The sequence below is a fragment of the Peromyscus leucopus genome, chromosome 8a, assembly GCF_004664715.2.
Source record: "Peromyscus leucopus breed LL Stock chromosome 8a, UCI_PerLeu_2.1, whole genome shotgun sequence".
Taxonomy (NCBI): domain Eukaryota; kingdom Metazoa; phylum Chordata; class Mammalia; order Rodentia; family Cricetidae; genus Peromyscus; species Peromyscus leucopus.
The window spans coordinates 23,643,292-23,715,380 of record NC_051085.1 but is presented as its reverse complement, the minus strand read 5'-3'; the positions used below and the strand labels follow the sequence as shown (position 1 = coordinate 23,715,380).

General features: G+C 41.3%; 1 protein-coding gene across 1 annotated transcript; it reads right to left on the bottom strand.

Moving 5' to 3' along the window:
• Window positions 1–19,429: 19,429 nt before the first annotated feature.
• Window positions 19,430–69,096, bottom strand: Trmt11 (tRNA methyltransferase 11 homolog). The gene is made up of 13 exons (XM_028868331.2): window positions 68,962–69,096; window positions 65,299–65,364; window positions 61,696–61,769; window positions 56,838–56,919; window positions 56,657–56,749; window positions 56,303–56,437; window positions 55,330–55,486; window positions 46,421–46,501; window positions 43,305–43,469; window positions 42,001–42,073; window positions 41,750–41,881; window positions 32,216–32,336; window positions 19,430–19,956 (listed from the first exon to the last, which is right to left on the bottom strand). Exons 1-13 carry the CDS (start codon window positions 69,031–69,033, stop codon window positions 19,825–19,827), a joined length of 1,383 nt encoding a protein of 460 aa, XP_028724164.1. The 5' UTR covers window positions 69,034–69,096; the 3' UTR covers window positions 19,430–19,824.
• Between the last annotated feature and the right edge of the window lie 2,993 nt (window positions 69,097–72,089).

Sequence of the window (72,089 nt, the reverse complement as noted above, 5' to 3'; positions counted from 1 at the left end):
TTCCAGGAAGGGTTAATGGAGGTAGGAAGATACCCTGAATGCGGCCGGTCCCATCGGATGGACTGGGATTCCAGACTGAACAAAAGGAAGAAAGTGGATAAAGGCCTTTTATCTCTGCTTTCTGACCACGGATGCAGCTGGACTGGATGCTTCACACTTCAGCTGCCCCAGCCGGAGCCACTTTCAGCCTTCACCACCTTGATGGACCCTCAGACAACGAGCCAAAGTAAGCCCTCCTATCTTCCAGCTGCTTCTGCTGAGTCTTTTATCAGAACAAGAGGAAAGCCACTAATATATACTCCTTTTATTTCAGTTATCCATAGTGTGGCAGTTTGAATGTAACTGGCCCCCATAATCTCATAGGGAGTGGCACTATTAGGAGGTGTGGCTTTGTTGGAGTGGATGTGGCCTTGTTGGAGGAAGTGTGTCATTGTGGGGGTGGGCTTTGAGGTTTCCTATGCTCAGGATACCACCCAGTGTGTCAGTCGACTTGCCTGCAAGATGTAGCCCTCTCAGCTCCAGCACCATGTCTGCCCGCACGCTGCCATAACCTCTGTCATGATAAGGGACTGAATCTCTGAAACTGTAAGCCAGCTCCAATTAAATGTTTTCTTTCTAAGAGTTGCCATGGTCATGGTGTCTCTTCACAGCAATAAAAACCCCAACTAAGAACATAGTAAATGCATGAACAAAAATAATCGACAATTTTATTTAATGAACCATGAACATCCATTATTTGGGGTATTTTGGTCAGCTAATATGTCACTCTTTGCTAAGGCATTTTATATATGTGATGGGAGATATGCATTTGTTATTCAGGGACTCAATTTAATCACTTATTTATAAAGAAATACATGTGTGGGGAAATTGTATACAATTGTATGCAGCTAAATGAATAAAGTAGAACCTGTCATTTAAGTAATCTCTCTTGATAGTCATTAAGTGGGCTGGCCTATGCAAATATCATTACTTTTTGTATGATAGACAAATAAGCTGAATGTGTTCATTCTGGTCCTGGAGCTAACTTTTAACTCTCTCAGAATGTATGACAAATGCTTGAAGAAGGTCAGTAACAAGTTTAAAAACCTAAATTAAAGCACAAACTTGATAAGGTCAAGTGTAAATTACCTCAGGACTGTGGACTGAAAGCTGAAGCAACCTTCGCCTTGATAATAACCGAATATGGAGAATAATCCAAGCTGAGACAACATGTAAAGCTGTTCTCCCTCACTGATAACAGGACAGTGAGTCTTCCAGACAGGAACCACGTTTACTTACACATTATACCCCTTTGCTCCCCTGAAATCCTTTGCTGTTTGTTTTGTTTGTTTGAGACAGGGTCTCCACTATGTTAGACATGATTAACCTTGAACTCGTGATCCTCCTGCCTCAGTTTCACAAATCCTGGGGTTGCATTACAGATATATGTCTCCAGAGGTCTGGCTTACTGAGGTTCTTTGGTTTAAACTCAGCAGAAGGGATTCTGGCTTCTGTAGGCAAATAAAAATGAACTAAACAGTATGAATATAGAATAGAGGATAACAGAACTCCTTGGCAAGGTGGCGGCTGTATGCCACTGCCTTTTGGAGTTTGGAACTTAACAGTGACAAGCCAAAAGGTCTAGATCTGTGTAGTCCCTGGACCTTTCGGCTATTTTGATAGAGTAAGTGAGCTTCATCTCAGTCGGAAAACAACACACTTCCCTGATATGGTCACTCCATCCACTGGAGGGAAACAGACCTTGGCTGACAGCCCTGTGGTCCCCAGGCATCTGAAGAGGACAGTGTTGTTTCCAAATGGAAGAGAAAACCAACAGCTGAAAGAATAGACAGACTGGTGCTTAATTCATTCTGAGAACTGTCAAGAAAGCGGGAAATCAGGAAGCGCATGAATTAAAAGCAAAGATTTACTGAGAAGCACAGTTAATGACTCTAGAGGAAATAGGCCATGTTAGCTAAAATAAACAAATGATTAACCTTGATAACAGGCTCTAAGAACTTTGCTGATGACCTCGGTCATCTCCTCTCTCTGCTAGCAGAGAAGTAACACATGGTTAACTTGAGTTTAGAGCCTCACTTCTCAGATTTTAATGTCCATATAAATCTCATCTGTGGATCTTGTTGAAGCCCAGGTTCTGATTTGGCAGGCCTGGCATGGGGACCTAGATTCCTCACTTCTGCAAACGAAGGGTGGTGCTCACCATGCTGGTTCACAGACTGACCTGCACCCCCCCCACACTACACACACACACACACACACACACACACACACACACACACACAGTGCAGATCTGTGACTCTTCACTTACATTAAGCCATCCTTCATTACAACTGGACTACTCATCAGTATGTCCAGTAACCAGAGGCCACTAGCCTCCTGGCAACTTTTAGAAACACTTGACAGACAAGGAGGTTGAAATCATCCACTCCAACGCAGTGTACATTTCATTTATCCGAGTGATCTCGTGGCTCTGAGCACAGACAATGCTTTTGTCTTATTATCCTAAAGCAAGCAAGAGGCCAATATTTCCTTCTCAAACTGCTGCTGGACTCGGAATTTTAATAAACCAACTTGCCTCCAGGCCTCCACAGGGGGCACCCTTTGTCAGCAGAGCTGAGAGAGGGCAGTCATTTCTCAATCAAAAGAACAAGGCAAAGCTCCGAGATTCCTCAATTGTATACCTTCTAGGTAGAGCCCTGAGTTTATCCTCACCTCCAGGGATGACAAGACCCATCCTATGAGCACGGCTACCCAACTCTGTAGATGCCGTGACATTGCTTGGTCTGTACTCTATCACGGACGAACTGAATGGTGGGAAAACTTTGTGAATGACTTTCTCTTTGGGGAGAGAATTTGCCTGGATCTAAACTCAAGTCAGCACGCTTGTGCAGCAGGCATGGTACTGACTGAGCCATCCCTCCAGCCTCCGGGGAGATGATGCTGATACTCTTCTGGAGAGTAAAGTGAAGGGTGAAGGGGCCCCTTGCATTCTTGTTCTCCTTGTCAACAGTACATCTTGTCTCCCTGTTGAGGACCCAAAGACGAGGCACATAGCAGTGCTCCTACCAACGAATCACCCAATAAGCCTGTTTGGTTCTTTGCTCAGTGTGATTACTTTCAGAATTATTACAGTGTTCCCAAAAATGCTGACTTAATCGCACATTTGCCAGAAGGCCTAAATCAGATCAGAGGAGCACTCTAAGCATCTCCTGAGATTTCCAAACAGAATCCGTGCCTCCACGTAGATGTGCTGTTGGCCCTGATGCACTCACTCTCCGCAGTGTCCGACTGTTTCTCTAACACTGAAGACAAGTGAGTTCAAGGATTATCCAAAGACTCGGGACTCAGTTCCCACCAGCAGAAAGTCAAGGCAAGCACAGAAACCATCGGACGGTCATCTGTGAAGTAATACCTTCTTGCCCGGTGATTGAGGAAAAGGAGGAAAGAGAGGTACAGAGGCTTGGGAACCTGGGGCCCTCTCCTGAGCTGTGCTCAGACTGCTTTGTAAAGGGAAAACAACGCACAAAATAAGTTTGTTTGTTGATTCTCGGCAATAATAATAATAATAATAATAATAATAATAATAATGACTGCCATTTTCAAAAGGATGAACACTGTCAATGTCGTAAGCTCGAGGTTCCATTGATAAAAATTGCGTGAGAATTCATTGATTGAAAGAGCATTGGTCCCTTCCATAATTAGTATATCATGCAAGATAAGTGGGACAACGCACCGGACTCCAGGCTTCTATCTCTCCAGCAGTTTTTCTGAGGCCAGGTGCAGGCCTGCGGACTCGAGAGCTGTTATCTTCATCCCTTGCTTCCTATCTCATGTGGATAAAGCGGGCTCCAGACCCTGGCTATCAGGCCCGTCCCCTTCACGTGTGCACATTTAACAGCACTACAGAGTCTGCATTCCTTCCCCAGTCTGCAACATCCTCTGAAGTAAATGGCCAGCTCCGGCCAAGGACACTGTGACATCAGGCCTGGAGGCCCACCGCGGTCTGTATCTCCTCCCAACTCACACGGCTTGACCCTATCTCTAGTAGATGGGAAGCCACTCCACAAGCCACAAAGGCATCCAGCAGCCAGGAAATAAACTTCTGCTGATCCCAACGGTGACAGGTCAGGCAGCTACAGAAGCTGTCCCGTTCTTTGCTTAGGTATGCACCTAGCCTCCACTTCAAGGGAGGTGGTGAGAGAACTCCAGAAAAGATCTGCAAACCTACAGAAAACAAGCCAACCTTTTCTCCTTCCCTCCTGGAACCAGCAGCCTCTTCTAGCAGCGGAAATGTTGAAAGAAAAATGCTTCTCAGGCAACATCTTGAGCAATTCACCTCCTCACGACTATTCTTTGCCTGATAGGGTTAATGTCGGTGTTGGGGTTTTCTCCTCCCTGGTCTTTATAACCCTTCTGCAGTGACTTTTCAAACCACATTCATCCATATCATCTCTACAGATTCTTATTCTAAAGAAGACAGCAAAGGAGAGAGTCCTATGTTAACAACCAGAAATAAGACCGTAGATGAATTCGGAGTGTCCTGTTAGCGTTGGGATGTGTCAGCTCGGTCCACCTTTGTCCTTGCCATTGCCCTACATGAGTGTTGCAATTTCAGCTTCATACTTGGGCTAGATATCATTCAGCAATGAGCCAAGTCACATGACAGTGGATGTCTCCAGACAGAGAAGCTGGGTGGTCAATCCCCTGGGTCCGGGAGGTGGAGAGAAGTGAATTTCTTATCCAAGGCCCACTTTTGAACTGTTTTGAGTTTTAAACCATGTGAATTTATTGCCTATTCAAAAATTTTAAGCAAAAATGTCCAAAGAGACTGTAGCGCTTTAGGGAACACTGAGGGAGCATGAAGAGGTGGCGGTGGAACTTTACAGGCAGTAAGTGAACATTAAAAGAAAATAATTTAGCGCCGGGTGGTGGTGGCACATGCGTTTAATCCCAGCACTTGGGGGGCAGAACCAGGTGGATCTCTGTGAGTTCGAGGCCAGCCTGGGCTACAGAGTGAGATCCAGGACAGGCACCAAAACTATACAGAGAAACCCTGTCTCAAAAAAAAGAAAGAAAGAAAGAAAGGAAGAAAGAAAGAAAGAAAGAAAGAAAGAAAGAAAGAAAGAAAGAAAGAAAGAAAGAAAGAAAGAAAGAAAGGAAAGGAAACAAAAATAATTTAGACATAAAGAGAAATAACATACACAAAAGCAGAAAATTTGATATTAAACTTCCTTTATTATCCTCACATTCACTCAGTGCACCGTTCAGAGAACAACATGTAGGAAGTCTTTTTTTTTTTAATTATTTATTATCACATATTTGTATATGTGTGCCTTTGTGAGGTTGTGTGCTCTGCATGCATGCAGGTTCCTTCACAGAGCAGAGTGTGGGATCATCTAGGAGATTACAGGAAGTTGTGCCTGGCAGATGTTGGTGCTGAGAACTGAACCCAGGTCCTCTGCATGAACAGCCAGTGCTCGTAACCCCTGACCCATCTCTCCCAGCCCCTTGTTTGTTTTTAAAAGTGCCACTCATGGGATGCAGAATAATCACATTTTTGAAAACAGAAATTAGTGTAGTCAAGGATGATGTACACCTTTCCAATCTAAGAAACACATGTTTCCTTCACTTTCAGGTCCAAGGAGTCGGCATGTGGTGGCAAGGAGGTAGGGGTGAGGAGAGCCGGCCAGGGACACAGAAAGAAGATGCTGAAGGAGCTGTACCAGGACAGACAAGGACCAGAGGACTTCCCCTGCCCTTCTCATCCTCATCAGTCAAAGTGTTGAGAAGGCTCCTCCAATATGGTGACTGGAAACGTGTTGGCCATCCTTGATAGATTCCTTGAAGGCCCTAGGGAAAGAAAGACTGGGAATTCCAATGCAGGTTTTTTGTTTTTTTTCTTTCAGGACTCCGTTCCTCAGAACCCAGCACCATGGGCCCCACAGCCAAGTTCTAAAACGGGCAGCACAAACTATTTTTCATGTATGACAGATCACTTGAGGTCGACCAGTAAAATACCCTTTATGTGTATCAACAGGATTTCAGAACCATGACACGTCAACAGCTCGTTTGTCTTGGAGTGGAAGAGCAGCTCCCTGAGGGAGTGTTTGTGCTCCTCCTTGGAGATCGAGGCAAACACGAGCTGGCAGGCCATCATCTTTGTTTTCAGCAGTCTGCTCTTCTGCAGGCCTACACCGTCAGCTCTGTGTGAAGAGCGAAATCAATAAAAAAAGAAAAAAAAAAATCTTCTTGCTTGCAGGAGGCCAACTCCAGACTGGTTCTTGGCTCTGGAGCAACTATCTGTCAGTCAGGGTCAGGGAGTTTCTGTTGCAATTCCTCGAGAAATCTCTTACGCATTCGAACTGGGAATCTAGAAGAACTTTACAGACAGGGGCCATGGAAGCGGCAAGGTGCCAACGCTTTGCTTCAAGTGTGTGGCACATGCAGTGTAGAGGAGGCCGTGAACTGTGGCCCAAAACAGAAGGTGAAACGGACTTCGGAGAGTGGCAAAGCTACCAACTGCTTTTCAGTAGGCCTTTATTTAGTATGGAAGCCAAGCTCTCCAGGCAAGGACACCATTTTGAAAGAAGTTAAAGTTTCCTTAAGAAGAACTGTGACATCACCACAGGTCAGGAATGCCACAGCAAGTGAACCTCCCTGATTCTGAACAGGTTTTTGTAACAGGGTCTCTCAGTGACTTTTCTGTTGCTGTGATAAGAATATCCTGACGGAAGCGATTTCAGAGAGAAAGTGTTTGTTTTGCCTCACACAGTTCAAGGATACACTCTGTCACGTTAGGGAAATCAAGGCAGCGGCAGCTTGAGGTGGCTGGTTATTCTGCACCCACAGTCAAGAGGCAGGCAAATAAATGCTGTTATCCAACTCTCTTCTTCACTTACACAGTCCGAGGTCCAGGGACAGCCAGCGAATGTCATCACCCACAGCTGATGGGTGTTCTCACATCAACGATAAACCCCTACAGGCATCCTCGTGGGCTAGTCCCCCAGGTCATTCTGCTTCTAACCATCATAGAGCACATTTTAAAGTCCTTTGTGATCCAGCCAGCAAGGATTCTCCTGCTTCATTTCTTCTCATCATCAGCATTTAATTTCAAACACACAACGACGTAACCGTTAACTAAATGTGCTTTTCTAGAAACTGCTCCTTCCGCCTAGAACCCCTCCCTTCTGGGCCTCACTGTCTCAGATCATCTGGCAATGTCACGTCTTCTTCAGTTTGGACGTTATTTTCTTTTGACCTGGTTTTCTCCCACATCCCTTTTTATAATGCAGGCTCAATTCTTCGTCAGGTATGACCTAGTCAATCGACCAGAAAAAGGTTGCCATTGGCAAGGCAGTTTGTTCTCTACAGGTCTCAAAAGATGGATCATGGAACCATGAATGAATGCACACAGAAGCAAATCAGCCTGGAAGGGTAAATATGGAAAGAAAGAAAGAAGGAAAGGAAGGAAGGAAGGAAGGAAGGAAGGAAGGAAGGAAGGAAGGAAGGAAGGAAGGAAGGAAGGAAGGAAGGAAGGATGAAAAGAAGGAAGGAAAGAAGGATGATAGAAATAAAGAAGAAAGGATGGATGGATGGATGGATAGAAAGAAGGAAAGAAGGACAAAAGGAAGGAAGGAAGGAAGGAAGGAAGGAAGGAAGGAAGGAAGGAAGGAAGGAAGGAAGGAAGGATGAAAAGAAGGAAGGAAAGAAGGATGATAGAAATAAAGAAGAAAGGATGGATGGATGGATGGATAGAAAGAAGGAAAGAAGGACAAAAGGAAGGAAAGAAGGGAGGGAGGGAGGGAGGGAGGAAGGAAGGAAGGAAGGAAGGAAGGAAGGAAGGAAGGAAGGAAGGCTTAGTTTGAAGAACTTAACTAGATTTTAGAATTTGGGAATTGGCCAGAGGGTTCAATGAGCGAAGTACATGCTATGTGAGTGTGACAATTAAAGTTTGGATTCCCAGAACCCAGGTGAAAACCTGGAGGGTATGGCAACCTCCTATCTATGACCCTAGCACTCTGGAGGCAGAGACAGGCAATCCTTGGGGCAGGCTGGCTAGCTAGACTCTCCAGAATTGGTGAGCCCTTTGTTCGGTGAGAGACCTGTATTAATAAAAAAAAGTGAAGGGTACTCAAAGAAGATATTTGAGGACTTTACACCCATATATAGAGGTGCCCACACACATGCACATAGACACACACACCAAAAAAGTTAAAATAAAATAAAATAAAAATAAAAAGAATTTTAGCAGGTTCTGAGTTGTAGTTACTTTCTCTAGTTGCCTTGTATTTGGCCATCGTGTGAGTAAGTGATGGAAATGGTGGTCCAGGATGTCAAAGGAGGTGGAATGTTGTAGAGTACATACAAAAGACACAAGCAAGGAACATAAATCTTCTAATCTCTAGGAACAGGCTAGCCTCAGGGAAAGTCATATCTCTAAGGTCAGCAAAAGTCTGGAGGTCAAAATGTCGGAAGAATGTGCTTGCCGCCCTCTACCACAGTTGAATGTGGTTAACTGTGACTTTAGATCACCAGGGATGTGCCCTATGAAAGGAGTCAGCACACTTTGATTTTGTCTCCCACTTCTAATTTTCAGGCCATTACCTCACTGAGGACAGGGACTGTGTCATTCATTGCTGAGAGGTCAACTTGATAGGCTTCCAGGTCTAACCTGGAGACCCACTGCTTTAGGTGACATTCCTTGCTGTAGAATTGAGCCTCCTGGCTACGTGAGCTCAGCGGAAGGGGATCATATCTTCCCCCGACATTGCACAGCACCCATATCTCCCTCCTTCTTCCCCTAGGGACCCGTTTATCATCGTGAAGGGTCTTTTCTTTTAGTTCTGAAAGCCAGATTTCAGGCAAAAACAAGCTTGCCCTGTTCTAAAGTTCTTGATCTGTTTCTCAAAAGTAAAGCAAGAAAAAAAAAAAGCTAACAAATTTGAGATCAAAAACATTTTTATTCATTTATTTTTCTCCCAAAGATAAGACTGCAGAATTAAATGTCAAGGGACCTTGTGACATTTCTGGCAGTAGTTCTGTGTGCAGCTTTTAACTAGTCAGCTTTAATCCAAGTTAGTAGGGAGTTCAGAAAAGGCTTTAGGCTAGTCCAGGCCTGGAAAGACGCTGCCATGAACTCTGCCAAATGCACATGGATATATAAATAAGGGAAGAAGAATTAAGATTGTTTTTGGCCCAACATTTTTAATAAATTAAGAAGATAAAGCCTCAGATTCAATTAGAAATGTTCCCATATTCTGACTGACTCTATAATTTTTGTGTTGCTGCCCAGTATGAATTATGTAGTATTTTCAATTGGAGGAGGAAAGGTATTATATTTTTATTTTAAAGAAATAAGAAAAGAGAGAAGACTTTTTTCCCCTATATCCTGAGTTCAAACAGCAGTGGCCTGTGTACTTCAGTAGCATATTTTTCTTAGACACGACAACCTTATCATTTAAGTCCTGACTCCATGATATAACATACCCATTTATATAACAAATGGGGTGTGTTACATGGCAAAAAAAAAAAAAGCATTGCCCCAAAGCTAACACTCTCAGCAACTTCAAGTCCTGAGGTGATGTTTCATCCCCTTAGTAATTTGAGCATAAATTTCTTGTAATAAACTTGGAATCGCCTGATCCGGTCTCATGAGTATTGAGTCATGTCAAGTCCCTTTGCCAAAGACACATATCATGTAGGGAGAAAAATGCCACAGCATGAATCTTAAGACTTACAGAGAAACATCCATGCAAGATGTTTCCACTCCTCACATTAGGAATCATCATCTGGCCCTGGCCTGTGCTTTGATACAGAGTGTCCCCCAAAGGACATGGGCTAAGGTCTGGAGGTCAAAATTTTTTGTTACTAGTGTGTGACACTCTGGGGGAGGTGGCTGAACATTTAAGCTACAGGGCTTCCTAACCAGAAGAAACGAGGTTACTGGGCATCCCCTTGAAAGAGATATTGAAACCCTGCCCCTCTCTCTCCCTGCTTCTGGACCCCTGTGAAGTGAACAGGTTCTCTTGGTCACACACTTCCTGCCATGATACACTCCCAAGGCCGAGCCCTAGAGTGACCTGATCCCTTCAAAACATATCTTCAACCAAGCCCTTCCAATGCTTTCTAATTCAGATGCCTCCATAACCCGGGGGACTTCATCAACCTTCAGACTAGTGCTCTTCCCTCCCTGCCCCCTTCCTCTTCCTCCTCTACCTCATGCTTACCCTCTCCTCCTCTTCCTCGTGTGTGCTGCTGGGGATGGAAGACTCAGGATCTACTACAATTGAGCAATCCTCCTGGCCTCAACATTCCCACCTCTATTCCTAACTCCTATCTTCCTAACCCACTACATCCAGAGTGGTAATCAGAAGAAGCTTCACTGGCACTTTATTTTGCTTTATGTGTTTACGCATAAATTTCATTTCTCCAAGGAGACTGCCTATTTCATTTGAGATGATTTGAACCCATGTGTGGAACTCCAACAAGCACCAATCACCAACAGACCAGCTTTAGAAGTGGTATGAAAGAAAAGCTGAGCCAGGCGGTGGTGGTGCACGTTTTTAATCCCAGCACTCAGAAGGCAGAGGCAGACAGATTTTGGAGTTTGAGGCCCAGCCTGGTCTACAGGTTGAGTTCCAGAACAGGCAGGGTGCACAGAGAAACTGTGTCTTGGGGAAAAGAAAAGAAAGAGAAGAGAAGAGAAGAGAAGAGAAGAGAAGAGAAGAGAAGAGAAGAGAAGAGAAGAGAAGAGAAGAGAAGAGAAGGAAAGAAAAAAGATAAGCTGACACCAGCCCTGGCACACAGTGGTAGCTCTGGCACTTGGGAAGCTGGAGCAGGAAGATCTTAAGTCCAGGGGCAACCTGTGCTACACAGTTAAATAAAGCCCACACTGAGGTACAAAGTGAGACCTTATCTCTAAAAGAAAAACAACAAAAAAAAAAAACCACTAGAGTAATACATACAACTGATACATGAGAAGAATAACCCCATTAAAGATGGAGCAACTAGAATACTGACTTCTTGCTTCAACAGGAATCATGAAGCGTGCCAGAGGAGGGGAAAAATAAAAGAGAAATAGTTGTCATGATTCCCTCGAGGGCCGTGGTTTCAGTGGTGGGTGGGGGGAGCTTCTAAGCTTGAGACTCAAGGTATACCCCATGCATCCGTTGAAAGACAAGCATCTGGCGAAAGACAAAACACGACATTATTCAGAGCTAACACTGGAGCAAGAGGCTGAGCCTAGATGAGAAGGTGTGGGAAGGGACCCTGCCAGGGAAAACAGAGCAAACAGGGCAAACTCACAAAGCTCAAAAATTCCAGATGCCTGTGGACGGCAGAGAACATGAGAAGTCCATCAAATGCCTTGACTCTCTGCCCACCGTTGAGTGGCTTTTTGCAATAAAGCATATAGCATTGTCATCCCAAATGGTCCGGAAGGCCACACACATGAAATGAATTCATTTCAAGAGCCAAGGTGGTGTGGCTGATCTGACTGGAACGACACCACCGTCATCTGAGAAGGTGTCAGTATCGATGACACAGACCAAGAGCGCTAAAGAGAAAGCAAAGTTTAGAAACAATCCATCTTCCAGGAGCAGGAGGGAAACACTCCCCATGCCGCCTGGTGTTGCTCCCCACAAGGCAACCAGGACTCCCGAGTCTGGTACCAAATGATAACTGCTGCATCAGAAACACAAAATCTACTCTGTGTCCTGTCTGTAATTGTGGGTGTGTTGCCATGTCTGGTCCAGGGATGACACATCCGGGTGGTGATGGCCAACGCTCCAGATTGATTCTAGTAAGCCTCTTCAGGGAATGGATCTCTACAGAACGACCTAGACAGTTCTATGAGCATCCACATTTGTTCCTACCATTGGAAGCCACATGGGTGTCATTAATCTGACAGGGTAGCTTTCTGAATGGCAGATCAAGTCATACTGCCCAGCAACCTCTCAACACTAAGTGAAAGCACAATTAAGATTATTGAGGAGGGCACTGATCAAGGCTGTGAGGACAATCTTGAGTTCCACCTACTGAAAATGCTTCTCTTTCCTCTCCAGGGTTCGCCACTTGTGTGCATGTGGTCTTTGATATGTATGGCCTCCTTTCCCACAAGGAAATGTTAGTCCCATCTCAATATCTTCCTTAACCAAAGCCAGGTCAGGTTAAAGTGTGAGAAATGAGGAGACACAGAGTACAGGCCTCCATACCGGTATGTAAGGCTTTATCCCGACTCTTGGTTTAAATAATGATAGCTGTTTCCAGCTCAAAAAGGAAAAAGAAAAGAAGAAAAGGGGAAGAAAGGTGGAAAGGAAAGGGAGGAAATTTCAACCACTCTGTTTTGCCAAAGGAAGAAGCATACGATGCTAAAATGAAGCCATTTTAGCACTGTGAAGCCTTTTGTTTTTAGGGATTAGTTTCAATCAGCAGCTCTTACTCCACTACAAAGGGAAAAGTCCACTGAACTCTTACCTGGTTATAGCAGAAAGAGCAGAGTTTTCTAGGAGGTGGGGCCATGAGAACTTACTCTTTGTGTCAGTTTCCCATTCTGTATTATCCCACCTACATCGGCACTATGAGCTCAATGAAGAACAGTAGTAGTAGACTGTTAGGTCAAACCTGGGACCAACGGCTCACAGAGGTACCTACTAACGGAATGAATGCCTCACCTAGTTCTTCTCCCAGGAGTTTGTTTCAGAGTATCTCCCTGAGAGGCCAAAGCTCCCTGGTGGCAAGAACCCATTGGGAAGTGTGGTGGTATATTGTGTACCTCAATATATTGCGTACCCTAATAAATTTATCTGGGGATCAGAGGACAGAGCCAGACACTACATTAGACATACAGGCAAGACGGTGGTGGCTCACAGCCTTAATCCTATCACTCACTTGGGAGGCAGACATCTGTCTGGATCTCTGTGAATTCAAGGCCATACTGGAAACAGAGTCAGGCAGTGGTGACAAATGCCTTTAATCCCAGGAAATGACATGGCTGGGTGGAAAATGGTGTATAAAGCGTAAGGAGACAAGAACTAAGAGCAGTTCAACTGAGACCTTCAGGGGTGAGGACTTAGAGGCTTTCAGTCTGAGGATTCATGGAAACAGGATCAGCTGAAGAGTTGGCAAGGTGAGGTTGGCTGTGGCTTGCTCTGTTTCTCTGATCCTTCAGCTCTCACCCCGATATCTAGCTACAGGTTTTTAATTAAAAGACCATCTAAGATTTGTGGTACAGGGAAGAAAAACAACTTTTATTTACATCTCTGGCCTTTTTTAGGGGGGTGGCATGAAAGACAGCCAGATGGGGATGAGCCATACAGAGCCAAGGTTTTGCCATGTTTCTTTAAAATGCCACATGCACCCTGCTACCTTAGTTCCTAAGGAAGATGGCCAGAATCCTAATCATTCACCTAGTTTCTGCCTGCTCGATCATAATCTTTTCCTTTTTCGCCATCACTGTGTGTAAGTGTGACTGACCTACAGGTGGACCCACTGAGATTGTAGCTTAGTCTTGTCTCAGTGTAACAGACCTGGAGCTAACCAGACCACTGAGGAAACTGCAAAGCCCACATCCCACCAGCCCTAATCCCAGAAAATGAGCTGCAAAGACATGGGGACCACTTAGGCCTTGGGGCTCCGAGCCTGCTTCTGGATATTTGACATGCAATTACTACCTCACTCCTTGTCTTGGGTGTTTCTGTGGCTAGGAAGAGACATGATGACCATGGCAAGTCTTACAAAGGAAAACATTTCGTTGGGGCTGGCCGACAAGTTCAGAGGTTTAGTGCATTATCGCCATGGCGGTGTCCAGGCAGACATGATGCTGGAGGAGCTGAGAATTCTACATCTGGATCAGCAGGCAGGACGAAAGACACTGGGCCTGGCTTGAGCAGTAGAAACCCCAAAGCCCACCCCAGTGACACACTTCCTCCAACAAGGACACACCTCCTACTAATGCCACTCCCTGGTGGCCAAGCAGTCCCACCTATGAACCAACGGGAGCCATTACTATTAAATCCACCACACTCCCCATCAACAGGCAATCAAGACTGCTCTGTGACCTGGTGGGCCCTGGAGGCTTATTAGCAATTCCTGTGGATTTCTTTCAAATCCTGTTATTAGGCCCAAAAGCTCATCCTTTCCCAGTGAGCAACATCTCTGTCGGCATCCTACCCTCATCACCCAACTGTCAGAATTGTAAGGGGTCCAAGACTTTGCTTTTTACAACCCAGTAAGTTAACGGCCAGTTTCATGGATTCTGGCAGAAGATATGAGCCTCCTGAGTCATGTACAAGGAATTTTATAATGCATGTCCAGCAAGCAGCATGATAATCAGCAGAAAATTAAGATGGTAGGGTCAATAGGTCCAAAGAGGTACTTGTACACACAGTGGGCTTGATTACAAAGGAAAATATGTGAACTTAGAATAGCCATTTCTTTATTTTTCCAAATCAAGTGTAGTAACCATGCTTTTACTCTGGGGAGAAGACACTATTTTCCAAGACTGTGTGCACACTTGACCTTTGTCCTGTGACTAGTAGGAGGAGCTCGAAGAAAACCTTCTCTTCCAGATTCCCAGCTCATTATGGTTTAGGTATATGCCTCACTTAGACAGAGAGAGAGAGTGCAAGAGCTCTATGGAGAATTGCTCCTCAAAAGTGTATGCTACAGGAAAATGCAAATAACAAAACCAACACTGGCCCCCCCCAACTCCCACTGTTTGCCGTTTGCACTGAATGCACTCCACTTCATAGTGAAATAGTCAGTCCATGATTGACTGAATGATTGTTGTTTTATTTGTGAGACCCGATTTCACTATGAGCCCAAGCTGCCTTCAAACCCTTGATCCTCCTGTCTCAGCCTCAAGAATACTAGTATCACAGGTATGTGTAGCTATATGGGTCCCAGTCCGTGAGTTATGAACATGAAGGGGCTCACAGATTTTAGCCTTTACTCAGTCCAATTCTGACCATTTTGACCCATTTCAACAATTTACAACTTGAATGCCCATCAAAGCACAACTTCAACATCACAAGTACCACTGACATTTCCAGTTTTCTTTTCTCCTTTGAGTTTGCTTAACTTCACATACAGGCCCAGCTAATCTTCATGGATGACATGATGTGTTGGTTAAAACAGTTCTCCTGATAAACCCTTAGGAAGGTTGAGGAGGATTGACTAAAGAGGAGGGAGGTTCTAAAGTTATGGGTTAAAATGTCAAAGTCGATTGTTCTCAAGGAATTCAGTTCATCATGACTACGACATGATTAACTTAGTAAGAATGTTCAAAGTCTACAACAAAAAATATACCAAGCTCATCCCAATAGCCCAAGAAACTGGGGTATGAGTTACATAAAGGAGGATGGCGTACCTAACATTCATCTATTAAGCTCCATTTTGTTCTATGACTCAGTCTTCTTAAGAGACTGCCGTAACAACTAAACTCCATCCTAAGAGCCTTTCCACAATGGCTTATGAAGGAAGGGACAAAAGCCAAATTCCAGGTTGGCCTCAATTACATGTAAATGTCAATGTGCTTTTCCCACACAAGGAAACATATGCACGTCCCGAGGCAGGCCTCTTTTAAGGGAACAGTCAGGTTCTTTCTAAGTTTGTTCACCCCAAAGGACAGACAGGAATGTGCTGTTTCTCTGATTCTATGGCTAGATAGAATCACAGATATGTTTATCATTCTGTTATAATTCTTTACACTCTAGACTTTATGTGTGCAAACCCCTCTGTTTTAGAGAACATCTCGATGTTTTAGCAAAGTACAAACAGCATCAGTCTAGTGTTATCGTGGCCGTGTGTATGTTCTGGATTAAGGCACTTTTTTTGTTTGGATTATAAACCACATTACTTGATAAATATCTGAGAAAAATGGGAGTGGGTGAGTTGGAACTGAACGTGAACTTCACTTATTCTATGAATACAATCCTGAGGGGGAAATGCTTCTTGCAAGTGTTTAGTTTTCTAAGTATCTTTGTAATGGAGCAAAACCATATTCTTGCAAAAGTAAGTGCCAAGGTTTTCATTTTGGTGTAATTTATTCTCTTTTGGTCAGAAAGGTCAGCAATAAGGTCAACAGTTTCCTTGGTAACACCCACCTCCTTTCCATCCTTACCCTGCAGTGAATTTTATTATGTTCGGCTGTATTTACAAAGGTTTTGGGTTTTTTAACTGTAAGAACTGCCAGAAATTGGGACAAATGGCTCAATGGGTGGATCGCTTACCATGCAAGTGGAAGGACCAGAGTTCAAATACACAGGACCCATAGGGAGCTGGGGCTAGCAGTAGTTCGCAATCCCAGCTCTCCTAAGGCGAGATGAGAAGACACAGGAGACTCCCAGGAAGCTCCAAGGCAAGCCAGCTTGCCACTTATATGCAGGGGCAAACAAGGAGACTGTCTCAGGCAAAGTGGAAGGACAATCCAAGGTTGTCCTCTGAACTCTCTATACATACCCACACATAACACACATGTGCACGTATCATACACACACACACACATGCGCACGCACACACATCATGTACACATAAGTAATACAATAAAAGAATGACTGATGTGAGGTTTATGTGCTTTTTCAAGAGAACATAAAATGACATAAAAGGTAATTTCTCAAACAATCATCTCTAATTTTTAAATAATAAACATTATGATGTATTCCACCTCTCTTTGGATAAGAAGTACTTGATATTTCCAGCATAACATGTTAGAAGTTCACTTAACATCAAAGGCATCTTATTCAAACGATAGAGTTGCTTATATTGGCATCTGGGTAATACAGCGTTAACATTTAATTTCCTGATGCTAAAAGAAAGTCTACCCCCTGCTTTTAATGTATATTGAGTATAGAACACAGTACCTTAAAAGGTATTTCTAAGTCTCCAGTTGTTTAGCTTGAACTGTTTAGGGGGCCCCCAGGCAGTGGGATTGGGACCTGTGCTTAGTGCATGGGCTGGCTTTTTGGAACCTAGGGCCTATGCTGAGACACTTTGCTCAGCCTTGGTGCAGGGAGGAGGGGCTCAGACCTGCCTCAACTGAATGTACCAGGGTCTGCTGACTCCCCAGGGGAGACCTTGCCTTGGAGGAGGTGAGAATGGGGGGTGGGCTACAGGGGGGAGGCTGGGGAGTGGGAGGAGGGAGGACAGGAGAATTCGTAGTTGATATGTAAAACGAATAGAAAATCTCTTAATAAAAAGAAAAAAAATTTCTATGTCTCAAAACTCAAATTTTCAATCCAGTCAGTACAACAGTCAGTGACATTAACTCATTTTACTTTTTTGCATCAAATTCAACAGGTTTTCATTAGAATCCTCCTTTTTCCTTCACGTGTAGGGGACCTCAAGATTTGAGAGAGTTTTCTCAAAAGGGAAGCAGTGGCAACCTGGAGTTACCTCCCAGAACCTCGAGTCTCAAACTGCTTTATTGCTTAGTCCGTGGATTTAAAGAGTTAGTCAGAAGGAAATTGGTTGGAAATTGGCTCAAGACAGGCTCATGCTGGGCAGGAAGAGGTTGAGAAAATTTTACCAGATTTTAAGGTTTAAAAAAAAAAAAATCTTCTAGCCACTTTGGCTAAACAAACCCAAGACCACCTACTCCACGATTTCCCCACAGCTATCACAGAAAAAAAAAAAAAAAATTACTCACCGAAATGGACAGGAAGGAGGTGTTTCTGATGAGGCACCACTGAGGTAACCATCTGGATTTTATGGCTATTTAATATATGCCAGAAACAAAATTACATACTTTGTCATATTATAAACATGAAGTAGGCCAGTCCACAGACCACCTACAGTTCCCTTCCAGAACATACTGCAAATTCAAACTATAGGTTTTTGTGAACACTGGCATCTTGTTAGGAGATATTCCTACTGGTAAACACAGGAGGAAAGGGTACCTACCAAACAAAATGATCTGTAACTTACAGCAAATAGAGGCTTTGTTTTTAGAATAAGAACTCTTGCGGGTCAGCAAGATGGCTCAGTAGGTAAAAGTACTTTGTGCTCAAATTCAACAACCTAAGTTCAATCCCCCATCTCCAGAATCTGTGGAGTCCCTAGAGTGGTCCTTCTCTCTCTCTCTCTCTCTCTCTCTCTCTCTCTCTCTCTCTCTCTCTCTCTCTCTCTCTCACACACACACACACACACACACACACACACACACACACACACAAATTAATGATAATGATAATAAATAAATAAAATTTTATAAAAAAGGGAGACCACTTATGACCTATATCCTAAAATCAAAATTGATTGGAAGTTATCAAGTGTCTCCATCACTTATGAGTTTCAATTTTAAAACAACTACATATACTTAAACTTTGACACTTCAGGAGTAGGAAGCTGAACGTTCTAATAAATATGAAAAGAAACCTCACAGTTGGAAGAATTGATGTCCAGAAGACTTCAATTAATAGTAACGGAAATAATTTGTTTTTTTTTTAACTATGAGTTAATTTTTAAGAATAAAGTGACTAAGGTTAATGTGAATTTCTAGAACTTATTTGGATGAAGTTCTGAGGCACTCCACAAAAAGGGGTTAAACTAAAAATCTCATATTCCAACTGCGTCAGCTACACAGTTTCATACCCATCCCCCACATAACCTCAAAAACTTAAAAATAAGATGGTGTATAACAGAAATACTGCAAATAAATCATCCTTGAATACTTTTAAATTTTCCCCAGTGTACCACAAATAACATCCAGAAACCCAAACAAAACAATCAGGAAAGGTTTTAGACGTGCTGAAATCCAGCGCTGCCCACGTGACAAGACGGCCGCAGCGGAACGCCTGACCCCACTCAGTAGCACTAGTCTTCTGCAGCTCCTAAGCCGTGTAAGTTAATATTGTGAGTTCATAAAACTCAGCAGTCACAGTAAAAGAATAATAATAACAACAATAACACAAATAAAAATAGGCTCTGGTTAGACAGAAAGTATCCATTTACTGCCGCCCCGCTGAGGTACATCTGACCACCAAAAGCAAAGCTACTAGCATCCAGAATTAATGGGTATAGTGGTTTTCAAAGAAGATATTTCTATGATGGACACAATGTAGATTCAGCAAAGTTTCCCCTTCAAGAAAAATACAGCTTCTGTTTCACAGAGTACTGATTAGGCTTCATAGCACTAGGGGGTCATCAGGGACTTGAGCTGTTGTTCCTGAATTTAACTATCGGTTACTTTCTACACCAAAAATTGGGGGTAGTTAGTTAACTTGACCGACGGTCAGCTTTTAGGGTGCAGACGCGGTGCAGACGCACAGGTTCTTTGAGGTGTTAGGGTTGGAATCTCTGCAGTTTCATGCCTTAGCCTGCCTCCCAGCAGCACGGCCACTGTTGTTCTGACCTGTACGGGACTGATGGTTAAACACTCATTTTCCTCAAAGCTCTCCATGAGATGAGGCGAGAAATACTGAGTACCACACAATTTTTAGAAATTCTCAGTAAAGTTTATTGGTAGCAATGGAAAACAGTTACAACTAGAAACCAAACCAAGCAAATTTACAAAATGAAAATATTCTAAAGCACTATTAATTGCCTACTATATATCTGGCAGATATGGCTAAAAAGTTAACGATATTTTCTTTGTAAAAAATATAAACACCGAGTCCATCTGTATGTATCAGTCCCTGAAACTTAACAAGGTCCAAAAGGCCCATCAAAATAGTCTCTAAAACCAAGATCATTCTGAAGTTATTCAGTTTTGATTCATAGCAGTTATTCATATAAAAACAGCACAGGGTTTTCTAGATCATACACACAAATTCATTTCTAAAAGTTTTTCTATAAAATGCTTATTCTTTCTTGATTGTCATCATATTTTCAATCTTGGCTAGATTTTTCTTCCTTGGCAATTCTTTTTGTTACACCACTAAAATATTTCTCACGAAAGGAATTATGACCTTGGTATGGCAGAAAATGGTCACTCAGCAGGTGTGAATACTGGTCCCGGTTCTGATAGGATAGAAAACACAAAATATAAAGACATGTCAGTTATTTCTTCAGTTAGCCTTTAACCATGGCAGTCATTACTCTAAGCAAAGCCACACTCCAAGGTCCATTTGCTTGGCTTTCCTGTGAGAACACAGTCTACATCTGCATCACACTTGGGAATTCAAAGCAGCTTCACTTCATCTCACCGGATTCTCAGAGCTCTGCACGGAAGAGACCATGTCATCACTCAGGGCAGAGAGAAAATTCCAGAGAACATGGTCAGACTACAACTACCTTGTCTTTCCTAGTTACACATTGAAATCATCAGGGCTAGGGCTAATACCAAAGAAGTTTCTACTCAAGGAGAAAGGTGTAGACCAAGGCACTCTGGCAGTTGTGTGATGTCATAAAACCACACAAAGCTCCACACTATATCCACACCCTTAGTGCAACAAAGGATTCCAACACAGGAGATACAGATACAGGGAGAAGATGGAGACTTCACAGACAAACAAGGACTGGTACTCAGACAGATAGTCACCGGGCATTGGAAAAGTCAATCTGGGTCAGAATGACCCAGCATTCCAGTTTAGATGAGAGAAGACTGATGGAAACCATGAAACATTAGCTTCTCACTCAATTTCACAAATGATTTCAAGTTGTGAAGCAAACCTAAGTAAAAATAAAGTCCGATGTCCTATGTATTTCTTTAAATTCCTATTCAATTATACATGGACTTTTGGGAGTTTAATTTACATTTACACATCACTTTGTGGAATGACATCTTGCTTTGTTCTCGGCACAAGAATCGGTACAGCAGCAAGTCCCTCCCAGCCTTGCCTTTCTGTCTGCTATTCTCCTTATGGCTCCTATAACACACACACACACACACACACACACACACACACGCATGCCACATATAACCTCTCAAAGCATCCCACATAACTTCATGGAGTACCCTCCCCCAGTGAGGAGGCTTAGGTACAACACAATGCCACAGAGCCAGGTAGCAATCCCTCTGACCCAAGCTTCTAACATGACTTCATCAAGGAGGGAGAAGACAAAAGTCAAGCACTGTGGGAAACAGGCTTTTATAGGCCAAAAAGACAGTTTGGCAAGTACATTACCATTGAACTAAAGGAGACAAGTGAGATGAACCCGCGATACAGAATGGGACAGTGCCAAAGTGCAGTACAGGCCCAGGTGTAAATGTCACACCGCGATTTTCAACAATATGGGCTCACAAGGAAGAACGAGAACAAAACAACAATAACAACAACAAAATGGGAGTCTGAGCAGTAAGGGCAAAATAAACCCTAAAAGATTGTATTTTCCTCAGTGCCACAGAGACAAGGCAGCAAAGACATAGGAAAGTTGGTCTAGGACCATTAGGTTATCCACTGAAACGCAACTGCTCAGGGCAAAGCCTCATTCTCTTCATATCCAGGAATCTGTGTCAGGTAAGTGGATGAGTCCCTTGCTCAAATGACTACTTTCAAGATCAGCTATGCCCCGACTGTAAAGCAGAACACTGCAGAACCTCCTGGAGCCCCAAAGCTCCAAACCCCCTGAGCAGCCCAGGATCTGGCAGCAGTTATGTCCTGCTTTGAGCTAAGCCAGACGGGTTCAGGGACTGTGGCTAAAGTTTCCACCTATGTGGAAGGAAACACCCTAGCTGAAAAATGTTCCTCACGGAACATCCATCATCACATACACAGAAATGCCACATCAAATGACATCACCACCATTCGAAACAAACAGCAAATTCAATTTCTGTTTCCTCTTTCTCTCCTCGCCCATCTAGCTAAGTTCCCTTTAACCAAGCTCACACTTGAGAAGATATTTTCCATCACTATTCACTACTCTTCTCTATTCACATTCTCTGCCCATTTGCATCGGGAATATCTGCAAGTTTTGTTTTGCTGTCTTTTTTTTTAAACTCAGTATCTTGAATGCCAACGTGTTTTTTTGAAAGAAGAGTATCCAGAAGCAACAATCCTTGGGCTTCCTCATTCACTCAGGCATGCATGGTGTTTGACTTGGTTTTTCTACAGTTCCTGTCTACAGCTAGCAATCATGGTGTCATTTATATATCACAGAACCTCAATTCTGTACATTTTTAATAAACATGAAATACTGCATGCATATGAAGTTTAAAAAAAAAAAAAAGCACATAGGAAACGCCCAAAGTGAAACCCGTGGTGGCAAAGAGGAAAGGAGAGCTCTGCCCAATGCAGTGATAATAGTGCCATTGGTGAGAGCAGCAATGTGACAGGAACAAACCAAGTGTTCCATCTGATTTCACCACTGTCTGCTGCCGCTTCTTAACCAGGAGCTAAGTGTCAGCAGGAAAACACAGAACCCAACAGCTCTCAGACCTCACCATTCAAAGACAGTCAGCAACTGTAAATGTTACAAATCACAGACAAGTTCATTCAAAAAAGAACTACTACGTACTTGTTATCAACCGAGTCTTGTCTAAGGTAATTATTTAATTTTCTGCATTCTTTTCATCTCCATTTTGGAGATGGAGAAAGAGAGATTGAAAGAGCTTTAACAATCTGCCACAAGCCATACAGCTGGAACGCAGTACCGCCAGACTGCAGCCTGACTCAGACATCAAAAGCTCATGCTTTTTTCATTATACTTCTGTCCTTCTGAAAAGCTCGAAGTTATATGAACACAGAGATGACTGAGTCAATTTCCCACATGGTAGATTAGTGGGTCCTTTCAAATGGAGTTTGACATTTAGAGGCCATTCCTCCTGGAACCGCAACGTTATGGGAGCACACACTTCAGAGCTCCACTTGAGACAGAACCCTTTACCGCTGTGCTATCAGTACTGCTAATTCTGAACATAAGCCATCTAGGAACTCTAACACTTGCCAAAGGAGCCGCACAGGCCAGTGGCTGACTCTTATGTGTACACCACCCTCTGCTGGCTGACGCAGACAGCCCTTCTTCATGGGATTTCCTGATGGAGACTGAAGCCGTTTCCAGCTGAGAAGACTGTACCCAACAACCAGGAGCACTCTGCTTCATGTGCTGTCTGCAGGACTTGACTGTTCAGAACACCTGCAATCATACAACTCTCCTATGTCCAGGACGACCTTGCTACTCACACGGCATTATCATCTATCTGTGCACATCATTTCATCCATAAAGGATGCAGACATAGGAAAATATGCATGCACTTCAGAGTCTAAGGTGGCACCATCATCTGTGTGCAAAACTAGAACTGCAAGTCATTGTGGAGAATGAGAAATGAAAAGTTCACAAAGCAACCTATGGTCAGGTTAATCATGTGTGTTGTATTGCTTGCAGTTTTGAGGCAGAGTGTCACTATTTACAGCCCAGATTGTCCTTGAAATCTCCATCTTCCTGTCTTTGCCTCCAGAATAATCTCTGGATTATAGCCACGCACCATCACACCTAGAGAATTCTATTTAAAATTGTGTACAACTTAACTCTACCTAAAATGCAGCATTAGAAGGACTTCAAAGGGTATTAAAAAAGAAAAGTGCTTCAGCCACTTACAGGTTTGTAGATGGATTTAAGTGAGAATACATTATCGAGAAAAGAGACAACTTCATGTCCTGCAGTAAGACTTGAAATGGCCATTTCAAGTGGAACTAATGACACTCTGCACTATAAAGAATGTATTTTTAATAATGTATCCCCAAAAATACGGCCCACTGTTTAGACTGAAAAGGAACTAAAGAGTCTTCACTGAGAAGCCCGTTCAGAAAAACTGTTTTCCTGATTACCACCTTCCCTCAGAAGTCTGTCACTCTCCTCTGTCACCTCCCCCTAATAAGGAAAGATGGTAGGCTTCCCAGCTCAGTTGCTTTTTGGTTATTTCACATGGAAAGTAAAGCCTACAAGATATTATGGGATTAAAATGGTGTCCCAGTGACTTTTAAAGAGTAAAGCAATGGTAAAAGTTGGTTTATTATTATTTAAACTGGAAACTTCTGGCTAGCTCTAATTACCTCTTCCTACTCTTCCGTAAACTGGTTTAAATATTGTTCAGTATGACTGTTTTATTTTAGATGAGAGGATCCAAACAGTCACTGGACAGTCACTGTTTGTCCCATATACACTCGCCTATGGTGAGGGAAAGAATGGAGTTGTCTGAGTTCACAGACCCTGGTGGGAGAAAGATGTAAAATGCCGTACCCCCAGACACACACTTACACACTGGTATTAAATGGTGGGATGAAACAGCAACTATGGAATATAAAGAGGTGGGAAGGACAGGACTGCCTAAGGAAAGGACAATTATCCCAGAGCTGCAGAACAGAAGTAAACCTTCTCACATAGAGAGAAGGGAAACACCCAAAAGACAGGATCGATGTAAAGACTGAAGACAGAAAGGTGAGTCCATTTTGGAACCCGAAAGGAGGCTGAAGGTTAAGGCTTCTTGTACAGCAGATGAAGTGGCACCAATGGCCCCTAAAGACGATGCCAGGAGCAATCAGGGTCGTCTCGATGTTATGTAAGAATTTGTAATTTTATTCCGAACTTCTCAGAGTCATCAATACAATTTTGAAGACTAGACAGACTTCCATTATCTATTCCCTTTCTGAAAACTACTCTGGCCATTGTTCTGGAAATGAAGTGGAATGAAACTGTGCAGAAGTAGAGAGGACAGTTGGGAGACTTAGAATAAATGAGGGAAGTGCTGCCTTATTCTGTATGGTTCTTAGGAGAAAGAAGAAAGAAGGGGACATAAATATAAATATACACAGGAAAAGAGCTACTCAATCACCCCAATCTAGAGTTGTCACAAGTCTTCCTTAATTCCATTGCCTTCACACCAATTATCCAATCACCAAATCACACTCTGTCTGCCTACTCTTAATTCATTCACATCCTCTGTAGTTTTCACATCTTACCACTTCAGGTTCACGGCTCATCTTCGCAGTTATGTCTGGAGCCTCCTCAGAGCATCGGCTTGCCATCCCACAACTCAGAGCTACCCATGTACTGAAGCTATGGTACCCTGCATGAAGCATACATACTCTTCTGCCACTCGACCAACGAACATCCTTCGCAGGCTAGCCACCACCGATAGATAAACCTGGACCTGGAGTACGAGGCCTCTCCCGTGGGCAGCTCGGCTTCTTCAGGTCGTCTCCAGCTGTTTCTCTCCCAGATGTCCAGCATTCCACTGAAGCTGAAGTATCAGGGTGCCCAGCATATCCCACAGCCCTTCTCATCCCTGTCTTGGTTAAAATGACACCTACCCACCCAAGGGCCACCCCTCTGGCCTCCTCAGACAAATGCTTTGTATTCATGCAGCACCTCTCACACAACACTGCAACCCCAACACCTTAAGCTGGAACCCTTTGGGTGACTTTCTACTAAGAACAGGCTCTTTACGGAGAAGGACTAAGCCTGGTCTACCTAACCTCAATACTTGACAAATAAGGCCTCACGAATGTGGGTTGATGCAAAATGCAAAGCCTTCCTGTGTGAGAGCATATATTCAAGTTAGGAAAGAAAACATACAAAAGTAGGAAAGGTTAATGAATGCAAGATATATTCAGTGATACGACTTCCTCTTTTCTTATAGCACCTACTCCAGAATTTCAGTGTACTCAAATATTGACGTTATGTTTACTCTCTCAGCAAAAACTCAGCCACCGGGTACAAACATCCTCAACTTCCTCCCCACACTGGACACCTATCCTCCGTGGCTCCTGCTTACTTAACTCTAAAGCCTATTTTCTCTCACCACTGAGGACCCACAGCAACCAGAGACAACATTCTGCTTCACGCTAAGAGCTCATTTTACAGAATCTCTGAATCATCAGTCAGCTATCTAAGGGCAACGATGAACTTATACACTGCTTGTTCTACACACTGCAGGGAGCTCCCTATCCAGGAGAAAAGGTTACAGGATGCTAAAGTCATTTAACAGAAAACCAAAGGGCTTCTATTTTAATTACAGGTCAGGTTTAAGCTGTCTTTTAGTAAGTGACAGTTCCTGATAGTGAGATAATAACTTCTTCTACCTCACTAGTATTAAGTCATTGACATTCCCAAAGTGACAGGAGTTTATACAGAGCAGCAGTTCCATGGCAAATCCTTGAATACAAATGACTTATAAAATTTATGCCAGGATAAACGAAAACCAGCAGTGCCATCACCACAGAAAATGCCACCAAACTCGGAGTGCTCATCTCACTTTGTCAGCAAAGACTACAGGGCAGGAGAAAAAGAGTTAAGTGCTGAAGAGATTCTTAATCAAGTGTGAGGAAGAAGGCAAAGAGATGGAAGAGAAAAGCAGCAAAGAGTGAAATGAAATGGGAATGACAGTACTGAATATAATGGACCTCAGTTCAGCTTCAGGGTAATTACCCATGTCCGGCTTTTGTTTAAAAATCCTGCTCTCCTTATCAAAGCTTTCCACTGTTCTACATCTGGTACTGGACAGTAGCCATAGAAACCACTTGTGCTTGAGTTATACAACTATAAACAGCACTAGGCCATTTCCAAACCAAGGACAAGCAGGTCAAAAGTCTGGTATCTAATACCATTAAATCTGTAGTGTTATTCTTAATGGGAACATAGTAAAGGTGAAATCTTTATCCCTAAGTTGCGTATTCACATTTATTCAGTTCCTTATAAAACTATCTTCAAGATATTAAGTTGCCTAATTTCATAGGAAATTATATTAAAATTTTATCTAGAGTCTCAAAATGACTTATCATTAATAAATGAACTTTGGGCATTTAACACTCAGCACATAATTTCTTCCTAAGTATAAAATGAACACTGTGGACATTCAAGCTCAGCATGATAATACAGAAGCATGAGTGCTTTCCACATGTATGTGGAAATGCAAAACTGAATGTCAAATGTTAAAACAGTCAACACACAAGATAAAAGTTTAACATCAATTAATTAAATACTGCATTTTATATTTAATTAGAACAAGAATTTTTTATCTTATTAAAGAGCAAAGGATGAATAACATACAAAGGCATGTACCTATATACAAGTAAATACTTTCAACTCTAATTCTGAAACAATATTGATCCTGAGTGACTTTTTAATATTTCCACAATCAATTAAAAGAAAAATTAGTAAGATGTATATGTGTATAAAAAAAAGACCAAACCCAGGCAAAACTGTTTTGCTTAGGGGCAAATTCAAAGGCACGTGAGACTCCAGCTCCTGCATCGGTCAGAACAGGATTGCATGGATTTTTGGTGTTGTTTTAATCTCAAGACTCTGGAGAGATGTGGCTCCATGGTTAAGAGCGTACTTTCTTGCTGAGGACTAGAGTTCTGTTTCCAGCACTCACATTGGGTGGCTCACAACTGCCTGTAACTCCAGCTCTAAGGGTCTGACTTCCTCTTCTGGTCCCCACGAACACCAGCACATACATGGCATAGAAACACAGATGCACATGCACACACACAGATGCATGTATGCATGCATGCATGCATACACATATACATACATGAATAAAAATAAATCTTTTAAAGAAAAAAGATGAAGAAAAATCTGTGAAGTAGCTACTCTAGGTATTATTTCATCTCGTTCTAGTAGGCTCTGGCAGAAGCCATTGAGAGGACACTGCTTTGGGGTAGAGTTTGCACTGAACGCATAACCACTATATACAATCTGTTCTAATCTAGAGATTTCTGAAGATTAGAATTCTTTTATTTTTGGGGGTGTCAAATATTTTCATTCAATGAATTTCCTAAGAAAAATGTTTCATAGAGTTATCACAACTATACATGGTACCATTAACTATGTGTCAATAAGAAGAGGAAAATAACCCTAGCAAAAGGCATTATACCCTGTCAGGGCATCCTGAGCATAGTGGCTACAACCCACAGGGAAATTAAGAGTCTGTTTCGAAGAGGCTAGGAATTGGTGCTTGAGAACATTTGCTGCTTATTTATTTTGTGGTGCTGGGAACTGACCCTCAGGTCTGGCATCTGATAGGCAAGCAGCCTGTCCCTAAGCAGCATACCCAGACCTTGTATCTGAACCCACTCTAAAGGGGGAACTACATCCAGGTAGAAGACAGTGTGATGTAGAAAAGGGGTCAAATTTCAAGGACAAAGACAAGTTTTGTTTTCAACTCTGCTGTTCACCACTTGGTCATCGGGGGCTAGAGGAAGGCTCTTCATCTCTGAAATGGTGACATAAACTCAGACGGATAAGAGCAAGTTCATAAACAAGCACTGAGAAAACACGGCACTTAATTCATTTCGTTTCTAGACTATTTCAACAAGATAACAACAAAACCCAGGTCTTTTTATCAGGCATCTTCCTAACACTGACATAGTTATCAAGAGCTTCTTCACTACTCACACAAAATAAACAAGTCCAAAACTATAGCCAGTGATGTAAAGATACAAATATCCATACTCACTCGACAGTTTTTATGACTTATTTGTACATTTTTAAACGGTGGGAGAACATTTTAACAATGTCTCAAGTAAGCCTAACTTTAAACTGAAGTCAGACCTAACAACAGACAAGTCAAAAGCAAAGGTCATAGTACATGGAAGTACAAAAATCTAAAATTAATATCCATCCACTGCCAAAGCCAACAGCACTGAACAAGTCTGAGAACAATCTGTCAGACATGTAAGAACTGTTTGACAAGTCTGCGTCCGCCTGTGTTAGGAAGGGCTGCGATGACCCTGATGTAGCTGCAGACACTCCTCACAGGAAACGGAAGGCAGAAGTGAAGCAATGAATTAAAGACAAACAGGACAGAGGATCACATTCCAAGACATTCACAGTCAAGCCCACACTAGTTAGGACTTAATAATGTGAGCCCACACTCTTCTGACCATTAGGAGGAGGCTTTTCCTTATTGAAAAAAGAAAAAAACTCAGTTCCAGCCAGGCATGGTGGGACAGCGGTGGGACAGATGCAGGCACACCTCTGAATCAGGGGCCAGACTCCTCCAGGACAGCAGGACTATACAGTGAGACACTGTCTCAATACGCGCGCACACGCATATATTTACAATTATAAATTTGGAAGAAAAACAGACTTTCTTAAACTCAAATCGGGAGAAAGCATATATGAAATTAGCTCACACAGGATCCTAGTTTATTGTTTGTTTCAATTTCCATAAAAATAGAAACGGTAAGAACCTTCTCCATATCTAGGTAATTCTTTGGAACACAGTTTATGTAGAACTGCTATTTATGTAGGCAATGTCACGAAGGAAGCTAATGTCATATACTTAGTTTTTTGCTAACAAGAACTAAAACTATAACCTCTACAGGTAATATTGCTGTTTTGTATAACTACCTCTACTGTCCTGGTACATAACACATCTGCCACTATTATCACTACTAACTCACAATTATATTAAATGCTATAATTTGTAGCAGTTGTAAAACTACTATTGAATGATCCAACACCTCACTTCCCGTAACACAGCAAAAGAGAAACGTACATACACATAAGACAGCATGACTGGACAAGGGGAGGGGCTCTAACAACAACCAGCCTCGGATGTCCTAGGAAATTGATAATGGTTAGCGTTAGGAACTAACTCGCCCCCCACGCTTAAATAAGCCCTACTTCACAAGCTAACTATATTGAGAGATAGGGCCTTTGAGGCAGAAATGAAGGGTAAAAGATGTAACTGGTATCTTTGTGAACAGAGGAAGAGACAGCACAGGCAGGCTGAGGAACAAAGGCTGTAGGAGGCAGAGCTACAAGGTAGACACCAAGATGCCAGGAGAGCAGTCCCACCTTCCAGAAACCAACCTTTGCACTCTCCACTTCCACAAATGGGAGAACTTTCTGTAATTTAAAATATCCCTATTTGCTTATAAATACTGATTTATACAATGATTGGCCAGCCTTTATGGATTCACACCTATAGAGTTCCAGTTCTGTCTTGCATCAAGTAAACCAAGAACTTCACATCTTACAAAGCAACCTGAGTCCAGAAACTTGAACTGTGATCATTTTTGTATTCCCAACTTAAGTCTTCCTTTATGTATATATTTCTAAAAGCCACATTCATTTACTTATTTCATTGGGAGTGGGTGCGTGTGTCACAAATCAGAGGACATCTTGCGAAAGTTGGTTCTCTTCTTCCATATGGGTTCTAGGAATCAAACTCAGGTCATCAGACTTTGCGGCAAATGTCCTTATCGACTGACTAAGTTCTCAAATCTGTCTGAGCAGCAGACTTCATCTTGTCTTCTAAAGCACTCGTGTTAATTGTTATAGAAATAATAACTCTATCCTTACACTCACATTTCACTCGTCTAACGGGTATTTAGGTAGACTGCATAATCACCATACTCTTTCCACCTGGGATCAACAGCCCTGAAAACAGTACAAGTAGCCCTGGGGAAACAGAGAGTTCAGCTGGTACGTGGAATCAACTCTACAACTGGAAGTCTTCAACACATCTCACCCTCATCAGACAGTGGGTTTCGAGGAGGGGTGGCCAGTACTGATCCATCCCCTGCAGTGGACAGTAAGGTAAAAGGGCTTCTGCTGGATTCAAAACTGACAGTTTTGAAGGTTGTCACTGGGCCAATAAGTATGAAAACTACTCCTGAGAACTTCTGAATCTGCAATGTTCTACACAACTAATGGTAAGTCATCATACGTGGGACAGGATTTTATTTCCACAAGGAACTCTAATGCGGCAAACTATCCAGTACAAAATGTGTAATACCATTTGAAGAAAGACAAGCTGTTACTATAAAATAACTGTTTAGTATTGATATCCCTTTTTAAATATAAGTACATAAATAAACTTTAGAAGCACACTGGAAAACTGTGTCCATTCCAAATATATCTATTGTCTGACTAGGAATTGTGGATATGAGGCTGGAATATGAAGAGGTGGCTATTGTTTTTCTTAAACTACTACCACGCATTCTCATCCTACCACATACATCTATACACCCAAGCACAGAATACCCACACATCTAGTGACTAACCACCAACGACTCATCTAGATAAAGAGCTTAGTTTCCAAACAGTCTTGATGTTGGAGTCAACTACTGAGGATAATTTATACCACGCTGAAAACTTTCTAAACATTATCTAGTAATAAAAACGATTAACTAAAAAATCTTGCATAAAAAACATAAATTCAGTATTTTAGGGAAATCTATTTAATAGATATGAACAAGATATGGAGAAAGATTAGGATCTGTCAGAGTAAACTAATTATGTGGCACTAAGGATCTAAATTAAAGAGAGATAACAAATGGGAAAGGGATGAAAGACTCAAAGTGACGGACACAAAAGGCAGTGCATAAATCACTACTGTGAAAGACTATAGGGTATAAATTAATGATAATCAATAAATGCAAAATGGAGATGAGCCTTACAAAACAGTCAGACACAGCTACCCTGTTCTGCTTGCCCTGTAAAGACATGGCTTGTCCAAACAGCCAATGCATCTGGGAGAGCCTGTCAGTCCAGAGAAGGACAGCACAAAGGACATTCCATCATGTTACTGAAGTTTCATTAAATGAGGTACTACTCATATCACTTCTAATCTGGATACAAAATAACAAATGTTATTAAAGCTTTTCTTTCTCAAACTTAAATACTGTGTGTGTGCGCGTGCGTGCGTGTGTGTGTGTGTGCGCGTGTGTGTGTGTGTGTGTGTGTGTGTGTATGTGAGAGAGAGAGAGAATATGATTGCTGACACTGTACTCTAACAGACGAGGAAATTTTCCTTGCTTCCTTACATAGAGGATCACTGTCTCGATTAAACTTGCAGTCCGGCTGCTGAGGTGGTTCACGGGGAAAGGTGCTTGCCACCAAGCCTGATGACTGAGTTCACTCTCTGGAATCAACATGGTAGGAGAGACCAGCTCCCTCAGGTGTCCTGTGACATCTACACATGCCCTAGGGCACATGTGTGCACGCACGCACGCACGCAGCACGCACGCACGCACGCACGCACGCACACACTCTTAGTAGATAAATACAAACATTCGAGTCTGCAGTCGGGAAGCTCCGCTTCTGCAACCGGACATTAGTGAAGCCCAGGGGCTCAGTGAGTTTCGTTCACTCTTCTAGTAAACCCCTCGCTCCTACTCCTACCACAGCCAGAGGCCACAAATGTCTTCAACTCCTGTTTCTTCCTAAATTCACCTAGACTGTCAAAATCAAGACTAACATTCCCAAAGCCTACTCCAGGAAAACTATCTAGAAAGGTCAAGTTTTGATTTTCCCAGAATTTATACAAAAAAAAAAAAAAACAAAAAACAAAAAACAAAAAAACAAAAAACCCACGTAGGCAGCATACCTCAAAGTCTTTCACCTTTTCCATTGTGATCAAGCGCCTTGCCGTGTGACTGGAAAGCTTCTGCTCACAGTTGCTAATGAGCTTCAGGCACGGGTGCCAGGGCACCATCTCTTCAGTGTACCTGAAGACAGACAGAAGGCTGACCGTTAGGAGCGATCACATGGGCAGCAGTCACCCAGCACTGGGACGCCAAGTGCGGTGCCCATGCAATCCCTAAGTAATCTACTTGTGCTTTACAAATATTTTACAAGTGCCGGTACCAAAAATGGAGTTCAATACTTTACCCCTTGAAGGGAAGGGCAGAAGGACAGACAGCGAGAAACGGATGGAGGGAAACAGATGAAGGGAGAAGGGAGGGAAGAGGGGAGAGTCTACCATATGTTTTCATGAAGCATACCAAACAAACCACAGAACTACAAGATGACGATTGCACCCTGAAGGAGCCACAAAAGCAGATTAGACAGAAGTACACTCCACAGCAACCCCGACAGTCAAGAGGGGTGATCATCTGGAGATTTCTATGAAGTCTACAACAGCATGCATATACTTTACACAGTGAAAAGAAGCATCTCTAAAAAAAGTTAATGACATCTTGAGACCTCCATTAATTATGAAAATAAGGCTAAGGTTATTTATAAACTAATTCAAATAACTACAAAGAGACACTCGAGAGTGTGTTAGCCCCTAGGTCACATTCACTAGAAAGTAACACTGAGGCTATGACACTGAGTGGTGCAGAGTGTTGCTACAGGGCGATGTACTACTGCATGAACAGAGGTGACTGAGACCAGCAGGCCAGTGAACACACTAGTTGAGAGCCTAGCAGAGGAAACTAGAAATGGAGGAACCCTGACAGTGCAGAGTGAAGACGAGCAGCAGGAAGGGCCCTGCTACATGTGGGTACCTGCAGAACACTGGCTGCAGGCTTTAGTTTCCTTTGCAGACCTTTGTGTCTTTCTCTGTCTCTGCACACATTTGTTTACATGGGTGATCTTAAACCTCGGACTCAAAACAGGAGAGGTACTGACTAAGAACCTTGAACCCAGCTAGCTGTTCTAACATGTCACCATCACCCTGACCACCACTCTTGGGGACTCTTCATGTCTCTCTGACCTTCAACTATCTCCCCCTCACTGCCTCAATCACATGCTCCAAACCTTCACCACTCACTCACCAAGCAATATTCATGCTGCACTTCAGTCCACTATCAGGGGAAGGAATTCTCTTGAAGTCTTTCTTTGCTCTTCCTTAGGAAACTTGTGACCATTTCAGTTTTACCTCACCTAGTAAGTCTTTAAGACTTGCTCTACAGTCAGGAATAATGTACTTCTTAATAAAACAAGGCCATATCAAATGTAGAATCTCCACAGAAAATATTCATGTTATGAGGAAATAAGTTTCATATCATGACTGAGACTAAATTTCAAAATGGAAACAAAGAAAATGTAACTGTGAAATTAAGCTTATATACAGCAAAATCCATGGATGTCTAAAATAGTGCCTGTCATACTGAAGAATGTACACTTGTTTTGTATGGAGGAGCCTATTTCTCACTATGTAGCTCAAGCTGGACTCATATTCCAGTCCCTTCTACGTAAGGAATGTTAACTTTTTAAAGCAATTTAAAAAACCTTCTATTGACGCTGACTCATGTTTTTAAAATGTCACTTAAACATGCACAAATACAAACTCTTTAAACTTATGCCTCTTGTATAACTATAAAACAAAAAAAATCCAAATTTAAAAAATAATTTTAAGTAATATTTATGACATGAATGCTAATATTGCTTAAACCAAGTTGCCAGTAGTTGGCTTTCTTTTTTGAGTAGGGCCTGGTAGGCACAAACCATAGCATTTGTTTTAAAAGCACGCAAACATTTTTTTTAAAACCATAAAGGAACATTCTTTGGCCTACCAACATTACTGATCACTAACTAGCCTCTTACAGTCCCCCTCTGTATCTTAGACTGGTTGTAGGACACCTCCCTTCCCATACTATAATCCAAGGAGTCACTCAAACCAGGAGATATATGCAATAACTCCAATAATCTCCTGTATTCTTTAAATCATTTCTAGATTACTCAACATACCCAATACAATAGAAATGCGACTTGCTATACTGCACTGAAAAATTAAAATAGCAGCTTAGAAACACTTTGGTATATACTAACAGTGTGTTTCATATCAGTAGACGGTCTGCAAACTGTTAAGTCTGTACTTGGCCTGCACAATTAAAACAATACCTAGCTGGGTGGTGGTGGCACACGCCTTTAATCCCAGCACTCGGGAGGCAGAGCCAGGCGGATCTCTGTGAGTTCGAGGCCAGCCTGGGCTACCAAGTGAGCTCCAGGAAAGACGCAAAGCTACGCAGAGAAACCCTGTCTCGAAAAACCAAAAAAAAAAAAAAAAACAAAAAACAATACCTGATTCTGTTTTTACTACTATTACCCTATGATTGTTAGCTATTTAAAACTGCAATCAGCTCAAATCGGCAAATCCACACAGATTTGGACCAGTGGTTACCAAAGGCAGGAGGGGTGGTTCTCGGCGGGTTTCTTCAGGGAACAATGAAAATGTTTACAGTGGGGGTGTCGTTTACAGTAGGGGTAGTTGCACAACTTTGTGGAAATACTAGACCACAGGAGAGTGGAGTGCCGAGTGGGAATTGCACGAATACAAATTACATCCAACTCTTTACCAAAGAGGTGTGCACACAAGCCACCAGCTTCTTCATGAATCAACTGTCATTGTCACTCAATTCCTTGTAAAATTTCATGTTTTATTTTCTTTCTAAAAGTTATCAATCTCACCTGCCACTTGAAAAACAAACTGTAAATTTACTGGACATTCTGAACCGTTTAAGGAATCATTCTTTCCTGTTTCCTAGATAAAGTCGAAAAACACGTTCTCTTCAATAATATGAACCACCATAAACTTCCCAAAATCTTCATTTGAGACGTGTTATCGGGCTTCTTGGCCATCATTTATTAACGTCTGTGAGAGTGCACATATATATGTGTCTGTGCGTGTATGTGTGTCACCTACGTGTGGCTTTCCCAGGGTGCCACAAGAAGGCCCAGGGCTGCAGTGACAAGCCAGTGATGAGCACCGCCCAGTGGAGGTTATGGGAACTGACCTCGGGGCCTCTTGGAGAACAGCAAGCACTCTACACTGCTAAGCCACGTCTCCAGCTCCCGTACTTCACTTTAATTGATAATTATAACACAGTTATGGGGTATAATGTCAAGTTTTGATATCTGTATGTCATCATATTCTTATTATTACTTTATTTAGTGAGTGTGTGCGTAGAAGTAACACAACACACCTGTGGAGCTCAGAGCACACCTTCAGGAGTCTTCTCCTACCACATGGGTTCTGGGGGTCAAACTTCAATCAGCAGGCCTGGGCAGTGAGCTCCCTAATCCACTGAATCATCGTGCTGGCCCTGCCATCACGGTCATCGCTAAGAGGAGCAGCTGGACTCTGTCTTTTCACAATGGAAGCTTCTAGCCAGTTTCAGAGTTAGCTGGCAAAATGAAAGTGGATAACAAAGCTCTAGGACGTGTGGAACCTGAGTAAACAAGCGCACTCGCTCAGGAGCTTTGCAGGTCTGAGGACATCAAACACATCTCTGCTTCGGATGACAGACCAAACGTGTTCAGCGTCATTTTCAGGCAGTAGAAGCTGACGGACACTAAAGCCACAAATATCAGAGTGTGGTGAAGAGATGATAAGATTGAGTCCTGAGCATCAGAAGCTCTGGAAATAACTCAGGTACAAATCAATACACAGTAAACTCGACAGTACTCTTCCCACTGTGCTAGTCACACAGCTGGAAGAAATCTGTGCCTCAGTGAAATGTCTGTGACAAATGCAAACGAACAACTAAAGATATCCCACTCCTGGCACTGGAGGCTTCACTTGATGGCAAAAGACGTCTAGTTGGGGTACAGTCTCCCTGTTATTTGGTGACTCTTTAGACTTCTTCTATGTATGTACACAATGGAAGCTTCTTCAGTAGTAGGTTTACCATGTCCCCTCAGACAGCCCTCAGTGTTAGTTGGCCCTCCCTGTAATCCCTCCCTTGCCTCCTTTCTTCCAACCCCCTCCCCATTTAACCCTCCTGCTCCAATCCCCCCTCCCTGTCTGTATATTCTATTCCCCTCCTGGAGAGATACCCCCAACCCATACCCTCCCCTCTAGCCCAGGGGTTCTCCACCTTCCAATGCTGCACCCTTTAATACAGTTCCTCGTGCTGTGGTGATTCCCAACCATACACTTATTTTCACTGCTACTTTACAACCGTAACTCTGCTACCGTTACGAACTGTAACATAAATATCTGCGTTTTCCAGTGCTCTTAGGTGACTCCTGTAAAGGGCCATTCAGTTCCCCACGGGATGAGAACCAGTGCCCTAGTCTCTTACTCTATACCTGACCTCTGAGGCTATACAGTTTGCAGTGTGCCCATCGAATGCTTAAAAGCTAACATCCACATGTAAGAGACAACATGAACTATTTATCTTTTGGGGTTTGAGTTACCTCACTCAGGATAATATTTTCTAGCTCTATCCATATACCTGCAAACTTCAAAATCTTGTTTAACAGCTGAATAATATTCTGCTGGGTAAATATACCACATTTTCAGCTTTGTGTGAGCACTTTTTTCTTACTGGCCCTTTATATGTATACTACAGTTTCCAATTTTGTGTTTTGTGGACTTTGTGTGTGTTTCTTGTGGGGGGTTTTTCTTGTTTTTTAAATGATGGTTTGTTTTCTAAAGAAAGAAAGAGTATGGAGTTGTAGGGATGGGGGAGTGGGGAAGATTCTGGAAGATCTGGGAGGGGTTCGGGAAGGGAAAACAGTAATCTGAATATATTGTCTAAATATTTTTTTCAATTAAAAAAAAAACAGAACAAAACAAAAGAGAAGGAATTGATACAGTTTTTACACCCAGGTGTCCCAGCATGACTTAAAACTCACTATGTAGCCCAGACTGGTTTTGAACTTGAGATCCTCCTGACTCAGATGTCTTCATACCTAGCTCTTTGTCTATATCCTGTAGTTATAAGTATTTGGACATTTTTCCTTGTTTAAATTAGTAGAATACAAAAGTCACTGAAGAAATATGCTGTGGCTGCTTTTTAAGGTCTTCAGAAATACAGTCAGCTTAAATCCTCGAATTTTACTTAAGTGAAATGCTGTGAAAGCTGTCCTCAGCATGACACATGCCTACTACTCTCTAGAAATCACAGAAGCTGTGACTCTCACATTAGGAAACACTCTCCTGCGGGCACAATGTGCCATGGCCTCTTCATCTGTCAGCAGCTGGCACAAGACTGGACCAATAAACCTTCTGTCACAGAGGGAGGGGCTTACAGGGCCCCACATCTCCCCAAGACTCACAGGCAGTGGTCAGTAGAGTAGAGGGCTTAGGAGGCCCCACCCCAAGGATAGACCGACAATTAACAGCTGCTGTGGGAGATGTTTTCACTTCAGTGGTGGAGTGGTACATAAGTTGCCTAAATTTCCATAAAGAACCCTAACTAAAAATCATCGTTTTTACCAAGCTAGACTTTTCATGGAACGTTCCTATGCTCTGCTGGGACCATGTTTGGGACAAAGAGACATTTGTTCATGTCCTCAGAAAGAAAAGTTCACACAACGACCCACAAGAGACCTCAGATCAGTTGGGGTAACGCTCCCTCACCACAAAGGTGTGAACCTTTGTTCTGAGGGTGTCTGATCAGGACTTTAGGGAAAGGAATGCAATACTTGGCGCTAAGAGGAACATGACAGATCCAAAGCTCAGTACGGGAGAAGCTGCATTGTCCCTGCTGTAGCTGATAAGACATCCAACCACGGCTTGGCTGTCTTCCCGAAAAGGGGGCATTGTAACGGGAAATGGGCAGGTGGCTGGCATCTTTCAGGGCTGCCCCCATTTGGTTGGTGAACTGGATGAAGAAGATGAAATGGAGGCACCGCCTCACCATTTCTTACAGCTGAGTGGGAAGGGTCAGACTGGAGAGTACATGTCACACCAATACTAAAGAGTGTCTCCTGGGATCCAAACCTGGGAACCTGTGTGAAGAACCAGACAGTGACAGTGGCAATGAGAGGGACATGGTAAGAGAGCTGGGAGTGAGAGAAGGACTGTGTCGTGCATGCCCAGCTCACCAAACAAGACAGGGCTGTATCCACTGGAACCTAAGACGTTAGTCAATCCAGCAGAGGTATTGGACTGTGTGTGGCTTTGCTGAACCCCACAGTGTATCTGATCTTTATGATGTAGGAGACTCTGAGGGGTCTTAATGACTTAGGGTGTCATAAGTGCTACACCAGTCAAGATGGATTAGGAAAAACAGAGCAGATGATGGGTTCTGTCCAGGTCAAAAGCAAATATGGCAGTATTTGTGTTGAGCTGGGGTTCCCAGGGGAAAAACTAACAGAAAGCCAAACATGCTTAGAATTTTTCTAAGTCCCTGAAGTCTGAACTTTGTTATAAAACCCTTTACCAAAGGGGATTATAACAGGGAAATACCAGTGATTCCCACTATGACACTTGCTACTCAAAAGTAGATTCTGTTAGATGGGAAACATCACAGCCTCTTCCCTAACATGGTAGACAAGAAAGCCTGCAGAAGAACACAATGCAACTGAAGGTCCTATGCTGAACTGCAGACTATTTGCTTAGATGGATGATGGGGGGCAGGTACATACTGTTTGCTGTTGGACCCCAAAAGCACTAGGAATAATAGGCATCAATGAATGGACATGGAGATGGTGTGGTGTAAGTGAAAAGGATTGAGCATGTCCTAAGAGTGGGCAATTTTCCCTAGGGATAGAGACTGTTCAGCCAGCCTTGGATCCTTCCAGAAGCCAAGTGTGGTCCATGGAGAGGCAGCAAAAGGCAGCAGCACAAGCCCAGAGCCAGTCAGACCCTGGGAGAAGACACCCTGGCTCCCCTGGGCCCCAGGCCAGGTGATAAGCACAAGCCAGTTCCTCGCGCCCCCCCCCCCCGGGCAGGGGGGACAGGATGTACATTAAAAGCAATACTCCAGAGGGAGGAGTTGGGATAGCTCACAAAGAATGATTTTAAAGATCTTATGGGAATGCTCCCCATCCATCCATCCATGTTCTCGTTGTGAACACTGTTCTTCTGAGCAAAGAACTGCTACAAGTAATGGGGGCCTTTCTGTGCTGTGTTGGACCTTGTAAACTATTTTTTAGTAACCTGTTAGCTATTGTATATTGATCCTAGTAGGCATGTGCTTGGAATGGACTGCAACAGGCCTTCAGGGATCCAGCCCACACTATGTAAAAGGTCTCATTATATAGTGCTAACCTGAGTGCTTCACAGATTTAAAGAGGCATCTGAAAGACATGAAAGTACACCCCATAGGAGCAAGGATGGAAAATAATTGGGACAGGATGCAGGGCTCAGATCTGCAATGATATTCATGGGTGTTTTATAGCTAGACAAGGCGTAGGTGATATCTAATGAGTGACTAAGAAAATCCTACAACAGTCTGTGCCTATAAACATAAAACTATGGCTAATGAGTCTGAACAAAGGCATCTGGTATGAGTAGAAAAGGCACACCTGGAAGCCCTAAGGTCACTGAACAAAATCCCAGTACCAGCAATGGGATGCTTCCCTATGACTGTTGACCCTAAGATCCCCACACAACAGGCTTTTGTCACTGATACTGATTGCATATGAGAACTGGACTGTAAGAGTCTAGTATAACACCTAGTCATAAGAGTATGTAATAATCTATTAAGATGAACACAGTAATCCATGATTCTATACCACTAAATATAAATGAGTAAATGAAAGGGAGACTCTTGTAGGATACAAATCTACAAATGCATAAAAATGATGAATAGTTTATCATTTTCCACCACAACAGTGTAGTAGTGGTGTTTGTACTACAACGCAAACAGTGTAGTAGTGGGGTTTGTATACAATGCAAACAGTGTTGCAGTGGGGTTTGTATACAATGCAAACAGTGTAGTAGTGGTATTTGTATCCAGTGCAAACAGCGTTGCAGTGGGGTTTGTATACAATGCAGTGTAGTAGTGGTATTTGTAAACAATGCAACAGTGTTGCAGTGGGGTTTGTGATGCAATGCCATCTATGTGCAGTGCTGGTTGAGACTTGAACCTGGGTATTCTGTAAGAGTAACAAGTACTCTAGCCCTCTAAGAAAACATAAAGCCAGTGTTAACTAATCTGCATACATGTACTTATCAGTTGATAAACAACTGCATAACTAAAGCTAGGCCAAAGTCACTTCAAATATAATTGTTTATAAAATAAACAAAAGCTACATATCTTCCAAATCCTGAGGCACCTAACCCACCATTGCTACCAGTGTCCTCAACTGCTTTTGAACAAGTATATACAGCCAAGACAGGTATTACAATATTTTTTAAAAAAGATTTCTATGGCAGATTAGAAATAACTAAACCATAATCTTAATACTGTCTTTCAAACTTAAGATTCCATTCTTTTTAAAAAAGTGTGTGTCAGAGGATAACTCACGGGAGTCAATTCTCTCCTTCTACCATGTAGGTCCCAATGACTGAACTCAAATGATCAGGCTTGATTTATCCACTGAACCTCTCTCTAGGCCCCTCTAATACCACATCTTATTCAAACACCTTGTCTTCTATCATTGATGTACACAGCTGTTCAGCAGTTATACCAGTTACTCTGTTCAGCAGTTATATACAGTAACAAAGCCAATCATGTTCAACATAAAAGAGCTTTAAATATATGCATATTTTTTACTTTGGTATTGACTTGTAAAAAAAGATTGATTGCATTTAAGGTGGCCATAACACATGACAGGCCTGTAAAAACCCAGCATCCAAGTAGTAGACATATGAGTTACTCATGTACAGTCTTGAAAATCACCTGTGTTTTTGTACCAGGCAGCAGCTACTGAACATCTAATGATATATCAGACACTGAGCTAAGAGGTCTGTAAGGGTTGGCAAACTTTTCAGGCAAAGAGCCAGAATGCAGAGATTTTAGATTTTGTGGGTACATGTATTTCTTTCAACTTTTTTTTGAAACATTATATAGCCCAGACTAACCTCAAACTCAGAAGGTAGCCGAGTTTGACCCTGAATTCTGACCTCCTACCTATACCTTCCAAGTTCTGAGATAACAAACATGCATTATCATGCCCAGATTTTCTGTTACATAGTCTTTTGTGAGTTTTCTAACCATTACTTTTAAAAATATAAAAGGTAGTTATGCTCAACCATCTTATAAAAACAGTATGAAAAGCATATCTGGCCCAAAGGCTGTCATCTGCCAATCTTACTTTAAAAAGTCAAAAAAAAAAAAAAAAAAAATCCAACTAATAAGAGGAAGGGGATTATTTTTTACTAGTATATAAGTAAACCAAGGCTACTGATAAATAGTAAATATAGAATTATGAGCAAAGTTAGAGATGAGGAAACAAGGATGCTTAAAATGTGCAAATACAGTAGAAAACAACATTGAAAATAAAGACTACGTACTCTGGAGTGTACACTGGTAACCAATAGACTAGTCTTCCACCTAGTTCGAGGGTCTCAGCTGCAAAGTTTAATAGGTCAAAAAACATGTCACTCAGGTGATAACTCAAGGAGACAGGAACGTGGCTTTCTGGACTAACAAAGAACAAACATTAAAAAAAATCAGTAAAAAGTTTAAGATTGCTCACAGTGATTATTAAAAAAAACAACAAGTTTTTCAAGGTAATAACTTGTTACATTTAAATTTCACTCACCATTTTTCTATTCCCTTTGGTATTTGCTTCTGTGAACCTGACCTTCTTGTAGATTCTCTGATGCCATATGGAGCTAGGCAGGAATAAAAAGAACAGGAGAGTCAGGTCAACCAGTCACCAATGAGGGACAGACACACAACGTATGCAAGCAAATGTGATATCCACAGAAGGAAAAAACCTCACCCACGCATTATTCCACCCAAAAACATTTAACATAACATAAAATGCTCAGGGAAGGGAAACCATGTCTTCAAAAACATCCACAGTATAAAGACCTAATAAGTAATGGAGGTCCCAAATTACTAACTGCCATGCCTGACTCTGAAGTGGATCCTGCATTCAGGGAAAACAACAGTTCATAATATAAGTGGTCCAACTGACAAAACTAGTTAACAAACTGTAGACTAAAATATATACATAAATATATATCAATTTTTTAAAATTGATTGCCACACTGCGGCTAAGTATCTTGGTTCTCAGAAAATCCACACTAAAGTATAGAAGTAAAAATGCCATACTGGAAGAACAAACAGTAAATAATAAAAGGTCCAAATTGTCATAATACATATTCACAATGACATCTTAGTGCCTAAGAACTTTCTTGTTAGATTTGAAATCCTATAGTCAAAGAACAAAAAAATGGGTTTTAACAAAAGGTCTTAACTTTGCACTACTTACCAATTATTACCAAAATTTTTAATTACAAAAATTATTACAAACATTATTAGCAACCCTATGGAAAAGGCACATCTGTTTCGATACATCACGTCAAATTTTCAAGATTCAGGAGCAAAGAACCTAAGTTTTCATGTAATGTTCTGGAGCGAGTCGGGGCACAACCCAGTGGTTAACACAACTTCCAAATCTTTCTACGTACAGAAAGAAGATGCCAGTGAAAACAGGTGCTACAGAGGCTAACCGGTGGAAGAATGTGAGATTGATGAACTCCCTGAGACTGACATAGGAACCATAAATAACACTACCTCTAGGTGCTATACTATGACCAGTCACAGTCAATATAAAAATACATGCCTCAAAAAGCAGTGGAAGAGAAAATGGATGGCAAATTATATACAGCTATAAATACAGACAGGAAATAAATGTATTTACTAAAATGAAACCCTCAAGTACTTAAATTAACAACCGGCTATCTAGTCATAATTTTTTGTATTGTTTTTGAAGAAGAGTGGGAAGAACCCTAGTACAAGTGGGTACTTCTTACATGTGTTGATATATTTTGTACTTAAAATATACCAGTTTCAGAAAACTAACCCCTTTCCTACTTTGTATAAAAATAAACTCACGATCTGTGATGATTGCATCAAAATATGTTCCCTTCCTCCAGGAAGGCTTAGAGGCATCTGAAACCAAGACATCAAGGTAAAACTTCTCTAAGCCATACTGACGAAGATTTGCCCTGATGTTTTCATCTGGTCCTCGCCATTTCTGGTTTTTTCTACTAGCCTTTCCTAAAGAGAAAGAAAATGAAGGTAGAAAATTATTCCATCAAACATAGCATTTTTTTGTTATATAACTTTTCTTTAGTTCAGCTGAAAATACTTTAATGCTCATGCTAACCCACATTTACCCACATAAAATGTGTGTCCATTTGTAATCCTAACTGTACGCATACAATTACGCAAATATTTCACCTTATTATTTTGAACAGTAAAATGCACCTTATTAAAGTGGCCAATACTTTGTAAGTATGAAGTATTCTTAAGTGAGATACATAACTGAGTGGAATACGGACCTTTCCCACATCAGTAAAGAGTTCGATGTTGAATGAGTGTTTGATCAGATAAATGAAACAGAAATGAAAAACGCTAACTTGTAAAATACAGCAGCTTTTGACCATGAAGAACACAGACAAATGGAAACACTGCTGATGAGAAGTCAGTGCATGTAGAGAGAAAGTGAAGAAGCTCAAAAGCCTAGCATATGAGACCTAAGTGGATGATGATGATCGTGTCAGTGGTAAGATCAGAGACACCTGAAGAAAAAAACACCTTAATGGCAAATTTTGAGATATGTAACTACCGGACAAACACACACACACAATACACACACACAACACACACACACACACTCCACATACACACAACCAGAAAATGGTACTAGCGGAAAGAGATAATCATCGGGCAGCTGAACTCTGGGACACACACACTTGGAGCCATCAGCATTTAAACAAGTGGAGCTGGTGAGAAGGAATCTAATTCTAACCTAAGTGCCAGCTACCCAAGGGCTTGCTCTAGTGTTATTCTTATTCTTGAGGCAGGCACTGGAACTCATAGCGACCCTCCTGCCTCTGCCTCCCGAAGCCATGCAACGCCATGCCCAGCAATTATTCTTACATAATTATACACTTTTGTATTATGATCAATTTTACAGTAAAACAACCCCCCCCCAAAAAAAAAGGATGGAAAAACTCCAAATAACATTCACTATGATGGAAACAGGGATTAAAAAATGGATGCTAGCCAGGCAATAGTAGCACACACCTCTAATCCCAGCACTTGGGAGGCAAGTGGATCTCTCCTGGTCTACAGACAGAGTTCCAGGACAGCCAAAGAAACCCTATCTCAAAAAACCGAAATTATAAATAAACAAACAAACAAACACATACATACATAAAATTTGGATGCTAGGAGAAAAATAATTATGTAAACAGAAATGAAAGAAAAGCCCAGGGTCTTAAAGAGACTGAAATAAAACTTCAAATGAGTAAGAGCAGCACCCAGTGAGGACGTTATCCCAGAAAGAAGGAAGGCCTATGAAACTCAACCCTGTGGAACAGGGGGGCTCTGTGCCCTTAGTGGGTGTTTCGGCTGAACAGTGGGTGCAGGCGCTACAGGATCACAGACAAGCAGGAAGTGAGGGCGAAAGTGGAGAGCAGACTTTCAGGCAGCATTCGGGCAAAGGACGAGGAAACGAAAATACAGCTAAAGGGCCCCATAGGATGGACAGAAAAGGCGCCTAACTTCCCAACTGGAAAAACACGAGACTATTCTACAGTACAAACTAAGATCAGAAACAGGAAGCAGAGGACAGACCTAGCAACTGTCTGATCTAAGAAACTCTCCTCAATTAGAATCTACTTCCAGTAGACTGAAGGCTATGAAATAACTTTTCAAAACTTTAATAAATAAAAATGTCTTAAAGGCTCTGTGGGACAATTCCCTTAAATCAAATATTGCTTCTACTAGCAATAAACTAGAATAAGTCTCAACACTTCACTTACTCTAACAAAATACAAACAACACTATCTTTTTCTAGCTAGTTCATTTATGAAAAACATTCAAAACTATATATAACTATTCCCCCCTAGTAAGTATTACTAAGCTCCTTAAGAGTCAAGGTAATAGCGTGCCAGTTATTAATACGGCACACAGCAGCTTCAACAACAGAAAGTATCATAAAACCTCACCTTCAAATTAACCTATACAGAGCGAAGTAAATTGTTTTAAGAACTCATTCAAGTTACAACAGAGTAGAAAACTAGCATAGAGGCCAACAATTTTAAATCATGAATGTAACTTGGTATTTTTAATACCATTCCATTATGAGAAATACACTGTTTCACTCTGATTTAATTCCATCCAATCACATACCAGTGAAGCTTTCAAATTTTTAGATGTCTTCCGTAACTGCCACAAAACTAAAGTGGATCGCGTTTCAAGTTACCCTCACTTAAAGGCAGAATCTTTAAATTTGTAGATACCTCAAGTGTTTCAAGTATGTTCTAGTCACAAAAATTTAAATGTTTCAATGTTATTCAAAGACTAACTATAAATCCAACCTATACTCAAAGCATGACTGCTGAGTAAATCAATGGTGGTAATCTTAATCTAGAGACTATATGTGTTTTTTTTAATCATTTTTTTATTTTTATGTTCATTTTACATGAATAAATGTCTATGTGAGGGTGTCAGAAGCCCTGGAACAGACAGGTGCAAGCTGCCATGTGCATGCTGGGAATTGAACCCGGGTCCTCTGGAAGTACAGGCAGTGCTCTTAACCACTGAGCCATTCTCTCTCCAGCCCCCGTACACATTTCTCTAACATGGACTTCCTGACTACAAAATGGCTGCTCCATCTCTTCCAACTTTTCCTTCCCAACACTGAGGTTCACAACCTCAGTTTGCCTTTTTTCAAAACTTCTCTTATTAGGATGACAAGTTCTTAGCTGGGGATGGCGAGAATTTTTTTTTTTAATTCATTTTAATATTCTTCTACTTCACCTTGTATACTTTTAGTGATAATGTCATAAAATGTAGCTACTCAAAGAAGTTTTGTGGTAAAATTACACTAAAATGTTGTGCTTTAAAAACGAAAATGTCACATGAAGCTACTCTATCAGTTTCCAGGCCCATCTGGCTGAAGAACAGAGACACTGAAGAACACTCGGAGTTCTACTCACCCAAGCCGTGAACCGTGTTGTAGTCTATGTCTGTCCCACACACATATGCACCAAAGTGAGCAGATGCTATCAGGAGGCCACCTGGAAAACCACACAACTGTGACTATTAACCAGAGAGTCCCAGACCAGGGCTCCTTTCCTGATTTAATTCGATCCAGAGTCTTATGAACTAGCTGCAGGCAGAGTACCCTGGAATGACACCAAGCTAGTTAAATTTAGCAAGGCTCAGAACTGAACAAATAAACCCGAAACTGAACTCACTAAATTGGCCACAAAGCAGGGACAGGGATTTGAATCGATACATATCATGGCATTGTTATTTCACACTACCTAAGCAACGCTACTTTTTTGTTCAAAATAATGCATATTTAGACATTTTCAGGTTATCTTAGATTATTAAAAAACATTTTGCTTCCCTTTTAAAAGTGAACATACAAGTCTGCAAACACAAAGATCTAGAATAAACTAATAACTGGGCTTAAGTTTCAAAGAACTAAAGTGAACATATTTCACATGTGTAATACTAGCTTTTACGAGCTAAAACATGGCCTGTCTTAAAATATTGTCATGTCATTATCTTTTGGTATAAACTATAAATATCAATTTCTGAGTAAATTATCTAGTTAATAATATCATTTTTCTATTAAACAGTACTATGGCTAAAGGAAAAATAATATCCCAATATAAACTGACCAGACTAAGGAATATGACAGATATGATTGGTTCACAAATGAAGGAAAGTTCTAACAATTAAAAATAATATACCTTAAAAGAAAAACAAGTATTTTTAAAATTTTACAAAAAAATCAGTTAAATAAAACATTAATAACTATTTCTCATTAAACTGCACATTTCTATGAATTCAAATTTAAAATGCTTATTGTGCTTGATCAATCCCAATTATAATATAGAAAGGTGACAGTCGAGTAGAAACGCGAAATCCGTTCTTAGACTACAAAGTAAACACAGACTTGGACAAAGGGCAAACACTAGGGTTTTCTTTCCACCCTTTTAAAATGTAACCTCTAAAATTAAGATATGCAATGTCTTCACAGGGTCTGAATCTACAAATTCTAGATCTACAGCCATTTAAAAAGTAGTCAGGGAAGAGTACTTTGAAATGCACTAACTAGTGTCCTACTATATCCCTTGAAGAAGAAGAACGTTGGACCCAAAGCATAGCGGAAACTAAAACCTAGGTCTTCTCACGCTAATCCCTGAAGCATTTGTGAGATGCACTGTAAAAGAGATCTCATAATTCTTAAGTCTAGAAACAGGATAGGCTGGAGTTAGGAAAGGTAATGTATGTGATGACTCGTGAGCCTCACAAGGTCACTTCACCCAAATCACAAGGAATTACTACAATTCTGCCAATCAAGGCAGATACTCACCTAGAAGAACTAGTTGTCAAAGGGAACAGAAAAGCTTTCCTGTGCTTCCTTACCCAGAACCTTATCCATTGCTTAGAGGGACTTTTGAGAAGACTCAATTTACAGTACACTGCTGAAAGGAGATGAATAATCTGTTAGACTCACCTGCAACTTGTGTCTTTTAAGCGTTTAATTTTTTAAAGAAAATCATAATAACTTGGTTTCTCTGAATTGATCACTGGGTAATCACTGTTAATCATCTATTGCTCTTTTAATTACAGCAGTTTTTGCATTTTGTTATACCTTACATGGCATTTTCTTGGGCGGATAGGGTAGTAAAAACAGAGGGTGAGTGTTGAGAAGGTAGGAAAGACTCGCCCCTTTCGGTTATCCAAAGTAAAATACTAACACCACATATGTGAGTTAGACTAACACTGTGTTTCAGTTTCTTGTTACCCAAACAGTAACGATTTTAAGGTTAGTGTAGTACCTTATAGGCAAAAGAATATAATGAGCGGAACTGACTCCACACGATAAAACTTAATTTATGATTCTCATCTCTGGAGAGCTAAGGAAAGCTTTGAATCTGTGAGGAAATGTGAGACTAGGCTTTGGTTTTACTCAGGGAAATAAAGGAAAAGAAGTTGGTAATCCTGTTGCCAGTAATTTTCACTCTGTTTTATCCCTCAGAAAAAGAACTCTAAATGAACTAGCAGCCTGAGCACAAGAATACTGGCCAAGGTGGTAACCCAACTAAACTAACTAGTGATGCAGGAAAGAAACTACAAAGAACGAGGAAAAACAGTAAAGCAGAACACACTGTAACCATCTACTGAGACCTACTTCCCAGTGTCTTTTCCATCCTCCAGTTTCCTCTCAGGACCAAGTCCATTTCCTCACCTGGACCCTTGTCTATCACTCGGAAATGACAAATTCAGAAGGTGCTGTAGCATTTTTCTCATACCTATGGTGTCTGCTACGTGGACTCTGATCGCTAGAGCTCACGCACTTGGGAGAACAAGTCGACGCTACGGCTTCAGAGCTCTATGCCACATAAGACACTGAACGCATGCTCACCTCAATCAGTCTATCATAAACAAGATATCAGACACTTACAAACTTAAGCTGCAATTCCCTCACTGCTGCCATAGCAGCAGTTTATGAATATTTGGGAAATTAACTCAAGAGGGGACTTCCCATCATTATTTATTATTAGCTGGCAGGTTCACCAAAAAGTATCTAAGTCCATAAGAAAGTAACAATTAAATAATAATAGAAGCCTAATAGTCCACTGAATGTCTACCAGTTTTCAAATAACATTCTAACATATGTGTGCATTACCTCCTTTAATCTTCATAACATATTACTATGACCAACTTGATTGGAACTGCCATCTAGACAAGAATTTTATCCAAAGTCACCTTGTTGGGAAAGTAAACTCACACTACATACTCTTTTCTTTATACTATAGTACCTCCTCTGGGGTCAGCACCAAATGAAGTTAAAAAATAAAATAAAATTAGCTTATATTGCACTAAATTACTGGTATGGTTTTAGATGCCAAATGCCCTTCATAGATGAATGTGTTAAAGTGGTGGTCCTCATCGTGCCTCTATTGGAAAGGGAGAGTTTGTCTAGAGTGTGAAGCTTAGAAGGGGTACCTCTGACCAATAGGGTTATTTTAATGAAGAGGATTGTAGAATCCCAGACCTTCCTTCTTCTGCTTCTGGGCTATGAGGGAAGCAGTTAATTCTACCCTGTGCCCCTTATCACTGTCTTCTGACATCAATAAGAGCCTACAAGTAATGGGTGTGCCCACCTAAAACTGGGCAAAACATAAACCCTTTTCTTTGTAAGTTATATCATGATTTTGTTAGAGTAACCCAAAGTTAATTAGTATATCAGTTAGATAAAATAATAGAAGCAAATTCTGTTACTATGCAAATTAGGCAAAACTGTGCATCCAGTTAATGACAGTTCACACCAGCACAGGTGTTGTATATTTTCATGCTAACTTTATTAGTGTATTTTCTTACCACCAAGAGTTGACCCAATAGGATGTTTCTTCTCTACTTGGAAAATGAAAGAAAAAAATGTAGTGTTTTAAAAGTGACAGAAATGAGAATATATTTGCCAAACCAGAAAGGAAAGTGTGTTTCTGTAAGTCAGAATATAACTCTAAGCAACAGCAAACTGTCTAAAAGAAAAAGGAAAGATGTTTAGGCAAAAAGAGATCTCAACCTGTTCTGCAACCTTAAGAAAAACCACAGCAGTGACTAGTTCAATGCTAATGCATTTGGGAAACTATCCACCTTTCAGTCTGGACCATTAAAAGAGATATACTTGAATTAAAAACAACAACAACAAAAACCCTAATATATGGAAGCCAAAGGTAAAACCATCATCAAAGAGGATGGAAAAACCTATGGCCATGGAGAAGGCACAGTGCTACTTCTTAAGTCCTTTCCAAGGTACAAGCTGTCTGTGAATGAGTAGTTCCGTGAGGAAACTAATGACTCTTAAGGACTTTCTATACAAAATTAGGGGTTATAACCAGTTTCAAAGTAGAAGTGTCAAAAACTGACGTGTATGCTAAAGTCACACTTAAACCATAAACAAAGATTACGAGTATGTATTTTAGTGGCATATCTTGCAAAGATTCTCCGATCATTTGACCTTCCTCTTCTACGTGAATAGTGAGATGATCAAAGTAGGCTATCCACTGTATGTAGGGAGCCATGCAGAGCAAACACAGTCAGGTATCCTTACCCCTCACCATGCATAAGGTAGCCTGGGCTGTGAAGGTGGAATTTCACAATACTCCTAGGCTCAACTGCATCGAGAGAAGCATACTCCCTCCTTCCCTCCCTATCATGACAATGTCCTTTTTAAGCTCTAAGGTCTAACCTAAGTGTGCACACTAGTCATTCTGTACACGAATATTACATAATTCCAAAGAACTGTTTTTACGTCATAAAAAGGGCTGGTGTTTGTTTGTTTGTTTGTTTGTTTGTTTTAAAGTTTAAGAATGAACCAACAAGACGGCTTAGTGGGTAAAGTGCTGGTGCAGAAGCCTGATTACCTGATTCCCTAAAACACACACAAAGGTGGAAGGAGAACCAACCAACCCCACAAAACTGTCCCAACTTTCACACACAGTGAAATGCCACCTACAGTGGCATGCCTGTACCCAGAAACATACATCGCATGCACATGCATGCATGCTTATGCTTACACACACACACACACACACACACACACACACACACACACACACACAAAGAAATGTTTAAAGATAAAAGAAAAAAGAGTTAAGAGTTAAGAGCTGAGCTTCTAGAGAAGGACAAGTCATAACCATTCCTCACATCCAAAAGAATAAATTCCAAATGGATGAGAGTTCTAAAACAAAAATACACAGCTTCAAAAGGCCTAGAAGAAATATAACTGAATGACTCCTTTATAACTTGAGTATACGGCAAGAAAGCAAATATTGTCAAAGTCAAATGATAACTGGCAATCTGGAAAAAAAAGTATTGTGATTTATTACAGAAATACTGGAAGAAGAAGTGCTAAAATCTCTACGAAAGCATCTTTACAAGAGGTAGGAGGCAAAAGACACAAAAGTCTATTCCAAAAAAAAATCTATCTAAAAAAAAAGCCGAGACCTGACTTATATTCAGATATAAATTAACACTGTAATTCAATACCATTTTCACCCAACAAATCAGGAAATCTTCAAAGGCTTGACAATACATTCTTAGTAGTAAAATTGCAGAAGAACAAGAACTCTCTTATATGGCTACAGAAATACACAGCTGAACAATAGAGGAGAATTTATTAGTAGCATCTAGCAAAGCTACATATTCCCTTTAACCTAACAATCCTACTTCTAGAAATTTACAGCAGTGCTCTAGCCTCAAAATGACAAAGATATATATTCATATGCTTACTCACTGCAAGCATTATTTCCAAGTATAAAATATTGGGAACTACCTGTACCCAGGTATGTATAGGAGATTATTTGAACAACTATAGCATACACTTATGGATTAAAACTATAGGAGAATGAAAACAGGCTGGAATGTGGCTCAGTGAGAGAGTGCCGCATTATCTCCAGGACCACAAACAACAACAAAAGAACGAGGACAATTTCTGAACAGGAAGAGCTTTCTAAGAAATACTGTTAAATGGAAAACAATAACAAGAAACAACACATGGAGTATCAAACATTTTATATAAAAGAGTATGACTAAGAAATTGTTCCCACACAAGCCTATCACCAGGAAAAGGAAGAGTAGAATCAGCTAGGAAACAAGGTTGGTCACCAGTGGAAGGGACAAAGGGAGAGCACCTGACTGTGCAGAGTTAACCTCTGCGTGTGCAAACGTCAACACAGTAAAAAGAAGTGAGGGCAGGAGCAGAGGGCAGGAGCGGAGGACAGATCTCACACCGCAAGCACGCTACAGTGAATGAAACCAGTGACCTTCAAAAGGAGAAGCAAGCAAGCACAGTCTGTGACGTCATTGCTCCTTACTTGAAAACGTATCTTCAATTGTGTATGGTAGGCGTGGCAGTTTGGAGGAGACTATCCCCCGCAAGCTCAGATACTGGAATACTTGGTGGCCAGTTGGTGGTGCTGTTTGGGATGTTTGGGAGGTGCAGTTTGCTTGAGGAAGAACGTCACTGGGCGCGGGCTCTGGGGTAGAAGATCTGTCTACTTCCAGTTAGTTCCTCCTGCTTGGTGCTTATGGTAAGGATGTGAGCTCTCGGCATCCCTGTTCCTGTCACTCACTGCCATGCTTTCTTCCCATCATGATGGGTCCCTATCCTTCCAGAACCAGTGAGTCCAAACAAACCCTCCCACCATGACTTGCTATGGTCATGGCGGTTCATCAGAGCAATGGAAAACAAACAGGACTCTTTGCCCCTGAGTGGCATGGGCAAAGCAGTCGACTATTTTAGAGAATTAGAGAAATGAGCAGAAGAGCAAACCTGCTGAACGTCAGCACCAGGGCGCAGGGTGAAGAGAAAGGTATGCATCAACACAGACCGGAGTAGGGAGGAAATAAACCTGTGATGATCCACAGCAATCCCTGCTACATGCATAACCCATGACTTCTAATAAGTCTATGTGCAGGTTTATGTGTGTGTACACACAGGAGTATGCGCATGTGTGTTTCCATTTGCACTCACGTGTACATTACGTGTATGCACATATGTATTTATTCGCTTAGCCTCTGAGAAATTTTAGAACCCAACCTTGGTTTCTGATACCATCTTGCCACTAAAAGAAGCAAGGGTTGCTGGGAGAATGACTGATACCAGGGCTTTGGCATGAAAAAGGTAAGTCAGAAAATTTAAAAGTTCTCTAAGACAAAAAAAGAGTGACAGGTCACAAAAACAGACTCAAGGTGAAAGGGCTGGGTAGAGCTGGGCTAATGTGAATATGGAAATAATGAAGGGATCTAGAAATCACCTGCAGCTAATAATAAATGGAACTGGCAACAGGAAGTGAAGAAAGGTTTCTTGCTTGCAAAATAACGAGTGCAGATCCGTAACATAGAGTGCTAGAGTGGAAAAATCATCAAAGGAAAGGCTGGTTCAAACAAGAGTCTTGTCAGTGGATGTTAAATCTGATTTGTCAAGATGAGGAGACGTCTGCAGAAGGAGCAGTATATTTACAAGCTCTTACTGTACCTCCCACAAATGCTTTATATTAACTGCAAGACTATAAAATAAAACAGTAACCATCACACATGGAAAATCAAATTCTATGAGCACCATGCTGGTAAAAATTAGTATTCCCACCGAGGCAGAGAAGCAGAATATGTGAGACCTAACAAGGATATAACATCTCTAGTGGGAAAGTATAACTCATTCCAATGAGTGAGATTCAAGCAACTCAAATGAAAACTATTTTAAACTTAAAAGTATTAGTAATGTTCCAAATCGAAATAACATTAACAGTAAAACACAACACCCAACTACAGAATATAAATAGATAAATGCAAATATATATATAAAACTCTTATTCTTAAGAATGTATACTGATGTATTTGAGAGAGGAATGCAATAACTAAATAAAGTAACCTTCAGGGGTTAGAGAGATGCCTCGGTGGTTAAGAGCACTGGCTGATCTTCCAGAGGACCCAGGTTCAGTTCTCAGCACCCATATGACGGCTCACAACTGTCTGTAACTCCAGTTCTAGAGGGATGCCACACTGTCACACAGACATACATGTAAGGCCAAACATAAATAAATAAATAAATTTTAAAAAGAAAAAAAATAAAAATAAATGTAAGCTTCAAATGATCCAGGAAAAAAATAAATAAATAAGATAAAGGAAGCCAAATGTAAACAAAAGCTTAAGCTGGGGTTGGCTATGTGGATATTGTTCTTATAACTTGTAAATCAACTTGATATTAGTTCCACTAACAAGCTCACACGAGAGAGAACATGTTTAGAATGAAGACAGAGAAGAACAAACTTGTATGCTGACAGTGGGGTCCACGGAGACACTGAGAGAACAGCAAAAGTGCACTGGTCACTCAGTTCAAAACAGATTACAAATCCTCCTTCCATCCTCGACGAACTCTAGACCAGAGGCTGTTTCTTCCTTATCACATCTGGTCACACTCATGAAGTGAATTCAGGTGCAAGTGGTGGCCAGTAAAGTTTATGCAGAGACAGCTCTGCAGAAGCAATGAATACATGAACTACTGGAGTCTGCATGAGCAAAAATGATACACCATGTAACCCTGACCAGTCACGTCACCTCTCCTTGCACTGTTCAAAGTGTCTTCCTGTGAGCTGTCATCAGAATGTGAGTGTACAACAGTACCCGACACATTTACTCAACAGGCACTAACCTTGCACCCCACTGCTCCTGAGAAAGACATCCGCAGAGACCCTAACTAAACAAGACTAACAGATGAGGAGGACCAAAATAAAATAAAGAGAACTTCCTGCCTAAGGCCTACATCAAGCAAGAAAGCAAGGAATCTGAGGCAAGGAAAACTTCAGAATCAGATGAAGGCAATTTGAAATTTCGGGCTTTCCACAGGCCTAATTAGGAGAGCATTCCAGGGAAGTAATAAGGAACATGGGTTGTGGTGTCAGCAGGCAGACTCTAGACTATGGCTCCTTAGTCACCTTCAGTTTCACACTTATTTAAAAACTCCTACAAACAGAATCAGAGATGTGTTTCCTCTACCCAAATACATGGCTATTTATTTAAAAGCATGAATATTTTCTCTTTTTTTTCCATTCTTCCCATAAGAGTTTTCCTAATAAATAAAAATATGATTCTATAACATTTCTACAACGTATGATATACTGCAAGACATCTGTGAAAAAATAAGCCTGATGCTCCCCCCAGTGGCTTACTTGGAATAAAACCTCCAAGTGGCAAAGTGTTAAATATTAGCTATTATACAAGAAGTTTGTCAATTCAATCTCTCATCCAAAACATACTAGGACCTTCACTGCTATAAATAAGCAAAATCTATGCATTAGTGTAGCAAATCGTTTTATAATACCTGTTCCAACAAATGGATCAAAGACAACATCGTTTTCTTTCACTTTTGCGTGGTTGGCCATGATGAATGATAAGCCAGCATCCATACTTGTATTTCCAATAAAATGTCTCTTTTTGACACTATAGGACTCAATTAGCTCTCTCTGTCCATCTGCAATCTAGATCAGAGATAGTTTTCAAGTTAGCCTAGCTATACAGAACAGACTCAAGATAATTACTGACAATACAAACTGCAGCACCTTGCTAATGAGAACTTGTTCCACTTACTGCTGTTCTAAACTTAATCCTTTAGAGATGACAGGATTGAGACTGTCAGAGTCCAATCTTTTTACCTCTCTAACGCCTTTCTAGCTACTTTGTGCTTTCAAACCAAGAAGGAATCAAATTTCAATTCAATGATTCTAAGGAGTGGTATTGAGTTTTCTCCTCTCCCTTTTCTCTTTCTCTGAAATGACAAAAATCCGTAACATGGCTCTCAGCTTCCACCTACCTATTACAGCCTCAAGGAAGTGAGCAGAACACTTCTAGACTTTCATTTCCCCTCAGAACGGAATCCTTAGCTTTGAGATTTTCACAAGAGATGGCTGAACTGGCACAGCACTCGGCCCCTCTTTGCATCACTCACACGGTAGTCCTGCCTTTCTGGGAACTCTTGTTTTCCTTTGTCAGGTATAACCCCCTTTTCCTAGGTCCTGTATCTAACAAACTCCTTATGTTTCACAAGAATCTCTGGAAAAATACAAATCATAATCCCATACTTTTCAGCAATTTTAATACATACAGCAGTTCTGACTCTTCAGTTGCTTCAAAATTTTACATATAAAAAAATCAAGCACAAAGGTGGGTGTGGCATGCTGCTTCTCTTGCTTGAGGCCTCAGGAATGCTCGACCAGTGCTCGACCACTGACCTACATCCCCACCCTGCATTTAGCTTTTAAAGAAAGGGGTGAGATAGGTAGAAAGAACTTGCTTACCCATCTACCAAAATAAATATTGTGTGGTCTCTCAGGGATGCAGTTTGGGTCCAAACCATAGTCTTCCAAAACAGAGAATACGTGCTGTGGTTTCTTTAAGTTCACTTTTCCTTCAAATGGCAGAAATTCAAGGGCCTTAAAAAAAAAAAAGTAATTCTAATGTACTACAAAGATTTATAAAAAGAATCATAGAAAACAGCGCTTATCTACATACATACTGTGTGAGTCTGGTGTCAGAATTCTACAAGATAGACACAAACAACATGGAAAGCGCCTAAGAGACAGTCTATATTCATATACACCAACAGCTAGTGTATTCAATCCACAGGCTTTGCTTCAGCTAGTTTCACTTACATCTATTCGTTTGACTTTTTCTTCTTGAGTCAATGTTTTGTTAAACGTGTGGATCTTTATTTTATACGTAGACTCTGAATGTAGAAATGGAACCTAAAATAGAAGCAGATAAGTTTTGTAAGCTTGTGAATTCTACAGAAGATGCACACGTGCCTATGTAAAATCACATTTCACTACGCACCATCTTCTCCACAGGGTAATTTTTAAGAGAAGTATACAGCTCCTCAGGAGATTTTCCATGACCCCATAGTTCAAATATAGACCTAGGAAATAAATGGTTGGTACTAACCTCAGTAAAGAACTTAGTTCACACAGCAATACATAATAGTTATTTTGCTAGTTATTTATGCTTGTTACAATAAAACAATCATTGGCCATGCTTTCTAATCCATTCATGAGAAATATGTACACTGGAAACAAGTAGCAACATAACCCCAAACCATAAAAAGTTGAACCTCACATGAAAGAAGGGAAATTCAACATTAAGTTAGAGTTTTTCCAAGTTTTCAGCAATTATACACAAATGCATAAATATATATGCATGTATTGGAGGGGGGCTAGGGACTGACCCAGGGTCTTATGCATGATAAGCATGCTGCCTATCACTGAGCTATACCCCGTGCTCTTTTATTATACACTATATTGGATTAAGCAATGCAATAAAATCACATGGTATTTTAAGAAAAGCTGCAGAAAGTCAAATTTTTCTCATATCTTCCCCATTAAAAAAGGGGGAGGACAATGAGATTTTAAAAAAAAACCTATCATTACTATTTAGCTCTGATTTGTTAAAATTTACTAAGTTACTCAAAATGTTGAGCTCTAACAAAGTGAGTACCCAGAGTTTGCTATATGTCTCCCTTTTTGTGGTATGTACGAAATATTCCATATCAAAGGTGGAGAGACTGCTCAGTGGTTAAGAGAACTTGTTGTTCTTGCAGAGAATCCAATTTGGTTCCCAGCACCCACATCAGGAAGCTTACAACCACCAGTAACTACAATTCCAGGGGATCCAAATCTGTCTTCTGGCCTCTGAGGCATCTGCACACATGTACACACACAGATATTCAGGCACACAGATATGCATATAAAATAAAAATATAAAAATAAATCCTCTAAAAATCCATACTAAAACTATTTAAAAATAATTTTAAGCCTAATTCAACTGTAGAAAATTCTGAAATGAGTTTTCAATATGTCCTTGTAAGTCTACTTTAATTATCTGTAGGTTGCAAATACAATCCTTGAAAGTGAATTCCTCTTCTATTGAATCCAGAGCAAGTAAGTAATGCTACTCTTACTTAGCAGTATCTTAAGACATATCTCAGCCATAGAAATGAAGAATAACCAAAAGTAAAATGTTAATATTTTACAATATAATTATTCAATATGACAATATTATATAATTATTCACTTTACTATTCACCAAACATATGCAGCACACCAATATGGACTGAGTACTCAAGTGGCTATTTTAAACCTAACACTCTTACTTCTGGAATGCAAATACCTCAAACAGGTATACATTTTAATATGAAAAGTAAAGTAGTAATTATACCAACAGTGGTTTTCATTTTTTTGTTGTTTCTGTCTTCTGGTCCTTTATATTTAGTAACAAGATTGTTAACAAGCTGCAGTTTAAGGAATTAGATTTAGAATTGAGCACACTTCCCAATAGGATAAAGTTAGATAAATACAGAGGTGACAGTCAGACCGTATTACAAGACACTGCTAATCATGGTATATATATATATATTCATTCTTATTTTCATTTCATTATTAAAAACAAAATCTAAGGAAAAAATATTTTCAATAATCTGCCATTATTTTCAGAGAAAAAAAACAACTAAGTGTCAATCAAAAAAATTTAAAGAAAAGGGAAATGAGGGATTCATGATAAAAATCTAGGAACAAGAATAAGCAATAAACAATTTAAAAATATGATTATTAGAATTCTTTCTTAGCTGGACGGTGGTGGCACACACCTTTAATCCCAGCACTTGGGAGGCAGATGCAGGAGGATCTCTGTGAGTTCAAGGCCAGCCTGATCTACAAAGTGAGTTCCAGGACAGCAAGACTACATAGAGAAACCCTGTCTTAAAAAACCAAGGAGAAAAAAAAAATTCATTTCTCTATCATATATATATATGATAATAATATATATATATATTGCAGAAAAGCAGATTTAGATTTTGTAAAACTTCTTTACACTAAACGTGGCATTCATTCGATGTAAGAATATGTCATTCCACACTATCCCCCTGATAAACATAAGTGTCTGTCACCTCAGCTCCAGAAGGTAAGTCTCTCTGTTCCTTCATCACCATCCAATGGTAAATCTACATAACTTCAAGCTACAATTGTTTTAGCCTCTACCACCTTCTGTAGCAAGTCTTTCTCTGTACCGCCAGCTCCCAAATGATGACATGGAGTCTTATTATTAATTATGAAAGCTCGGCCTTAGCTCGGAAAGCTTGTCCCACTAGCTCTTATAACTTCAATTAACTCATTATTTTAATCTACTATACAAATATCCCACATTTCACCCTTTTGTCTAAATAAAAAGTAAAGGTTTTAATCAGGTAACTAGGAATTAAGTTTGTATACCTCAGATGTACTTAACAAATTGTGGTCCTTTAACCTCTCCAAATTCAGCTGCATATAACATTTAAAATGTCTAAGTTTTCTTCAGTGAACTATGACCGTCCCTAACAGTGACCTTTGAAGTATCCAAAAAGATGATGGGGCCCCACAATTCCACCTGGATTGTGGTAACTCCACTAAGCTGACAAACACCATCCAAGGATCAGCTTTTGACTACAAACTGCTCAGGACAATTTCAAGGCAGCTAGTTGAGAAGGTCCATCTTCATACACTACTCAAGTCAGGACTTCAGATAAGCCCTGCACTTTCCCATTACACAGAGACTGGACAACAAATGACAGAGCTAGCTCTCCCAGGACTTGATCATTATGTTTTCTCAGGGTTCCCCTAAAGATGCTGTTGCCCTCAGACAACAGGCAGCAGTCTAGAAAACACGATGCCCATATTCTAAAGAAGTGGGGTGGGTGGTTTTTGGTTGTTTGGTGGATTACGAATGTTGATTATCATTTAGGGGAGTTGAATACAAGTTATTATTGGACACAGCCAGGGAGGAAACTAAGCAAAGGAGATTAGATTCAGGGATCTCATTCTCAAAAGAAAAAGGGGGAGATATAGGTATGATAGGATAAAAGGGTAAATTACTGAGTCTACTTTTAAACTAAAATAGTAACTACTTGCCGGGCGGTGGTGGCGCACGCGTTTAATCCCAGCACTCGGGAGGCAGAGCCAGGCAGATCGCTGTGAGTTCGAGGCCAGCATGGGCTACCAAGTGAGCTCCAGGAAAGGTGCAAAACTACGCAGAGAAACCCTGTCTTGAAAAACCAAAAAAAAAAAAAAAAAGTAACTACTTGTCTTAAATATTTTACATTGGTATGGATATTTGTATAATGATACAAATTTGAGGTTGTTTTTACTATACTATATATATATGTTTTCACAGTTGTTTAAGGTACTTTTGTATATTGATACAAATTTAAGGTTGTTTTTGTTATACTATATATATGTTTCTACTCTTGTTTAAGATATTTTTGTATATTGACATAAATTTAAGTTTTTTAATATACTGTATATATTTTTCTACTCTTGTTTAATGCAGCTCACTTTAAAATGTAATGTAATGTCCTTAAAGGTTATTATTGCAAACTGTTCAAGATAATTAAGAAACATAAGTTAGTAGTTAGTCATCTATAACAAATTAGTGGCCATGTTAAGTATGTTTTCAAAGTCAAACAGATATATTTTAGATAGATGGTCTTCAAACACTTCAGAGATCTACAGACTATGGCATTTAAGATGTTTTAATAACATAAAGCTTTTCATGACAATGACAGACATCTCCTCCTAGCAGCACCAATCTACTACAGGGAAGATGATGGGCATCAAAGAAACTCCATATAGAGTTTGCTTTCAATGTGGCAAAGCTACCATTTAGGCAAGAAACCGCCCTTGCCTCAACTGCTGACAGTATGTTGTCCAAACTGGATGAGCAGGACACAAAAGAAGGTGATTGCCAAACTTTGCCAAGACAAGGTAGGACAATCTTTCAAAATTCCTCCTTCACAGAAAATGCCCCAATGTTACAGAGGAACCCTGGGTGACTGTCCAGGCAGCCAGATGTCTTTGTCATTTCTATAGTTTTGGAAGCTGCTTGCTCTACACTTCCCGTTTACTCAGGTAATATTATATCCTTCTTGTGTCTCTGTTGGGGATTGAAGACTAGATAGCACACAGTTTTCTTTGTAACCAAATTAAAAAAAAAAAAAAACTTACATAAGAGATATAGAAACATAAAAGCTTAAGTTATTTATCTAAGAAAATATTTTTAGGTCTAAAAAGATATTTTTAGGATGATGATACAAGTTATGATAGAAAATGGTTTAGGTATAAAACTTTAGACTCACCAAGATGAGACAGATAATGGAGTTATTTTCTCTGAATTTGTCAAATGCAAATGGACTGGACATTGTGAATCTAATTCTTACCTGATAATTGTTCTTATTGTATATAGTTTTACTTTATTAGAGTTAAAAACCCTCCCCTTTTGATTTAGACAAAAAGCAGGAAATGTTGTGGGATATTTTGATCATATTCTGAGGCTCCTGACACTGCCAATAAAGTTTGCTCTAAATCAGAAGGCAGAGCTAGCTACTAGCTGACCAAAATTAGCCATAGAGGTTTTGGAAGACCGAGGACAGATAGACACAGGAAATAGTAGGGCAGAGCTTAGAGAGAGTCTCGGCCTTTTTGGATAGAGGAATAAGAGGTCACTGGTTGCTTCTCTGATCATTCAGGTTCTTACCCCGATATCTAACTCCTGAGGTTTTACTGATAGAGAATAATCAGATAAACACTTCAACCTTCACAGCAAAAACCAGAATATAGTGATTGTGAGACCATGTATATGCACACTGCACAACATGAGGAGTTTCTCTTACTTGGCACACACTGTCCGTTTCATTAAGTTTCTTGCAATATCTTCAGAGGGAATGCTAAGAATCCAAAAAGGAGACTGAAAGAAAAAAAGGCATGCAAATTACTACTAAAATGCTACAAGGTCTAAATGCTTTGATTCAAGAAGCCAACAGGAGACATTCTTATTAAATGTAAAAATGCTTGATTTGACTAATCAAAATAAAAATCTTTCTGGTAGTAAAGAGGTAAATTATCTTAGTAGATAACTTAAGATAATATATTACAATGTAAGAACACTTTTATAAATGAGTCCATAAATGAAAATATCAATACACTTTAAAGTTACTTTAAAAAAAAAAATCGCTTCTATGTATTCCAGGCTGGCCTCAGACTCAATGTATTAAGATCTGCTTGCCTCCACCTCCCAAGTGCTGAAAATATAAGCCTGTGTGTGACATTCAGGTTAAGATTACTTTTCATTTGCCTTTATGAAGTTTGACTAGAAAAGTAATGCATATACGACAGAATATATTCCTGGCATTTTTGTTATTACTAATCACTCCTTATAATGTCATTATTGTAACTCCTAAGTAACACACCTTCATTTAGTTCTTAATTACTAAATCCTTCCTTCACCCTCTTTCCTTGCTCTCTATATGGTTTGCTTTTTGCTACCTGACACACCGAGTTGCCTCCCCATCAGACTGGCAGGGGGCAAGTCTCCTGGGCATTTTCTTGATAAAAGATTGACATGGAAGGGCCCACCCCACTGGGAGCTGTGCCATCCCTGGGCAAGTGGTCCTAGGGTGTATAAGAGAGCAAACTGAGCAAGTCAGGAAGCAGCACTCCTCCGTCATCTCTGCTTCAGTTCCTGTCTCCAGGCTCCTGCCCTTACTTCCATCCATGACAGACTAGGATCAGCTGGTGTAAGCCAAATAAATATTTTCCTCCAGAAGTAGTTTTTGGTCATACTATTTATCACCACAACAGAAATCAAACTATGGCAATTCCTCTCAAAGATAAAGTCTCACTGAGCCGCCCAGGCTAGGATCAAACTTGTCACTTTCTTGTCTTAACTTCCCAAATGAAAGAATTACAGGAGTATGCTACCATGCCCAGCCTGGTCACTCATTTTCTGGATAGCTGTGGCCCTGGGCATCCTATGAATTAAAGATGATGTAAAGCCATGGTGTAGATTATTGTTATTAACTTCAATTATTTTATCATTTTATTTAAGATATCAGCAAAGGCTTCTTAATCCTCTGTCCCAGCACCCTCAAAAACAGGCTGGTAAGCTCCACCCTTACAACCCCTTGTCAAAACTTGGCTGAGCACAGCAGTGCTCTGACCTTAGTTCATCACTCTCACACAGCATATCCACAGTCTCCCCGCCATTCTTTTTGCAGTGAGGGAGTCACTTGGGAACAAAAGGCCATTAACAGAGGGCTTTAATTTAAGGCCTCTGGTCTTCTGCAAGAAAAAGATGAGGCTGTCATATTTAATCTCTCTTCTTCTGATATTGACACTACACTACAGAACTACTCAAAATAATTCAAACAAAATAAACATCCTAGTGTTTTAAAATTATTATGTAGGGAGAGACAGCTCAGCCACCAAAGGTTGTGGACACATACTATATACGACCTACTCTAAGTCCACCTTACCTGAACTTTCCTACATCATCTGAGAGCACATTCAAGTGGATTTCAAAAATGCTGGATGAAGCCGGGCGTTGGTGGCACACACCTTTAACCCCAGCACTCGGGAGGCAGAGGCAGGTGAATCCCTGTGAGTTCGAGGCCAGCCTGGTCTACAGAGTGAGTTCCAGGACAGCCAGGACTTTTCCACAGAGAAACCCTGTATTGAAAAACCAGAAGAAAAAAAAAAAAATGCAGGGTGATACTCATCTTCAATGCCACTGACCAATGGAGTCTCCTAAGTAACTAAAAATTTCTCTCACTTTCTGTTTCTTAAAAATTTTGACTTTAAGGTAGTCAGACTTTTTTTAATTGTTTATGATATTTATTATTCCACCTGGCTTACTTCTTTTTTGGAGGGAGAGGGTGAGACAGGGTCTCTCTACATAGCTCTGGCTGTCCCGAACCTCACTACGTAGACAAGGCTGGCCTTGACCTCAGAGATCCTCCAGCCTTTGCCTCCCAGCTGTTAAAGGCATGAGCCACCATGTCTGTCTCCTGGCAGATTTCTAAGTGATAAACTAAGGCAAATCTTGATTTTTATGAAGCTATAAATGAAGATATCATGTCCTTTCACTTGATGATGTCTTTCTGTTGTGACTGTTTGCTTACCCTAAACCCCTACCTTATTTAAATCCAGTGTTTAAAAGATTCAAGTATTTCCACTGTGTGTGTGTATGTGTGTGTGTGTGTGTGTGTGTGTGTGTGTGTGTGTGTATTTCCACAGTTCACTATAATTTGGATAAAAAAAATTGGTTATTAAATTAAATTTTAACTCCATTTACTCTACCTAGAGATACTCAAAATTTGGGTTAGCTCTTCTTATCCAAATTATAAAAAAGATACCAATCTCTAATAACAACATGTACTGATGATGGTTCTTGATTTAGTTAGTATCTTAAATGCCATATAGTACAATTAGCAGGGATTAAAATTTAATTAAATGATTATTTTTATTTTACTAATTTAAAGGGGGGTATAAAATTACAGTGCCACCTTCCATTTCTAACTCATTTCTAACCTTGAAAAATATATAAGACAGTTCATAGAGCACAAATAACTGTAAATACAGGGGAAATTATAGTCAATCTACGTGAAAATATGTACATTTTAGTTATTTTTAAATATATCTCCCTTCATCTCTTACCTTTGCTCCATTAGGCCAAACTGCTCTTAATTACTTAATTTTAGGTACAGGAACCCTATTATATGTCACACATAAACGCTGTACCAGATAAAGAAAGAGTAAAAGGAAATACTGCAGATCCAGATCATGATGATTAATAGTTTTGATACAATCCAGGAGTTTCTTCCTTACAGGTCTTTACCAGCTTATTCCTCTCCCATGAACTACTGTCCTGCCCACGACTCAGCCCCATCTACAACAGATACTAGCAATGAGCCTTCCTAGCTACAAAGGAACTTATAAATCATATACAGCCCCTGCAAGAGCAAAAATGTGAAGCTTGGCCAACGGGGGCAACTGTGAAGAGCTCCTGGAAGACGCTGCGTCTGCAGAAACTGAGTACTAATGGAACTGCAGTACCTCATCTTGGGCTTAGCTTTAGCCTGGTCTACCTCTGTATCAAAACTAACATCCTGTGGCTAACAGATAGAAACCCTTTGAAATCTAGTAACTCAGCAGACTACTAGCGTCCACCAATCCGAAAACGAAGAATGGCACCAGGCAGCACTTTAGGCCTCCAGCGAGTCTTCCTCCATCTTGCTGTAACCACCTCTCTGATGCACCGACCAACATATTTTAACCTCACCTTGATTTATGACTTCCTTTGTTCTGTAAAACCATGAAGCTTCCACACTGGAACATGGAATTTGGGATAACCTAAATCTGGGTTCTCAGGCCATTGGTCACTCAAAATGGCTCCAAAATAAATTACCTATTCCCTTTAAAAAAAAAAATCATCTTACCTTTCCATAAGTCTCCTGACTGTTAGTGAACTGGCCTCCAAACAGTGAGAGTAACGACTTTATTTCCTGCATTGAAAATACAGAGAAAATATATATATTGTTATTGTCTGATTAAGAAATGGCCCCAAGGGCTTGTGTTTTAACTCTCAGCCCTTAGCTTGTGGAGCGGCTTTGAATGATGACACATTTACAGGGCAGGATGGCTAAGTCCTTCACTAAGAGGCAGGATTTGCAGATTATTCCCACATGATTGCAACCTGCTCCGTTTCTTGGTGTGTGTCAAGTGAACAAGCGGCTTCCTCATAATCCCGCCACAGACTAAGGCACTCCACGATGCCTCCAACCAGACTCTCTCAAGTAATGAGTCACAATAAAGCTCTGTGCCGTTTCGTGACTCCTGCCAGCTATTTCGTACACCACCAAGAAGCGTGCCCGCGTGCACATTATTCAGTCTGCTATGAAAAACATCTCTAATAATAGAAATCAAAGAGTAGGCTGAGATCTACTTGAGGCATTTAGGCTTCAACATCAGGCAATTAAATGTGGGGTTCTGAGGAGAGCTGTGCCATCCTAACCATGATTAAGCAATTTCTGAGAAATTTTATACATGAGCTGCAAAAGTATTTCATCAGAAACTGTCCTGTCCTGGTTTGGGAGGTAGAAAAAGTTTATAGACACTACAGATCAGTAAATAAGACAATCAACTAATTAAAATAAAATCAATTATTAAACATGATTTGAAGACATTTGAAAAAAGAAATAATTAGCTAGGGAGCATAACTGTGAAGTCAGTATGTACAAGTTCATGGTTAACCTCCTTTCCCAATAGCAATAAAAGTAGAAAAGACTAGTACAGTGAGTCTTTTATTTTTGTTTATTTTTTGAGACAGAGTCTCCTAGAGCCAAGGATGCTGTGACCTCCTGATTCACCTGCCTCCGTTTCCCAAAGGCAGGGATCACAGGAGTGTGCCACCATACCTGCCCACAGCAGATATTTTAAATGTAACATGCATGCAAAGAGGAAATCTGATTAAACAGTGCATACATCTTTCTAAGGAATCCCTCTGTACTGACAAACGCAGGATGAGTACGCAAATAGTTTGCCTTCAACACTGACAATCTGTTTCCTTAAAAAATATATAGCAAATGGATTCTAATCCTTTACAGTGGCCCTAGGGAGGAAGTAACTAAGAAGAACTAAGTGCTCCCGCTGCTGGTGGCAGACATTCTCCTTTCCTCCCTGCCAGATGGTCTTAACACTCTGCCCACAGCCATCAGGAGAGAAAGACAGCCACATCATCAAGTGTCCCATTCCAAACCAAAAAGAATGGGAGATCTGAACAACATGCGTTACTACTTTTTTTTTCCTTTGCCTATGCATCAAATTGTTTCTTGTATTAGAAGGTTAATGAGTTTTAGCAGGAATTGGAGGTGAACACAATCAAAACAAATTGCATGAAAATTTCAAAGAATAAAAATATTCTTAAGAGGTGTGTGTGTGTGTGTGTGTGTGTGTGTGTGTGTATCACAAACTAGCACAGACAATAGGTAAATCAGTGAAGACAGCCCAAAGGCTCCTTTCCAACATGAATAACACAAATTTGAATAGGAGACATCATGAAACACGGGAGTAAGACTACAATTCGATTTTCAGATCTTCTCAATGCTACCACATCCTTTGACTCTCCATTTCTTCACATGCACATTATCACAGCTACCTGACAGGGTAGATGTCATGGGCAGAGATCAGCACAGAAACAGTGATATTATGGCAATCAAGACAGTGGCAACTGAGCCGGGCAGTGGTGGCACACACCTTTAATCTTAGCACTTGGGAGGTAGAAGCAGGCGGATCTCTGTGAGTTCGAGGCCAGCCTGGTCTGCAAAGCGAGTTCCAGGAAAGGCTCTAAAGCTACACAGAGAAACCCTGTCTCGAAAAACCAAATGGTGGTGACTGAAGTTCCGTTCTCTCCTCCGGTCTGTTCCCTAGACCCCTCCCCCCTCAATCTATAACTCATCTTATACTTTCCCATCTTATATTCTGATATATGAGACGTCTACCTTCCCTTCCCTCCTTACCTTCGCAGAGAATAACTTTCCTTTTGAACCACAAAGCACATGCATTCAGTGCTCCTCGTCTCTGCTCTCTAAACCTTTGCTCTCCTCATGTCTGAGGCCCTTACGTCTGTCACCCTGCACAGTCTCCTCTTCCGGCTGTCCTCTAACGTCAACGCTTCCAAGCATTTGTACTTGGCCAACCACTTTTTTTTTAACCTGTGTGTACACTTACAAAAGTAAGGAAGGGGGGCTGGAGTGATGGCTCAGTGGTTAAGAGCACTAGCTGCTCTTCCAGAGGTCCTGAGTTCAATTCCCAGCACCACATGGTGGCTCACAACCATCTGTAACCTCTTCTGGCCTGTAGGCATACATGCTGTATACATAATAAATAAATAAATAAATAAATAAATAAATAAATAAATAAATAAATAAATCTTTTAAAAAAAAAGAAAAAAAAAAAAGTAAGGAAGGGGGCTGGAGAGATGGCTCAGTAGAGATGGCTCAGTGGTTAAGAGTACCGACTGCTCTTCCAGAGGACCCGAGTTCAATTCCCAGCAACCACATGGTGGCTCACAACCACTTGTAATGAGATCTCCTCTCCTACACTGCGATGAGATTCTATCCTACCCTCTTATTGCTCACACTAGGTTAATTTTTAATCATTTAACATTCCAACAGATTCTTAAACAGTCTCAACTCCAGGCTTATTCCTCGCAAGCCCACCCTTCCTTTTGCTTTCCTATTAAAAACAATCTAATTCTGCCCCTTTACTTTTAAACACTGTAATCCCTCTTCCAAGTTACAGAGTTCTCAAGCCTGCTTTTTTTCTGGTCCATCAACCTACTTCTCCTCTCTCCTTACGACTCTCTGCCACTTAACTGGTGACCAGTCATGGACAACAGCTGATACTATACTTCTACTGTACTTAATTCCTTGGCCCAGCTAACTAATCCTGGAGTTCAAAAGTCATCCCCTCAACGAAACCACTGAAAGCCCCCACCCTTCAGTGGATAAGACTCGCTCTTTCAAAGCTCCCATCCGTGCTGGTCACCCCATCCCTGCACTTGGCAAGGTTACAACTGGGCTGAGGTGTCTGCTGACCCCCAGCCTAAATGGACAACAGTACGCTCTTTAAGGGCAGAGCTATCTATCAGTGAAACACATCCTCACCGCCGGGATCACGCGATTTAAGGGCGCTCTGGGGAGAAAAAAAAAAAAAAAAAAAACGTTTCTTGAGTCAATCAAAAGCTGGTTCCCAACTTGGCATCAAGGACCACCCTCAAAAGCCTTGCACCAAGCCTCAACTTCATACTCTTGACACTTGTCACACGCCACCGGGTGCCCTCGGGGGGAGGCCTGCGTCCTCGGTTGGAAGCAGAGTCTTGGAGGGCCTGGTGAGGGTCTCCTGCTGCCCGGCGGGGCCGGGCGCACGTGCAGGGGGGGCTGAATGACAAGGTTTGGCCCCGGGGGAAGGTTGCCTGAGATAGCTCAGTCCCACCGACGACCTCACCCCCGCCCCAACCCATGCGCACGCGGGCGCGGCTGCCCCCCGACCCCCGAAGCCGGTGTGCGAGCCGCCGCGTCAGGCACCCCAGGACGGCTCACCGGCAGGCGGAACTCCAGATGCTCCTGTGCCATGAGCAGCAGATACCTATTCAAGGAGCCCGGCAGCGCCATGGCAGAGGCTGCCGTGCGCCTGCGCGGCTAACGCGGGTCCCCCCTCTTTCTCGTCCCCGGAGCCGAGTTTCCGCTGAGGCGGAGCCCGGGGGGCCGGAAGCGGAAGCTCGGCCTGGAGCGCGCCGCCCTGGCACACCTCCCTCCCGGGGTCCGGGTTCGGGTTGAGTGGGAGTAGCCGGCGGAACTAGATCCTGCGGTTCCCGGAGGCCGCGCTTCCTTGAGACGCTTCTTTTGGGAGAGGTGCCCTGTTTTAGGGGGGCCCGGCCGCCGTCGTCCCTCGCAGTTCCCGGTGATGCTCCACTTGGAGTACTTCCGACTCCCTGCTCAACCCAACTCAGAACTGGACCGGAAGTTCACTGTTCTGTGTAGACTCCTCTACCTATCCAAAATGCTAGGCCTCGCCTGCACCAGGCTTTAACATTGAGTGTACTTTTTGTGATTTTTGCAAAAAACTTTTCAAGAGCACCATGTGTCAGAAACAGTCAATGCATAGTGGTAGTGCTCAAAACAGTCCAAGTGTGGTAACCCTCATAACTCAAACCTCAGTTCCACCATTTATCATCCCTGTGATCTTAGCAAATTTTGTAAGATCTCGGAGCCTCTGTTTTCTTATAAAGCCTGGAATATTGCTGCCTACAAATGACTGTTACAAGGATTAGGTGTAATAATATTTACACTTCAAAATATAGCCTATTGCATGGGGTCAATAAATGGCATGAGAAAGTTTTTGATTTGTTTTAATGAGAATTCCTGCTTTAAAAGAGAGAGATTTGCGTTTGTTAGTGTTGCTAAAATTCCTTCACAAGGTGCATGTAAGCAACATCTACCCTGTCTCCCAAAATACCAAGAAACAATCAAGGCACAATATCACCAAAACTCACTCTAGGAAAACAATGAGTTTACTACTGAGTTTTCAAGAGCATCCGTGACGGTTTACTTACATGACTGTGGGTGCTTTTACCCCAACAGGCTACACCTGAAAATCCTTTATGGAGCAAGGATGAGGGCTTACCTGCAGTCAAGGAGATGTATATACTTTGCCTTCCCAGAATTCCCACTCCCTGGTGCAGTCCCTGCGAACCAGCTGCCAGGACATTCTGCTGGGTCTACCTGCCTTTCTGGGTCCTGACTTAAAAGGATATAACTATTCTTTTTTTCTTTCTTTCTTTTTCTTTTAGGTGGTGGCCAGAGCTTAAGTATGCTTTTAAACTCTCTTTAACAAATGCTTTGAGCTACTTTGCTCTTTGCCTAAAGCTCCTCTCCCAAGCGTGTGATTGCCTGTCTCCATGTGGCAGACCTCCTTTCTCATCTGTGTGGCTTCAAGACTTACAACTTGCCTGTAAGTTTTCTTTTGAAATGTCAATAGTCAGGCTTCTGTTTGAGCTCCCTTTTTTGTCCTCAAGCTTCTGCTTTTTGTTTTTGGGTTTTTTTTTTTGTTTTTTTTTTTTTTTTTGCCTGTCCTTCAATTCTTTTATTAATGAGACCAAGAACCTTAACAGGTAGTCTGGGTTTCCCCAATATCATACAACATCTTCCCCGTCTTGCCACGATTTTCAATATGGGAAGCAGACTATTCTGGCCCACTATCACTGTTAGATGCTTAGAGTTCATTAGTCACAGATGAGCAGGAGGCCCCAGGTTCCTCTCTCTGAGGTGGTGGCTGGCGACTGCTTCTCTCAGAACTTTGAGAGTTGTACAGATGTAGGTAATCAGCAATCTGACTGTGGTAGTTTGAATGTAATTGCCTCCATAAGCTCATAGGGAGTGGCACTATTAGGTATGGCTTTGTCAAAGTAGGTATGGCCTTTGTTGGAGGAAGTGTGTCACTGGTGAGGGGCTGGACTTTGAGTTTTCAAAAGCTCAAGCCAGGCCTAGTGGCTCACTGTCTCTTCCTGCTGCCTGCCAGTCCAGATGTAGAACTCTCAGCTACCTCTCCCGTACCATGTCTGCATGCACACTTCCTGTATAATATTAGCTGGACCGGCCTTAATATTATACATCCCAGGGGCTCAGGAGAGAGAACTACTAACGGCAAGGACTATTTTCAGGAAATAGAATCTCAGCACACCGAGCTCTATACTCCACTTGCTTTAATTCCTCTGGCATAATATCCTTTATACACAGCTTCAGTTCTGTTCTCATGTCTAGCTCCTTTCTTGCCTGATGTCTCTCTATTACTCCCTCTAAGTTCTATCTTAATTCTCTCATCTTAATTCTGCCTCATCTAGGCCCTTTTCAGCTTGTTCTTACCCAGCTAGTACTTCCCCATCTGTCTCTTCCTCATCTTCCATCTCATTCCTCTGGTACTCTCTTCTAGCCCTTCAGTCTAGTTCTTCCTCATCTGTTTGTTCCTCTCACGTTCTTACCCGTCTAGTTCTTCCACTCTCTTTTCTCTTCTCCCTCTCATGCCCTGGAATTCCCAGTATATAAAGGGAGAGTCCGAGCTAAATTGTGTAAAGCTATTACTTAACGTCCACCTCTCCTAGGCGGTGTCTCTTTGTGGAATTTACCTTAGGTCAGGAGACTTGCCTGTGGGGCTGCTATCACTGTTAGTCCTCGGAAGTTGGGCGCCCCCTGGGTGGTGTCTCTCTGTAGAATTTAAGTCAGGAGACTTGCAGGTAGGCTGTTATCATTGTTATCCTCAGAAGTTGGGGGCCCACCTGGGTGGTGTTTCCTGTAATCCTTGAAAGTGGCTAAGGGAGATATCTGATTCCAGAGAAAGCCTTTCCTGAGGCTGTTCTCCAAATACCTGGAATGTGTATGTCCAGAGAGTGATCAGTCCACACTGTCAGCCCTTCTTAGGGAAAAGTCAATTAGGAAAACTATGAAGGCACACATGATTTTCATAACAGAAGACAGATGATATATAACAAGCCAAGTAACACCAAAAAACTCCTTGGGATTTGGCTTCCTCTGGAGGAATTCCCTGATTCCTCCAGGTAGTGACTTTGCCATAACCAGCTGAGTTCTTATGATATGTTCCTGTTGCCCGCAACACACACTGCCATACTACTCACCATGATAATAATGGCCCTCTGAATTGTAAGCCCCCACAC

Bases quoted from the DNA above. Each gene is read 5' to 3' on its own strand.
- Trmt11 (XM_028868331.2), bottom strand. From the start codon at position 69,033: ATGGCGCTGCCGGGCTCCTTGAATAGGTATCTGCTGCTCATGGCACAG. The intron at 42,074-43,304 runs GTGAGTTTATTT...ATTCCTGCCTAG, and splicing joins TGATGCAATCATCACAGATC to CTCCATATGGCATCAGAGAA. The intron at 32,337-41,749 runs GTACGTAGTCTT...GTCTGTCTTCAG, and splicing joins TTACCAGTGTACACTCCAGA to GTACACTGAAGAGATGGTGC.